Source organism: Manis pentadactyla, chromosome 6, assembly GCF_030020395.1.
Source record: "Manis pentadactyla isolate mManPen7 chromosome 6, mManPen7.hap1, whole genome shotgun sequence".
NCBI classification, from domain to species: Eukaryota; Metazoa; Chordata; class Mammalia; order Pholidota; family Manidae; genus Manis; species Manis pentadactyla.
Genome location: NC_080024.1, coordinates 99,288,038 through 99,360,126, shown reverse-complemented (window position 1 = coordinate 99,360,126; position 72,089 = coordinate 99,288,038). Strand labels below are relative to the sequence as shown.

The 72,089-nt window shown below is 36.9% G+C and overlaps 1 long non-coding RNA gene across 3 annotated transcripts; it reads right to left on the bottom strand.

The window, feature by feature from the left end:
- Window positions 1–33,940: 33,940 nt before the first annotated feature.
- Window positions 33,941–50,101, bottom strand: LOC118912617 (uncharacterized). 3 transcript variants are annotated; one of them, XR_008998280.1, is made up of 4 exons: window positions 50,033–50,101; window positions 47,955–48,100; window positions 34,221–34,360; window positions 33,941–34,125 (listed from the first exon to the last, which is right to left on the bottom strand). It is a non-coding gene; the product is annotated as an uncharacterized LOC118912617 (long non-coding RNA). The 3 variants fall into 3 exon arrangements; XR_008998279.1 differs by lacking the exons at window positions 47,955–48,100; window positions 50,033–50,101 and adding an exon at window positions 42,247–42,616; XR_008998281.1 differs by lacking the exons at window positions 47,955–48,100; window positions 50,033–50,101 and adding an exon at window positions 34,658–35,283.
- Window positions 50,102–72,089: the final 21,988 nt, after the last annotated feature.

Sequence of the window (72,089 nt, the reverse complement as noted above, 5' to 3'; positions counted from 1 at the left end):
AAAACAAAACAAGAGCTCTAGTCTATGCATTGTAGTATAGGAAACTATCTAGATTATCTCAAACTCTGGATTAAATCTCAAATTCAAATACATAAAAACACCATCTTGTTTAGATAGAAGAGAACAGGAAGGTGCATTCTTATCTGAAATGTACACATAAACACAGTGGTATGAGGCACGTGTACATTAGAATATTCAGCAGCTGAAGGCACATGACTGTCTTCAAAGCCGGCCGTATAACAAAGAATAGTTAGGTTATTAATGTGGCCAACCACTTTCCACTCAGGTTTACACAGGTAGGATCTCATGAAGCATTCATGGAGAGTTAATGGGGATAGAGTTGAATTGTACAACCACTGAGCGGAGAGATCCTCCCCACCAAGGACCCATACACCCCTTCAGGAGGTACTGCCTCACACCAGCATTTGAAAGGACAGAGGGTTTTCTGGTTTACAGGGATCTGAGGAAGGTCAAAATTTTGATTAACTTTATTGTTTTTTAGCTTGAATTACAGACAAAGAAGAAGTACAGAACTTCCAAAACAATAAGGGAAAAACCCTACTAATCAAAAGGAATCCAGTAAAAGCTAAAGCAAAGAGAAAAATCAGGATAAATAGCAGAAAATAAGATAGGGGAAGGAATTCAAATAAATAAATAACCACAATAAATGTAAAGTAACCTAAGTTTCCAGTTAAAATGCAGGTGTTATAATGTTGAATTTCAAAAGGTATACCTATGTAATTTTATGAAAAATAAATTAAACCACAGAAATGTTGGAAATAAAACATGAGAAAAAATACACCAAGACAAAAATAACCTGAAGATATACTGACAGTAATATCATCTAAACAAAACATATTTTAGAGGAAAGTAGTAACAATAGCATAAAAAAGATAGAAAACCACCTTAAGTTCATCAGGAAAATATAAAATTCTATAATCTGGGTGAACATAATAATATATCCTCAAATTATAAGAAAGAAAACTGATAGAATTACATATATAGATGGACAAATCCAGCATGATGGAAATCCCTTGAACATCCCTATTTCAGTAACTGATAGGTGAACAAATCAACTAATATGGTTTTTTAAGGTTTGATAACATATATCCATTGCTATGTAGTTCTAGCACTTGGAGAATCCATATCCTGTCAAGCATAAAAGAAACACTTATGAGAAACTAGAAGGTCGTAAGTAAAGTCTGAAAATCTTTCAAAAATCCATCTTGTAAACCATACTCTTTTATTCTACTATAATTATTTTTTAAATGAAATAAGAAAGAGATCACCCAACTCATAAACAATCTGTGTAAGTGTGGTGTTGACTTCTGGCTGGCCCCTGATGCAGGGTGATGATGGTTCCCAAGGAGGCCCAGGAGTCTGCTACTGACCCTCAGCCAAAGCAGGGATAAAATGTACTAGCCGGCAGTTTGAAATATGTTGCAGAAAGTCCAAAACTCCCCTGGAGCCACTCTGTACTAACTTGTCTCTATTATTTACTGGAAATATATATAGACTGATTCTCCGCAGTTTGTTTAACCTGTTCCTTAGCCTGGTTTTATGACCGGTGAGATACAAAAGACCCTCAGTAAATTTGCACCTTGGCTTCTTTGAGAACAAGGTATCTTTGCACGTATCTTGTTGTTTAACCACCTGAAGTTAAAGCATACTGTGCTACCGAGAAAAGACCCTGGGGCTGTGCCTGGACACTGCTGGACCTCTCTGTGTTTGCCTGTTATACGCTGCCTTTATTAAAAGCCTACACGAGGCTGCCCAGTGAGTCTTACAGGTCCTTCAGTGATCCCAGTCTGTTATTACAGAGTTGGTGCTATGAGCACAGTGATATGAGGGAGGCTTTGAGGAATCTAATTGCTCAACTCCCACAAATAAGGTTAAATAAAAGGAAAAGATTGGGATTATTCAGAAGAAAAGGAAATAATAAAAATAATAAGCATGAAGAAGACCTTTAGACAATTCAACTGGGTAGAAATGTTTGGATGATTCATTAAAAATTGCCAAAAGAGGAAGTGATAGATGGAGTAGCTACTAACATTTTAATGGATTGCTCTAAGTGAATAGATCATCTGGCCACTCCACCAACCCCTCAAAGTAGCTTCCCAATTATCCCAGGTTTGTTGAATACTGCAGATCAGATAATGACCCAAAGAGAAATCTACAGTCCCCAGGACCCAAGCTGATTAAATATATGTGAGGTAAAGAATAGGATTATGATTCTGAGAAATAGGATGGCTATGGTTTCTTGTGCAAACTCCACCAGGGAAATGAAGGTCACCTTGTAGGAATTCCTGGACACTGGTGCACAGTGTACTGTCAAATATAAATATACTGATGAAAAGTTAAAGGTCAGTATATCTAAATTAGGGACATATGGTGATGCAGCTGTAGAAAGCTCACAAGTGAAAAATGTCTCCAAACAGGAATTTATTAAGGGGAGTTAAGAATCATTGTTGCTTCACCTACCAGAGTGCATACGGTGCAGAATGAGAATCCAAACCACTGAGAAAAAGAACCTCATGCAAATCTATTTTTCATCAAGTTTTCATTGGGCATGTAAGATTGAAACCTTTAGAATTAAGACCAATTGGAATTCATTTAAAGTAGTATAGATACATGGTGGAGTATCAGGAAATTTTAGGTTTCCTTAAGGGCATGTTACACACAGATGCATTTGTACTCACAAATTCCTTTTTTAGTAGCATAAAATAGCCTGTGAGAAAAGCTAACGAACCCTGGACGTTGATTGAGGATTACAGATCTTAATAAAATAATAGCCCCATTGCATCAGTTATGCCCAATATACTATTAACACCTCAAGTTGTGCAACTACGGTTACAGGAGATTAGTATTCTGTGATCTATTTGGCAAATGTTTTCTTTTAAATCTCTACTTCTAGAGAATATAAAAGACAATTTGCATCCTTAGGGACTAACTTCAGTAGTCATTAACTGTGCTTCTTCAGAGGTGTTTAAATTCTACTTATAATCTAGAAAAAGAGACTTAGATTTGATTCAACTAAAAAGTGCATTTAAAAAGATTATATTGATAATATAATGCTGATATCCCAATCATAATCTTGAGCTAAAAATGAATTTCAAATCCTGTTTGATCCAATGACCACCAGAGACTATCTAATTAACCTGGCTAAAGTACAAGGTCCAGCATAAACTATTAAATTCTCAGAAATAGCTTCCGCTGCAGCCATGGGAGACCTTCGACAAACAACCAAAAATAAGTTATTATCTTTCCAATTCCAAAATTGAGGCAAGAACCACAAAATTTAATTGGATCATTTGGTTCCTGGAGAAATCACTTGGCACATCTGGGAATTTTAATACCCCTATTAATTCACATAGCTACCAGGAAGAAAAGCTGACTTTGAGTGGGGAGCTAATTGGTGAAAGTAACTTGAAAGGCTGAAACATTGTATTGTTCTCTTAAAAATTTTATTATTAATTTAAAAAATACAAAAAAGGAAGTACATTTATGATATCTGTAATACAGAATTATAAATGCAAGTGAACATTTCAGCACCCATCTTAAGAAATAAAACATCCCCAGGCATGACTCTTTGATCTGATAACCTCTCCTCTTGCCTCTCAAAGATTGCCACCACCCTAAATGTTTTGTTTATTGCTTCCTTCATTTTCTTTATTGCTCTATTGATTTATTACATTTTTATCATGCTCATTAGAATGGCTATTATCAAAAAGAACAAGAGACAGTCACACTAGTCAAAAAAGCTAATATCAGTATGACAAGACATAACAAGTATTGGCAAGGATGTGGAGAAAGGGGAGCCCTTCACTGTTGGTGGGAATGTAAACTGCTGTAGCCACTGTGAAAAGCAGTATAAAGTTTTCTCAAATAATATAAAAATAGAAATGTCATATGATCCAGTAAGTCTACTTCTGGTTATTTATTTGGAAAAATGAAAACACTAATTCAAAAGGATACATACCTCTATGTTTATTGCAACACTATTTACAATATGTTGCTCTTTGCAACAATGGAGCGAAGGAGATGAACAGGACCGGCCTGTTGCTCCCTGGGGCTGAGCAAGAGGGCAAGGGTCGACGACTTGATCCTCCCCCTCCTTCTGAGGCAAAGGGAACACAAACCACACCAAGCCAGGAGATGTGTCAGCCTTGGAGGCGCAGCAAAACCCAGCTTTATTGCATCAGAAGTCCAGTTATATAGGGGAAGATAAGGAAGTAGCAAAAGCCAATAGGAATTGATTATCTCATCTGTCACTAGGGTCAGGCAGGTTTCGTGTTAGGTAGGGAGGCGGAGTTAGGGCCAAGAGCATGCGGGCGGGAAGCTAGTTAGGCCACGAATGCGGAATTAACAAGGGAGGATGGAAACCTCCAGTCTGCGGCCATCACAGGCCTGAAAGAGGCAAAAGGTCCCAACACAATAGCCTAAATGTGGAAGCAACCTAAGTGCCCATTAATAGATGAATGAATAAAGAAGATGTGGCATAGATTATCAATGGAATATTATTCAGCCATAAAAAAGGAAATCCTGCCATTTGTGATAACATGGGTGAACTGTGAGGGTATTGTATTAAGCGAAATAAATCATAGGAATGCAAATATTGTATCATCACACTTGCAGATGGAATCTACAAACACCAACGCGTAGTAACAGCAAACAGATTGGCAGTTGCTGGGGTGGGGCAAGGAATGGGTGAAGGTGGTTAAAGAGTACAAAATTCCAGTTGTAGGATGAATAAGTTTGGGGGTCTGATATACAGTTTGGTGACTAAAATTAACTATATTATATTGCATACTTGAAAGAAAAGAGTATTTTTTAAAAGTTCTCACAACAAAATAGTAACTATGTAAAGTGACGAATGTGTTAACTAACCTTTTGAGGTAACTATTTCACAATTACATGTGTATCAAATCATCACTTTGTACACTCTGAATTTATATAATATTATGTGTCAATCATATCTCAAGTCTGGGAAAGAAAAACATTCATACCAACATAATGAAGGAAACCAGACATTAAAGAGTGTATCCTGTATGACTCCATTTAAATAATGTCAACAGAAACTCAAAATGAATAAATAATACTCATTTTTTGTTACATAGCATTTCAAGTGGCATCAAAGCTGCTCTGCAATTCTGGTGGAAGAGAATTAGTAGCATTAAGTACCCACAAGGGCACTCCTACTGACTACAGGAAGTCAACATAAAATCTGTGTGCAGTTGCCTGCCTTAAGAATAAATAGGATCCATTAGAAATAATTATTCTAAATAAAACTTGTATCATTTTACGCTCATAAGAATGCAATTCTTATACTATTTTTGAAGGCAAAATGACCATGTAAAGCAGAAATCATTAAAATGTGTATTCCTTTAAACCAACCAATTTCTATCAGTCAATATTTGATTAGAATGGGTAAAGAAAACAAAAAAAGAGTGTATGACAAATGTCACAGAATTAGAAATAATTGGTTTAATTAGCATTTCTTCTGGTAAACTCTTTATTCAGCTATAGGAAAGACCAAGATCTTGAGTAAAGAGTTTGGTCAGAGGTATTTCTGAAATGAAGCAATAAAACATAGCCTTAAATACAGTCAGAAGCAGATCTTCTCAAATCTCATTAAAATCTTATTTGTAGGAACAAATTTATAGGAATAGACCAGTGTATCTGACCTTTATAGCAAAATATGTCATATTTAAAATAAAACACTAAAAAATGGTCTAGAAAATATATAGTGTAAGGAGTAATCTTTTGTAGAAAGTAACCTAAATTAGGAAAGAGAAAGTTCTTGTTTGTTCCATAATGCAATTTTTAAAACTCATATATAACATTTAACTTTTTAATTCTTTTAATTCTTTGAAAAAACTGTATTTGGAAAGTTAACATGTCACAGACTGTAAATTTAAGGAGTACAGCATGTTACTTTGACACATTTATATGATTACCATTGAAGCAATATTTATCACATTACATCAATATACTATAGTATTATTGACTTTGTTCATTATATTGTGCATTCAGTCTCTATGGTTGATTACCATTTGTTATACATTTATACCCTTAAACACCATCATCCCTATTCCCCACTCCCAACACCTGGTAACCACTATTTCATTCTGTTTTTTTTTTTATAAGTTTGACATTTTCTTAGATTTCACATGTAAGTGATATCATACAGTACATGATATCATATAATACTTTCCTTTTTTGTCTGACTAATCTCATTTAGTATGATATGCTCCATCCATGTTGTTGTAAATTGTAGGACATCTTTCTTTCTCATAGATGAGTAATATTCCACCATATGTATGTACCATATCTTTTTATCCATTCATCTGTTGTTGGGCATTCATGGTGTTTCCATATCTTGGGTTTTGTGAGTAATGTAATAAATATGGGAGTGCATATACATCTTCAAAATACTATTTTCCTTTCCTTTGAGTATATACCCACAAGTGGAATTGCTAGATCATAAGCAGATCTATTTTTAATTTTTGAGAAGCTTCCATAGTGATTGGATTAATTTGCATTCCCACTGACAATGCCCAAGGATTCCCTTTGTGCCACATCCTCACCGGCACCTGTTGTCTCTTGTCTTCCTGATGGCAGCCATTCTAACAGGTGTGATAGGCCATCTCACTGTGGTTTTGATTTGCATTTCCCTGATGATTAGTGATATTGAGCATAATTTCATGTGCCTATTGGTCATTTTGATGTGTTCTTTGGAAAAATACTAATTTAGTTCCTCTGTCCATTTTTTTAAATAGTTTTATTTTATCATTGTTATATTAGTTCTTTATGTATTTTGGCTACTAACCCCTTATCCCATATATAGTTTGAAAATTTTCTCCCATTGTATAGGCCCCCATTTCATTTTGTTGATTGTATCTTTTGCTGTGCAAAACCTTTTGAGTTTGATGTAGCCCCACCTGTCGAGGTTTGCTCTTGTTTGTGCTTTTGACATCATGTCCAAAATATCATTGCTGAGACCAGTATCAGTGAGTTTCTTCTCTATGTTTTCTTCCAGGAATTCTATGGTATCAGGTCATATGTTTAAGTATTTTACACATTTTGAGTTAATCTTTGTCAGTGGAATGAGATAAGGTTCCAATTTCATTATTTTGCATGTGTTTCTCCAGTTTCTCAGCACCATTTTTTGAAGAGATTATCTTTCCCCTGTTGGATGTGTTTGTCTCCCTTGTTAAATATTAGTTAATCACAAATTCTTGGATTTCATTCTGGGTTCTCTATTCTGTTCTACTAATCCATGTGTCTAGTTTTCTTCTGGTGACATACTGCTTTTATCACTACAGTTTTGTGATATGGTTTGAAATCAGGAAGCTTGAAACCTCCAGATTCATTAATTTTTCTTAGGATTGCACCTAATATTCAGATCATTTTGTGGTGGCGAAAAGAAAATGGGTATAACTGTACTTAGACAAAGTACACTTCAAGCCAAAAATGGACAAGAGACAAAGAAGGTTATTATATAATGATAAAGGGATGAGTATATCAAGAAGATATAACAATCATAAATATATATTCTCCCAACATCAGAACATCAAAATATATTAACAAATACTGTCATATATTAAGAGAGAAATATACAAAAGTATAATAGTAGTAGGGGATTTCAATACACCACTATCAGTAGTAGATAGATCATCCAGACAGAAAAGAAACAAGGAACCACTGGGATTGAACTGTACTTTAGAACAAATGGGATTGACACATACAGAAAATCCCATCCAACAGTAGCAGAATATTGAACCTCCCAAGTACACATGGAACATTCTTCAGGGTAGATCATCTGATAGGGCACAAAACTGACCTTAAAGAATTTAAGATTGAAATCATACCAACTATCTTCTCTGACCATAAAATTAGAAATCAATAAGAGAAAAGAGAAGATGTTCATACATTTTATAATAGCATTTAAATAACCTTTTACTTAGTTTAGGTAGGGGTTCACTGGAATAACAGTATTTGCTTTATTTCAGTATTCAAATAGAAATATTTTTTTTAAAGAAAGGAAAAGAAGATGGTATGTAACTGCAAATATTAAGAGTTTAGAAAAGAAGGGACATAATAGCAGATAGAATTTTTTAAAGCAGTGATTTATATGAAAAGAATCAATGCTTTCAAATAGGATAAAAATGTAGTATTTTTAGAAAAACATAAATTCTCAAAACTGAATTAAAAAGAGAAACTTATATAAAGTTAAGGAAATTGAGTCAGTAATAAAATATTGCTACTCAAAAACATGTCTAGGCCAAACAGTCTGATGATTCATTAATCTTCAAAGAACAAAGAATGTCCATCTTGTAAAAAAAAGGTTTTCCAAGCATAAAAAACAAGTAAAGCCATTAAAATTATTTCACATGGCTTTTATTGACTTGAAAGAAAAGTGGGGAAAAAAGAGTACAAAAGTGACAATTAGGGAGTAATGTTACATTTGAATATACAGGTTGAAATACTGAATAAAATTTTTAAATTGAATGCAATCAAGTTAATATACTAGTAGGTTCAGTGCAGGACAGTAAGGATGTTCTTGTATTAGAAAATATGGTCAGTATAAGTTCTCTGTCAATAGATTAGTGATGAAAAATATCGCAAGAGATGCATCAAAAGGTTTAATAAAATTAATAGCTATCTTTAAATTCTCATTTAACTACAAATACAAGGGAATTCCATTAACTTGATGAAGATTATGTATCAAAACCTTACTTTAAACATTATATACAACATCTTAAATACGTTTAATGAAAGACTGAATAAAGATGGCCTCTAAATCCTCATAATTTCCCACTGAACTTAAAACTCTAGCTGCTAGCCGATTAAATAAGATAGTAAAACAGAAATATGAGGCAAAAATATTTTGAAGGAAGACAAAAATCATAGTTATTTATGTAATCTGATTGTCTGCTGGAAAACCAAAGATAATCTATAAACCATTAGAACTAACAAGAATGCTCAGCAAATTTGTTTTATACAAAGTCAACAATTAGCAATAACTAAAAAAAAATAGTTGTAAAAGGGACCCCATTCACAATACCATAAACAAAAATATTTAGGGGGGAAATAGGCAGCAGATATGTGCAATTTCTTTATAAAATAAAAGATTATGAAATATTGAAGAATGAAAGAAGCTCTGAATAAATGCAAGTATTTAATAAGTTCATGAGTGAAAGATTTTATATTGTAAATAAATTTACTTTTCCCGAATTTATTTATCAATGTAATGCAATTACAGTGAAAATCTGGAAAACAGTTTTCTTATGGATATTGGACAGACTGATTCAAAATTTCATGAGAAAACAGACAAAAATAGGCAAGATGATTCTGGGGGAAAATAGAAAAGAATAACAGAGAATATCTTCTTGCCATATATATATATCACAGCTTATTATAAGTGTGATTTAGAATCAGAAACAGAAATTGCACAGGTGGAACAGAATAGAGAATCTAGAAATAGGCCCAGGCAAATTCAAGATTTCGGTAGAGGAGACATTACAAATCAGTGGGTTAAAGGAGCATTATTATACAAATAATAGGATATTAGGATGATAAAATAATTATTATACAATACATTATACATTGTATATAATATGCAATATATAATACACAATATATAATACAGATATAATATATATATAATATAATATATTATACAGTACATTATACAATAATAGGATATTAGGATGATAAAAGAATAAGACATTTTGGGCCTTATCTTACATTATATATAATATTTCCAGATGAAGGAAATAACTCTGGGAAATACAACATAAAAATATTACAAAAGAGGATAAAAGAACATACCCAGTAAATGTTAATGAAATATTTCAAAACAAAGTCCAATACATAAGGAAATCTTATAAAATAAAGATTGATGCATTTGATTATATCAAAACTATGAACTTCTGCATGACTAAAGTCACCTTAAAAATGTCAAAAGATAAGGTAGGCAAAGAAGCAATCTATTGCCACTTTGTAAAAGATTATTGATTTGTATTCATTAGCACTTCTAAATTCAATAAGAAAAAACACATAAATCCAAATAGGAAAAAGAAATTATAAGATTCAATGATAAGCAATTCACTGAAGAGGAAACCAAGAGTACAATAAAAATATTAGAATATGCCAAAAATTTTTTTTACCAAACTGGGAAGTGCCAGTTTACTACGCAAATAATATTTCTTATATTTACCAAAGTTTTTAAATATTTGATAATGTCATATATTGGAAAAGGTCTTTGAGAAACTATCATATATACTTATAGGCATATAAAATTTAGCAATAGCCAGTTGTGAATTAATTACATCTCTTTTCAATCAGCCATTCTATTCTACATACAAGCTATTTAAAAAAATTGTTGCACTGGTGCAAAAAATCCATGTACAAGGATTTCCATTTTAGCTCCTTTTTTAATAATTGGAAACAATTTTATATGTGCATCAGCAAACTTGCAGATAAATAAAAAGTGTTACCTACTCTATGGTAGAATGCTATATACAGAAGAAAAGGAATTAACTACATTAGCATATACTGATAAAATTGAGGTCAAAACAATGATGGAAAAATCGCAGTATGCTCAATATTAAAATGAAACTCACTCACACAAAATAGTATTGTAATTTGCTCACACACGCTATCAAAAGACAAACTGGAAAGTTGTACAATGAGTATTTATCATTTATTCTAGTACAATAGAGGTACAAGGGGATAGGATTTAGGATGAGGGCACAAGAGACCTTAGTTTTATCTACAATGCTTAATTTCATTAAAAGAGACTGAGAACAATATGATAAAAGGTTGCAATTCAAAGAAGCAACAAGAAATAAATATTCGTCATTCCACCACCTAGAGAGCACTAAGTACTAAGAGTCAAAATTGAGTGAATGCCACTTTTGAGTTTTGTGGTTGTTTTTACTTTTAGGAAAATAGTCTTAAAACTCTTGAGATTATAGTTTGGATGAGTTTGTAAATGAAGCAAGAGCTTACAGGGAAAAATACTTAAAGTGTACCTTATTATTGTGATTCTCTATCTCTTTCTCCATCAAAACCAACTGATCACTTACCTTCTTACATGCAGTCTTTATGAGCCAACATTCTTACCCATTAGATCATCATGGTCACTGGCACATTGTTTGATACCATTTCAATTCTTCCCTCTCTAACACTAACCCAAAACATCAGTATTTTTTATGACACAGCTAAGATGATTCTCTATTAGATATTTTAGAACTTTTTCTTAGTAATTGGAAGAGAAATCGATTTTTAGTTTCTGTGTTCAGAGTGTTTGTTTAAGCCTTACTGTTTTATGACTAGTCGATATCTTTTGTGTTTGTTGAACAATGTTTCTAACACACCTCTGTATTATTTCAATCATGTAGTAGTGAATGAGATCTAATTGCAACCTGCTGCCAGCAAATAAATTGCATGATTGATTTTTTGATAAAAGAGTAAACGATTTTTAAATTCTTAAATCTATAAATCCATAGTTATAAAAAACAGCAGCATTATATGGCTCCAAACAGAGACTATGGAAGGATAGTGAGGAAAATTTGTTCTATTTTCACACTCAGAAACATGTCTTACTATTACATCCTATAAAACAGAAAGGAGATCAGTTTTCTTTGATGACATATAATGCTTTTAATCCACTATATTAAAAAATAATAATAATAATAATAAAACCTTCAAGCCTGAACTAATGTGAGTGTACTACACTCTCCTGCTCTGGGATATTTCCATATCTAAGTTATGTATAATTAACTTGCTGATGAAGAAAATATTTTACATATGATCCTAATGATTCTTTGAATGCAGAAAAACATCTGAAAATGAAGGCATCCAGCTGCTTGACACATTTTTTTGTTGTTTTCTGAAACACACACCATAATTTTGGTTGTTGAAAGTCAGCTAAATGATTTTTTTCTACTTGGGGCATTTTTGTCTTCAAGGAACTTTCAGTGAGTATTCCTAATTTCATAACTGGTTACTTTTTTAAACAGTTAATTTAAGATTAGATGTCATATTTTTCAGATATTCCCAAGTCTTTGCATCTATAGGTAAGAATATGGAACAAAATATGATCATGAACATAGTAAGTGAAAATCAAACATTATAACATTTAACATCATTACACTTAGTATCTACATTACAGAAAGGAAAGAAGATCTGTAGAGAGTAGTTCATATAATCTCTTATACTAGCATTTATCCTCTTATTAGAGGCATAGTTATTTATGAAAAGTAAAAAATAATTTTATATGCAGAGACCACATTAATTAATCATTTGGCAAATATTTAAGAATCTGTGGTATTGTCAAATTGTTTTGCTTTGCTACATTAAAAAGCATTAAAAGATACAATTTCTGGCCTTGAGGTCCAAATGCTTTTTTTTTTAGGTTTTCTGCCAAAAAGACAATGAGAAGAAATAAAATACAATAAAAAAATTAAAAATAAGTGAAACGGCACAGGTAAATACAATATGAATTTAGTGAAGTTCAAAACTATTGGAGAACTGTACCTTAAATTTGTTTCTGTGAAAGGCTGGGATTAACTAAGAGTAGGTGCTCAGATAGACCAATATGCAGAAATGTTGTGGAAAAATCCCCCCCCACACACCCACAAATTGTCCTGAATTAGAACAGCATAGGGAAAATTAAATATAGGTTAAAGAGGTTGAAAAAAACAAAACACCAAAAAAAGAAAAAATTATAGAAGAGTTAAGTTGGACAGCTATAGGAAACATGTGTGTGTTTTGAGCATATTTGTGAAGAATTCTGGAAGTTTGTTACAGAGCTTTAAGTTAGATTATGCATGAAAAGGAGTGATTGGGGGATGAGAGGGGAAGAAGTGGAAGCAGAAACATTTAAACACATGAAATGTGTTATTGTAAGGCAATGAAAAGAAAGGTGTATCTAGCAATTGGTAAAGGCTTTCAAACTAAGGCTTTGAATGACTACTCAAAGCCTTCACAGTGAATAAAAAATACCAGAAATGGACAGCTTCACTGGTGAATTCTACTAAATGTTCAATGAAGAATTAATGCCAATCATTTTCAAACTTTTCCAAAAAATAGGAGAGGAGAAAAATCAAGCTTATTTTATAAGGCAATCATTATTCTATATAAAAACCAGAGAAGAATGCCACAAGAAATGAAAATTACATGCCAATACCCCTGAACACAGGTGCAAAAATCCTTGAAAAAATATTAGCAACCAAATTTAATAACACATTAAAGGTACCAGACACCATAATAAAATGGGACTTATTCCAGGGATGCAAGGACATACACAAATCAATCAACATGATATACTACATTAATAAAATGAAGAATAAAAATTATATGATTATCTCAATAGATGCAGAAAAAGCATTTGACAAAAGTCACCACCTATTTATGATACACTTTACAAAGTTGATATAGATAGAATGTGCCTCAACATAATAAAGGACATGTATCACAAGCCCACAGCTCACATCATACTCACTGTAAAACTGACAGCCTTTCCTCAAAGATTAAGAACAAGACAAGTATGCCCACTCTTGCCACTGTTTATTTAATGCAGTGTTCAAGTTCTAGCCAGAGCAAGAAGGCAATAAAAATACATAAGTCATCCAAACTGGAAAGAAATTGACAATGTTTTCAGATGACAATATATTGTATATGGAAAACCCTAAAGATTCCATCAAAAAACCATTAGAGCTAATAAATGAATTCAATAAAGTTGCAGGATATGAACTCAATATACAAAACTCTGTTGAGTTCCTGTATGCTAATAAAAAATAACAGAACATTAAGAAAACAATCCCATTTAAAATTGCATAAAAAGAATAAAATATTAATGAATGAATTTAATTAAGGAGGTAAAATACCTATTGAGAACAATAAGACATTAAAGAAAAATATTGATAAAAACACAAATAAATGAAAGACAGTCTATGCTCATGGATTGGAAGAATAAATATTGTTAAAATGTCTATACTACCCAAAGCAACCTACAGATTCAATGCAATCCTTATCCAAATTCCAATATTATTTTTTCACAGAAATAGAACTGTATGGACCATAAAAGACCCTGAATAGCCAAAGCAATCTTGAGGAAAAACAAAGTTGGAGGCTTCATGCTTTCTGATTTCAAACTGTATTACAAAACTATAGTAATCAAAATAGTAGGCTATCAGCATAGAAACAGATGCATAGATCAATGGAACAGAATAGTGAGCCCAAAAATAACCCCACATATATGTGGTAAATTTATGTTAAACTTTACAAAAAAGGAGCCAATAATATACAAAGAAGAAAAGACAGTCTCTGCAATAAATGGTGTTGGGAAAATTGGACAGCAACATGCAAAAGAAGGAAACTAGAAATATCTTACACACTACCTCAAAATTAACTCAAAATTGCTTAAAAACTTGAACATAAGTCCCAGAACCATAGAACTTCTAGAGATAAACATTGGTAGTAAGCTCCTTACATTGGTCTTGGTATGGATTTTTTTAAATCTGGCACCAAAAGCAAAAGCAACAAAGAGAAAAATGGATAACTATGCATAGCAGAACTATGTCAAATTAAAAGGCTTCTGCACAGCAATGGAGACCACCAAAAAAAAAGAAAAGAAAAGAAAAAGCACCTACTGAAGGGAGAAGGTATCTGCAAATTATATAACTGCTAAGGGGTTAATATCCAAAATACATAAAGAAGTAATATATCTCAATAGCAAAAAACAAATAAGCCTATTAAAAAGTGTACTGAAGATCTGAAGAGACATTTTCCAAAGAAGATCTACAAATAGACAACAAGTACATGAAAAGATGCTCATTAGGGAAATGTGAATCAAAACCCACAATGAGATATCCCCTCTCACCTATTAGAATGGTGACTATTAAAAATACTAGAAATAAAAAGTGTTAGCAAAAATGCAGAGAAAAGGGAACTCTTGCACCCTGTTGGTAGGACTGTAAATTGGTGTAGCCACTATGGAAAATAGAATGGAGGTTCCTCAAAAAAATTAAAAACAAAACTACCCTTGATCCAGTAATTCCACTTATGTATTTTTCAAAAGAAAATAGAAACTTAACTAGAAAAGACATATGTGCCTCCATGTTCACTGTTCATAATAGTCACAAAATTGGAACAACCTAGATGTTCATCAGTGGATGAATAAAGAAAACATGGTATACATGTATATATATGTACACACACACAAGAATACTATTTAACCATAAAAAAAACTGAAATCTTGCCATTTATAACAGATGGACCTTGAGGGTATTATTGGAAGTGAAATAAGTCAAAGAAAGATAAATACCATATGATCTCTCAAATGTGGAAAACAGTAAGTAAATAAACAAACAAACAAATAAACACACACTGAGCTCATAGATACAAGAGAACAAATGTGTGGTTGCCAGAAGCAAGGAAAAGTGGAGTGGGACAAATGGATGACTGCCTCTATTTTTTAATTTAGCAAATAAAAAAATAAACACATTAAGCAGGGCTCCAAAATCTTCAGCCTGACCATGTCTCTTACACAGAGTGAGGCCATGACTGGGAAGATGTCAACCCTAAGATCCTTAGGACATCTGGGTCTGTGCACTCAAGAAGCTTGAAGTTCCAGATTTTCCTGAATCTACTGGATTTACAGAAGTGGCCTAAAAATTAAAAAGCTTTGAATTGAATATTTATAAGTAAAAGTTAAATATATATATATAAAACTAACCAAGCCAAAGAAAACACAGTTATAGGATCAGGAGGTCATCCAGTTACAGTCTCTGATCTAAGTTCTTTAAAGAAGGTTGAACAAATTCAATTCCATTGATGGGACTGTATTCCTTGGCAGATTAGTACGGTGGTGTTAAAATGGTTTCAAGGGAAAAGAAACTTCATTTTAGGAGAATCTTATTCTGTAATCCAGGTATGAGGTCCTCATAAACATAACAGGACAACAGCAAAATTAAAACAAACTCAGATATTCTCATTTCTTATTTAATCCAGTTTATTAGCCCTAACTTTCCCCATATATTCAAGAACAATCTTCAGAAGTAATGTGTCAGAACTATAAACTGGTAACCACATAAAACCATTACATCCAGGGTTTCCCCACTTTACCTACTTTTTTTTAACCTTCCTCTTTTATTCCTCATTGTGATTGTTCAAGGATTGTGTTGTTTTGGGGTTATTTAGTCCTACAGGCAACAATTCTGTTCAATTATTTTGCTTTCTGTTGTTGAAATTACCTCTTTTTCAGTAATGATGCTTTCCTGAGACGTGAACACCCAGATGCTGCAATGATGAACATCATTTAAATACCTGAATAAACAAACTTGTCCTAGGGCTATCAATTTTTCATTTTGAAGCTCCCTGAAACATTTCTTAATGTATCGCCCTTTGTTAACCACTTCATCATGTTTCTAATTAATTGTACCCCCTTCTAGGCTAAGAAGAATGCTAAGTATTTCTGTGCTTAGGAAAGGAAACACAGAGAATTTTTCTGCACCTTTCTTTGTTTCTAGAGGCCAGAAGAGAAGCCTCAAGTAGCTGTCATGTACTGTGTGCTTCTCATGTGTGTAGTTTTTTCAAACATTTGCAAAGGTTTCCCTTTAGCACTCAGCTCAATGCCTGGCGTAGAGCAGCCTTTCAACAGTTTTGTTTTTATTAGCCTGTTTCTGTGATTTGTGAATCTTCTTGCACATTAGAAGTCCCCTCTAGAAACTAGCCGCCTTCTTCATGCCTTGGGTCCCTGTCCTAATCATGTTTCCAGCTTCTGTAAACTTCCCCCTTCAGCATCTGTCCTGAACTCATAGGCTAAGCAATTCTGGTGCTAGACAATTGGGTAATGTCCGATCACCCAGCCTTGGTCCCCGCCTCCTTTGTCACTCTCCCCATTTGGAGGAGTCCTCCTGGGAACATGCTTTCCACATGCGAAACAGTCAGTCCGGGCTCTACGCCCCCAACCAGCAGCCTCACCCGGCTTTCCCAGTTTCGGCCACTACCCACCTGGCCTGTACAGCGCCGGCCGGATTCCGGATAGCAGGGGGGTGTCCCTGGGAAGTCAGTCTCACTAGTCGATCCCAAACGGCCCTGCTCTGCCCTGCCGGCTCCTTCCCGTAGAGACCACAGTGATGTCTCTTGCCATCAGTCCGCCCACTGCCTGTGCCTGGCCACCTGCCAGGTGCTTCCCCAGCTAACGCCGTGCCTGGAGTGCCCCCTTCCCTTGGGGACCGTGTGTAGCAAACTGCCTTCTCAGTAGCAATCATCTCCTGGTCTGTTAGCATTGCTATACCTTGAATTTAGTTTTTACTTTATTTTTTTACTTTATTCCTTTATGTCCCTTCAGATGTATTTAAACCCTCCCTTAGTAGTAAGTACTTCTGCCTGCTCCTTGGCTTTGACAAAATTTCCCAATTTACCCTGGGTTCATGGATTTGACATATGGACCTGTTGGCCCATGCAATCCTGACGTTCTCACCACCAAATCTGATCTCTGCCTACTGAATATATCTTTTGGATGGTCTATAGGTAACACAGTCAGTATGTCCTTAGATGAACTAAAATCTCACTTGAACCTTTCCTCTGTCAGTAATCTCAGATCATGGTAATTTCATACAAGCCAAAACAGAGAAAGCTATTTAAATATGGTCACTTCACCAATTTGCCATTACTCTGCTTCAAGTCCTATCATATTTGGCTTAGACTGTGACAATGGGCTTCTGACTACGTGCTTGTCATTATCATCACATTATTTTTCACACTGCTCCTAATCATTGAATGTGGATGCAAACATGACTCTCAAGATAAGGTACAAATTGATATTTAAGGCTCCCTCATGGTCTGATTATTGCCTGCCTTTCAGCTTCACCTGCCATAATTTCTTGCTTTCATTTTTATTTTCACAAGCAATACTAGTTGCTTATGATTTCCTACCAAGGAGACAGAGTTTTGTACTTCAGCCTTTGTGATCATCTTCCATTTGCCCACCACCTTCTCCGAATAAAGTAAAAAAATAAAAAGTAAAAGTGGAGTTGTTTTAAAATAAAATGTTCCCTTGGCTATATCTTACTCATTCTTTAGGACTCCATTCAGGTATCATCTCCTCTAGAAAGACCTTGCCTGAACCCCCATGAAATAGTACTATTGTCTGTGCCTTTAAAGTGCTCTGTGCAGTTTACATGTTGTCTGGGATGTATTTCTGAAGATTCTCATCTGTTTAACATGTGTATTCCCGAAGAATACATCTTCGCTTTGCATCTCCAGTGCCTGTCACTAAGCCTGGAATCAGTTACTTGTAAGGCAGTATTGGTTCAAATAAACTATAATCCACTGGGTGAATATGCCTGCAGTAGACTCTGTCCCTCAGCTCCCTGGTCCCTTGGTACAAATAAGATTAATCATCATGAGAAGATTTAGTTGATCATCTCCAGTGAATGTGTCAGAGAAGGTCATCCAGAAGACGGGACCACCCGCCAACCTCCGAGCAGACCCCCTCAATCAGAGGCCCCCTCCCCTGGGAATGGACTCTGCCCATGGTTCCCACGTGCTAGCCGTCTTCAAGGGTGTCACCTCGGGAGAGTAAGGTGCTGTGGACACCGTTCGGACCGCAGAGGTGCCTGAACCGAAGGCCTCTAGATGACCGCTGACGGGGCTCGCGGGCTGGCGCCGAGATCCGCTCGTCTGCGGCCGGCCACAGCGCCTCGTCAGTCCCCTTGCTCGCTAAGCCTGTCACCCACGAATCTGGAGTGGCCTGCCTCCTCCAGCCTCTCCTTGTCTGCTGTGTAAGGAGGCCAGTTGGCAAACTGAAAAAAAGGACTCAAGGACTCACCCTGAACAGCCCATTATATTCACAAAAGCGGAAGCTAACCAAACGTGCAATCAGAATGGGGGAACAAACTATTGGTAAAGGTAAATAATGATAAAGAATACTTGCAACAGAAAATAATATCTTGGTTTGAAAAGGTCATCCTGGCTACTGTGCACCACAGAGAGAGGGGGACCCGTCATAGAAATGGGAATATTTCACCTATTGGTAGAGGGAAAGCAGTGTATATAGATGCCAACAGAGATATGCTGGTAGATTTTTAGTGAAAAAAATACATCAATTCTCCTTTTATTGTTTCTATTGGGTAAAGTAAGAAGCATTACATCAGCTGACACTGGGCCGAGTAACGGGTAATGGGGATTTAGGAAGTTCACAGACAAGCCAAGTACAGAGAGTTGCCAGACACGGCTGAGACCCACTAAAGGCTTGTGATCTGAAGTGGGTGTGGAATGTGGATGCTGTTCAACAACAGACCACGTCACGACCCCTCCAGTATGGAAGGCGAGTAGACAGGAGAGAATGGGGGCATAGGAGGGTTCAAAGACTATAAAAATGTAAGACTCAGTATACTTAATTTTTAAATCTTTTCTGTTTATTTAGCTCCCATGGTCTCAATTTCATCCTTCGATGCCAGTTAGCCGGGTTGGTGGATGCTAAAGCACAGAGGAAACAATGCTTGTCTCATTTTGTTATAGCAGCTATAATAGTGTGTCTGGCGAGCCTCAACAGATGGTGCACCAGTGCCTTTCATATATACACACACACACACACACACTTATATTTAGTGTAATAATTCAATTTGTCAAACAAGGGGAAATTCAACATAACTGAAATACAATTTATGGAAAATAATTTTAAAGATGAGTGATAATTGAAGTATGGGTTTAAATAAAAAGAATAGACATACTGAAAATAAGTTACAACTGTTCTTTGCTATAGATATACTACTTTTGTCTATTTTTAAAACAAACTCACCAAGTACAGTTCCCTGAGACTTGCCCGAAATGAGTTAAATTTGCAAACAAATAGTCTTCTGCCACAGTTGCTCTGAAACGATTGGTTGCACATGGCCAACTGTTTCTCAGTTTCACTCTAGAATTCCTCAAAACCCGCAGGTAGATACCATCTGGTCCTGGTGATTAATCCACATTTACTTTGTCAATTTTTCGAAAACATCCAGAGTATTGACCACTATTTGATCTTGTGTATCCAACCTGCTCGTTTCCTGGAACAATCTGGATTTGAGAATCTCCTTAATATCTTCCCAGTTAAAGTCTGAGGCAAAAATTTAATTCAGTCTATCAGGCCTCACATTTTTGTGTTGAGTATGTTATTTGCCCCAAAGTCAGCCAGGGATCCCAGGATGGTACCACCACTGGATTTCTGCATTAGAAACCGAAACGCCTTTCCCTGGCTTCTGAATCTCTCATGAGACAACCTTTGCCCAACTTGCTTGCAGTTTACATAATGAACTCTTCCCTCATCATTCTGTCCATCTTTGAACCTCCAGCACATTTGCCAAACAGTCTATTTTTGGCAAGGACCTGTTATGTTTGATAACTGACACACATTCTTGCTGTTCACCATAAGGTACATATCAATATTCTCCAAACATTCTGTACATATTAATTCTGAAAAAGATCCTATACTGTTTTCTCCTAGACATGTTAACATTTTTTCCCCCTTGCTCACTCAGGTGTTGAATTAAATTTCATAACAACTGTTACTTAAGAGACAAGAAACTATTACTATTTATGAGGATTTTTTTATTCTTTTCCCTACGTGCCTGAAAGTCTGATGTGTCAATTGTTTGTGTAGATGCACACTGTAGGAGAATATGAGAACAATTTGGGTTTCCTTGTGTAATATCATAAAAATGATGAAAGATTCTCTATAGAGAGGGTCCTGTATCTTTTCTGAAATTCCTCTGATACACAAATGTCTAGAAATATTAAATTCAAGGTGATGAAGTATTTCTATTAATGTACATCATATATGACTAATATCATTAAATCATACTAATCTTTCTCAGAAGAACTCAAAAGATTTAGCAGCTTTATATAACACTTTAAATCTCACAACCAGAGCTGTGAGCTGTGAGCTGGGGATGAGAGGAGAGGTTGATCTGGTCAGTACAGCCACCCAAGATTGCTCTCTTCTCCTGCTGTCCTTAGTCTGCTTACAGACAGATGTTGGATAATTTTCCACCTGACACTGCAAAGCATTTCAGTACAACTATAATCCATCCACTGAAGCTCTTCACCTGTGCAGAATCCAAAAGTCATTTTACTTTCAGTCATAGCCATTTATAAATATAGCAAAAATAAAACTTTAGTAATTGTGTAATTTCAATTCAGTCTTCATCTGTTCAGAAATTATTGCTTGCAGTGAGTCAACACCCAAATCTAATAAGTATATGAAATTGGGAGACATTAATGAACACAAAGGAAGTGTCAGCTGTAGAGGAAATAAAGGAAACTATGATTTGCCACAGTGCTCATTTCAGCCAGGTTAATAACTGCTTATTATACTCTCCCTAAGGGACCAATTAAGAATGAGTCTCTGGTGATGAAATGTATTTTCAGCAATGGAGACAGACTCATTTTACCGTTGCTCCTATTTTGTTTGTATATATTCATGGTTAATTAGCATAATCATATTTTTCAATGTTATATACATTAAGTAAAATACATAAAACCAAATGCAGGAAAAATCATATGTACAAATTACACACATATGCATGTAAATACTACCATACACGTATGCTTCATGGCTTTGGATGGCAGAATAAGGTGAATTTTCACCTTGCATCCATTGCTGACATGATGGGCAGCTTTAGGCAAATTATTTTAATGCATGAATTTTAGAATTTTTCGGAAGCAGTTAAGATAATGCACCTGAATCAATGCTACTGATTCAGTTACTAAATTACATTATTGCATTTGCATACTGAGAATTATGCTTGAAATGGGTAGAAATTGCCTTGGGTTTCCCTAACATAACAGTTAATGACACTTGGCCATCTCAGAGAATCACCTGGACCATCTCACTTTCTACAGGCTTAACAACAGACTACACCCCCAGTGCACCATTTCTGATCATTCCAGTCTTCTGCTTTTACAATTTGAAGTTTAGGCTCTCATTTCTGTTCAGTGTCTATTTGGATGGCCTACTGCAGCCCCAAATCCCATTCTACTTCCTGATTAAACCTCTTCCTCTCACCTCCCTCCTGCCATCCTCAATGACTTCCGCATTCACACTGAAAATTTGTTACTACCCGCTAAATAATTATACATGTTTGACACTGTTGCCAGCAGAACCATTTTACTGTCTAATTCTCAGGAATTATTTATATCTTCATCTGCCCTACTTGCCACATCCAGCAAACATGCTTCAGACTCCCACTGGAATATTCTACCTCTCATTACTACAACCTTTTCTTAGATTGCAACCTTTTTGGCTACATAACATATTCCTCTCTACTCTCAGTGATCTATAAATAAATGCTTTAATAGCACTGTAAATAGTACATGAGACTCATTCATTCCTTAATTCCTCTTTTGTCAAAGGCTGTGCATTATTCCTCTGTGTGTGTGTGTGTGTGTGTGTGTGTGTGTGTGTGTGCGCGCGCGTGCACGCGCGCATGTGTGCGTGCTCTTAACAACCGTGCTTTGACCTTGATACCTACACAATAAGCTTGTGAAGTTCAACTAAGGGAATATTAAGAATTAAAGAAGGAACTTCTATTTCCAATGATAACCGCCAAGTATTTATCACCTATTCCTCCACCTATTTCATTGAAGTGATAGGAGTGACCCTTTGTAAAGAATTCCTTCCTGTATGACAGCCCCAGAAACCAGCAAAGAGTTCCATCAGCTGATTAGAAATCCTGGGGAGAATTTCTACTTTTATTTATTTATTTTTATTGAAGTGTACTTGACATACAATATTTTATTAGTTTCAGGCGTGGAACAGTGATTCAATACTGAGCACACTCAAAAGGTGTGTGCGGTAATTTCTGAAAAGAGGACAGATGCTCCTGCATGGCCCTGCTGTGCATGTGGACATGATGTCTGGGTATGTAGCAACAATTTTCATACATGAGGAAAGAAGGATGAAAAAATACAAAAGAATTATATTGTGCAAAAAAATACAGCTGTAGGTGGAAGAGAAATTTCAAAAGAACTGAGGTTGCTATGTGCTGACATCATTGTATAGCTGTGGCTGATTGTAAACATGCTTACAAAGATGTACAAACATGCATAGGAATATGAATATGAAGTAAACTAGACCTAGCTTACAGACCGAGGTGGGCTGGAAATTGTCATGTTAATCCACCATAAGCTTTTGATTATTCAAAATGTCAAAAGTAACATCACTTTAATAAAAAGTTTGTCAGATTCCTGTCAAGCCCATTCAACCGAAGTCATTTTAGAGCACTCCACCGTTGAGTCGCTAAAATATTCCCAAATTTAAAAGAATGTCAGCTTTTTATCCAGTTAGCCCTAGGAGGAGACTATGATATTGTAATCCCAGCCCCTCCAAGCTGGGAGAAGTGCCTAAGTAAATCGGCACAGTTACAACACCGAGTACACCATGTTTTGTGACTCAGGGTCTGCTCCCCTGTTTCTGACAAATGCAGGCACTATCAGATAAGCTGTCAATTCTCTTAGATGTGTAATTTTATAAGGGGCTAATTTTTCACACTACCTAATGAGATTTTGCTAGCAAATAAGTGCCTAAAACATATGGGGACAATGTACATTAGATCCAAGAGAACTGTTATCTTTAGAACTGCCAGAGTTGAAATTTTGAAGAGATAAAACTGATTTTTTTTTCAAAATTAATTTCTTTTGTCTGCTGTTCAACACATATGTTAGAGCTAAAGAATTTATGATAACATCTACAATTGTTTGACAATTCGTTAAAAAGCATCATGTTTACATTTTCATAGGAGACTAAAATCATACTTGCTCCATCCAGGACAACTGAGTTTATTATTGGCAATGGCTTATATTAAGAAAGTATAATATATCCCCCAGTTCCTATCTTTCATTGTGTCTATAATATATATTAGATTCACAAGTATTATTTTTAGAGTATAATGTACTTTGATATATGTACTCTGTCTACCCAAATTAATTGTAGACCCTTTAAAGAGAAATTGTATGTTGACTTTATTTTTAAGTAGGAATATGTATTTGCTCTGCCATACCCAGAAAAAGTTATGTATCTAGAGAGATCTAGATATATAGCTTTATATGTATATATATATATATATATATAGCCTTCAATCACAAGGCAGAGGTCACAATCTTCAGTGCTGGTAATAATGGAGGTCTTGTCAAGTCCCTTGAAAAGCCAAACTGTACCCATCTCTAGGGGTCTTTATTGCCCTGTGTTCCCATCCTGAAGGTATACAGTTACCTCTGCTATCCAAAGGTATAAAACGTTTCATAAGCTGAAATGGCATAAAGGGAAGAAACAATTACCACTAATTTATCTGGGAAGATTTATGAGTATTCCCAGACCCAAGAACTCATCTCTTTTAGGCATTTCTGATGTCTTAAGACACATCTTGCTAATGGATGCACAAATAAACCAAGATAAAGCACAGCCACTGAAAGGCTCAGCTCAAAGCTCTGGCGGCTTGGTGCCCAGACTCTGAGTACAGCCCCTGAGAGAGGAGGCTGGCAGCACCATTCTTGCTGCTAAGCACTGTTTTTGCAATATCCTTTTTCCAGAAAAACAAAAATCTCCTTTGGACATCTTTCAGAAAGTGAAAAGAGGTAATTAGGTGTTTTTAAAAAGCCAACTGGTATGATGTAAACTTTCAAAAAGCAGGGGATAACTGCATTACATTCTGATGTGTCCCGGTGCCTAACCTGCAGCCAAAGGTGAACCGTAAGCAAGTATACAGTGCAATTCATTGGCATATTCATGCCCATCATTCCAATCATTTACATAAATAAGACTTTCCAGTCTCAGCTGGGTTGATTGGGAGATAAATGCCAAATATCCCTGGGTGGTAAACTCAGCAGGTCTGACCTTGTCTAACCCTTCTGGGCTGGATCTGTGCTTGCATCTCCTGCTTTCTCTGTTTGCTGTATGATCATAGAAAGATGAGTGTGTGTAACTCCAGGGGAAAGTATATTCCCACCCTGGGGCAAATAAACTTCGAAACTGAAATCAGTCAAAGGGAGAAATAAAGTGGGAGAAAAACATTTATTGCCCACAAGCAGTCGTCCACTTCTGCTTGCCTGTGTCTCTCATGACCCAGTTGCAAAAAGAGACCCCACCCAATCTCTCTGGTCCAGATATACCCTCACTCCCCATGTAATCACCCATTAATATGAAGATGGACTACTTCTCTCCGCCCCTTGGAAACACCTTATTGATATAGAAATGCACAAAGGCCAGGCGAGAGATTCTGGAAATATTGCAGTTTTTCCCACATTGCACCTCTTGAGTCAGGCTTCTCATTTGTAAAGCTGAGCTGAAAAGGCCACATAATTAAATGAGATCGTGTACACAGACAGCATAATGTCTCTTCAGTGATGGTAATAACGGAGGTCTTGTCAAGTCCCTCAAGACATAACTTCATCTCTCAAGACATGGAAGAAGAGAAGTGAGTTCTTTTTCCATACTTACTTAAAACAATCAAGTGTTGGGCAGTATTTCCTATCAGAGTTGTAGATCAGATTTGGTTTTAGAACCAACACAATATCAAAAGTTATCACAGAGGGTGGCAATATTTAAAAAGTTAAAAATACAATGAAATTTCAGCAGAGGTGCAACAATGTAGTCGCAATTCTTTTCTATCACACTGGGCATGAGTCTACCCCTTTGTTAAGATTTTATCTTATTTATAACCCCTGGAGTCCAGAATGCAAACACATTTTTATGATTATCCTTGTATTTACAAAAAGTGGATTATGATTTCCTTTAATCTATATTGAACCTCTTGTTTTTCACCTTGTGAACTTTCTTAAAATTAAAACAAATAAGATCTTTCAAGACTTAAATGAGTTCTCTTACTAGGACTGTTTGCTTTCATTATAAATGTGGTTGTAAAAAAAACAAAAGTATTATAATCAACTATTTAGGATTTCTTATGAAATTCTTTCTACTCAGAATATGAAAGTTTTACCTCTCTTATTTGAGCATGGGCAATGTAGGGACAATGGAAGTTCCATGGCTAGGATCCTCACCTGATACCCATTGTGCACCTGCGATGAGGTAGTACTTAGCCTACTGCACAGGCTCATACTTGCATACCCGTTGGCAATAAGCCATTATTGACTGTGTGGCTATATAAAGACTTCTGCCTGGTGCTAAAAGGGGAGGAAAGCAGGAGAGAGAGATCCTAGAAAGTAGAGCAGAGACTGGGAGAGGAGACAAAGCCTTGAGTAGAGGAAGCGCCTGGTGCAGAGATGGAAGCAGATGGGTATCTTGCACTCAACCTACTGCCGGTAGGAGCCCCTTTTTACCTGCAACATTCCATTGTCATTATTTGGTCTCCTCGAATCCATAGTGAACTTGCCATGAGCTGAGAACTCCCTCCACCTGGAGCTACAAATACCTCTAAGTATAGGATTTTGCCTTGCACCTGTTAGTAATGAATGGGGAAATTTACTTAACCTATAACATGTCAAATCCATGATTATTTTCTAACAAACCCAGAATCCAGTAATCAAGTTCAATATTGGCTAAGCTACAATTCATTTGTTTTCTTTAATGGGAGGTAAGAAACGCATTTGTAGTTCAAATTTTTTGTGATAGATGAAAATGAATTTTGTTTACAGCTTCACATTGTGTCTGTTCTTTCAAAATCATTCAAATATATTTACAGGAGAATAAAGCCAACATTGATGGTACTATTGGCTAAAGTGATGTCAAGAAAATCTGACAAGAATATTAGGAAAATTGAAGACATAATAGAGAATAAAGAATAAAAAAATCTCCTGAAAATATTAGGCAGTTAAAGAAAGTGCTCAGCAGCCAGAAGCAAGAGCACAGGGGGGACCATTATTGCTTTAATCCCTTGCTATTTCACACAGATCTGAGCTCTCTGTGGAAACTAAGATATGAAGCTCACTGGCCTTAGGCATATAAAAAATATCAAAAGTGAAAAAGATGTCACCAAGTTGCAGGAAATCTTGCTCTTTATGTTAAAAAAAGAATGGAAAGGCCTAATCTTCTGCTATTTCACTACAGGATGAGAGTTTTCCAGACAAATAACAAATGTTAAGAGAACACTTTCAAAAAAAAATAACATTTTTGAAAACATAAAACTAAACCAAAAAATTATTCAGGATATCTAGGAACACATAAAACTACACTATTAACATGGTTACTATTTTTAACCATAATGCATAACAACTGGTACATCTTCTTGTTTAGTCATCCAAGCAATTTACACTGAAATGCAATAGTTTATTATCAATTGCTTTTTTATGTGCCTTTAGATATGTATATATACATAAATAAAATATATGCCTGATGGATAGAGACTCATTACAGGGATTCACCTAGGCCTTCAGTCATTCAGCTCTGAAATATCTACATCATTGAGAAATGTGTCAAGGAATGTGTGTTGTGGGAGAAGCTAGATTTTACTTAAGTGAGTTAGTAGAAGAGGTATGAGGTGATATTGTGGATGATGTTCAGCAGTCCGCCCTAGAAGAACAGAGATACCGAGGGACACAGGGACATGCTAGGACAAATAGGTGTAGAATGGGATCTGGAGTCACTGCGAAAACAAAGGAAGGGAAATTTTTCAGCTGGAGAATAGGAACATAGGAGGCATTTTGATTTATTTATACATTAACATATTTGCATTGCATCTCTTCCACAAACTGGTGTAAGCATTAGTGGGAGAATGTAAAGCAAAAATGATTCATTATTCTTCAAGTGTAGTCATTAGGAACAGGAATTGGATTGACTCTGAGATGAAGGGCAGCCACTATGTACTGAAAAGCTGTGGTATGATCTGCAGTAGACTAGACACCTCCTATGTATTATCTCATTTATCGTCAACATTCATTGAATTATACACTTTAAATTGTAAATTTTTTGTAGGTGAATTATATCTCAGTACACCTAATTATATGCATATAATTAAATATTATTTAAATACATAAATATATATTTAAAGCCTCTATGTCTCCAAGTGTACTAACTTAGGTGGAGCTCTATTACCAGAATGAACTAGAGCATATTCATTTTTCAAATTGATTAATTCTTATCCTTTGAAAAACACCTGAATTCATTCATTTAGAGGAGTTACCATATCCAGAAGCACTGATCCAGTTTCAAAGGTTGATCAAAGCTAGAAACTATATTGTGCTGTTTGGGAGAAGGACAGGTACCAATTGCTTTCCAATTTGCCTGAATCTGCCCCTGAACAGGCCATTCTGCAGGAGCACTAATGTTGATTCTATTCCCTTTAGACTTTATTTGCATATGTTTGTCTTACCTGCATTTGAGTAAATCAGACTAATTACTATAAACAAACATACATAAGAAGCAATATTTGGACAGTGATGATCATCTAAAAATGTGATTATATGAGGTGATTGGAATTTCATTAAAATTAAAAATAGAAGTCCTTGAGGAAGAAACTTACATATGAATAAAGTTGATTCTTTAATATTACATTAACTGGGCAGGTTATTGTTATAGCAGGGAAGGGATACAATTCTGCTACACAACCGCTCAGACTACTTAATATTATTTTAATGGAATAAAAAGAGATAATATTTGGTGGATAGATGGTTTGAAAAGTGTTTACTCGTACTCTGTCTTGGCTTTAAAGAACTATCATGAAAATATCGTTATCACTATCTGAAAGATAGTACTGGGAAAGTAAATAATTTCTCTCAACAAATACGATTGAAATATCTTTATCAAAGTTATATGTAACAAGCTTCAGGAAGACACATTTAAATGGAGCAGGGATCATACAGTAAACATTTACTGAGTTCATTTTATGTTTCAAGCACTTAATTACTTGGTATTTCACCTCTTCTGCTTCCAGAAAAATAAAGTGTAGTTGAAGTACTTCAATAAAATATTTCAGATAAATTACTTTAAGCATTATATATACAAATTAGTATTGACTTTAAGAACCTTTGACATTTAAATGTAAGGAGAGAATTTTCAGGATAAGGAAAATGGTAACCTAAAGGTTTTTTACTGCTGACAATGGGAAAGGAGAGCAGAATTTGCCACCCCAGAATACGCCTCTTTGGCATAAGGAATACCTTGAGCATTAATTTTTTTTTAAAGAAACTGCAGACACAGGAAAGGCTCTGAAAAACCAGTCGAGGTTATTTCCTTTTTGTAAGAGAAATTTGCATTTACAAGGGAAATCTCCACTTGTAAGGATATCTCCTTCTCTGGACTAGGAAGAAGTCAGTGACAAAATCTCTAGAAAATTATCAGTGAAGAAGGCAAGGACTTAAACCCACATAACAACCAGACCTTTGTTTACTGTGCTTTGCCTGATAACCTGCATTAATTGACTCTCTACACCCCCAACATCTCCTTTTGCCCTCAGCTGGGGACAGTTTTTTCAGTACTGGCTTGGGCCACTTCCAGGAGTAACTTGGTTTTCTTGGATATATCCCATGTGGATACAGGTGATATGCACATTGTGATGTTTGTTTTTCTCCTGTTCATAGGTCCTTTATTACAGGGGGATCCTAGCCAAGCACACAGAAGGGTAGAGGGAAAATAATTTTTCCTGTTAGAATATATTTCTAATTTAGTATTATTTTATTCATAGCATACCCTCATTGTCTAGAATTTTAAATTATATTCACAAGTTAATTACAGTGATTATTTTACAATTTTATCTCAAATTTAATTATATTAATAATACAAAATTTCTTAAATGCTCACTAGCTGCCAAGTGCTATGGTGAGTAGATGCAGTGATGACTCAAACAAAAAATTAGCCTCTCTTCATGAGCTACATTTACATATATTCATTTGTGGGTTTTTTTCCCTGTTTATTCATTTAATAATCCATCTTCTCTTCTATATTGTAAACTCATGAAAGCATACATCCAGTTCATTTATTGACTATTTACATTTAACACATGACACAGCCCTTAGTTTCTAGCAGTTATTCATTAAGTTTTTTTTAAATAAATGGATGAAAAGTGAATGAATGTTTTTTTATAACGCTTAGCAGTATTGCTAAAGTTGATAAAAAAAATAACCTGAAAATTCAGAAACAAAAAACTATGTTATATTTTTTATTCATTTCTTCATTCAACTGCTCAGGAGATAAAACAGAGAAATGTAATACAAACTGTTTACACTCAAAGCACTCAAAGAACTCAGGGGTTAGGAAGTAAAGACAGATTTATAAGCAAATGGTCACTCCAAAGCCTCACAAGTCTCTGAAGAAAAGAATTCAAGGTGACGGCTAACCAGATCCTTAATAAAAGAGCACCAGACAGAACAAGGGAAGAAATATTTCTTTCTTTCTTCCCTTCCTTCCTTCTTTTTCTTTCTTCTTTCTTCCTTTTCTCCTCTTTCTTTTTTTCTCTCCCTTACTCTCTGTCTTTTTTCTTTATTTTAAAATTATTTTTTGCTAATAAAAGGCCCAAGAATGGCCTCCAAATGATCACTAACACTCTCCCCTTCTATTATAATTTGGAATCATGTCAGTTTTACTCCCCACTAAGATTGGCACATGTTACTAAATATTCAATAAGTTGGCTTTGAACAAATGCCAGTATGAGAAACGCTTCAAATTGTGAAAACTACAACCAGCTATTCACCAGATCGATTAGTACTTATTTCAGTCTTATGCTCTGTGATTAATCAAGGATCAGCTCCCTGTGGGATGTCTTCAGGGATATATTTTGGCTGTTTATTGGATGTGAGGATGGCACGAAGAGTCACAAATATTCAGTCACCTATTATAAAACCCCAGATGCACATTATTTTGAGTGACACTAGGAGTAGAATGTTGGGGAAAACAAGAGGAAGAAAATGACATTGAAAAGTGTGGGGATCTCAAAATGCTGATATTATCTGGTCAAATGGGCCATAGCACATATAATAATATATAATAGTTATTTTTAACACTTATGCAAAAGAGCAATATAAAAACACATAGTAAGGAATCAGAAACATGTTATTGTTTGTCTTCCCAATGATAACTGTTCTGTTAGTAGAAGTAATTAAATGTATATCACTATGAACATGAATGATTTGGTTTGATCCAATTATTTATATTGTCTGGGACCTTGGGTAAGCTGGATAATCCCTTGCACCTCAATTTCTGCCCACTCTCCATCTTTCATAGCATTCTTTAGATTATGCAGATTTAGGTTTTACAAGATGTTAGCAGCAAGCAAAGTTGTTTCTGGCACATGGAGATGTTAAAATAATGTAAAAAGTCATGAAAGCCAAAGAAACTTAAAATACTTCATGCTCAACCAGTTGGTGTCCAAATAGAGTAATCTTATTAGTTAAACAACAGCAATATACATGATGGTGTTAAACTTCACCTGAGCCCAAACAATGGTGATGGTTAAGAAATCTCCACTCTTTTGTGTTCTTGAAAAGGCTTCCCATGAAGAACCTCCCTACCCCCTCTAACTGAGGTAATACTCACTGACCACCCTTTCCCATGACCACATAAAACTCACAGAGGACCCTGTATATGCCCATGACAAGGGCAAATACAAAGTTTCCCCTTTTGCCTGGAAATCCTGGAACTCCAGATGTGGAGCCTCCAGCTCCCAGTTTTTATCTCATGAACAACTGGCTGATGTTAAAACCGTCTGTTGCCCTGGAACTAGCTAGACACAGGGACCACCATTTCCAGTTCAGCTAACTGACTGGACATCTGACTGCCAAACAGTCCTGCCTGTAAATCAGCCCACCCCCTTTAACTGGTCTATTCTCCCTGTCTACATCTAGGCAAAAACCACACTGCTCAGACACTGATGTTCCTAACTCCCTATTGCAATAGACTGAATAAAATCAATGCCTTCCTTGTCTGGTTTTAGCCAAACAAGATATTCAGTTATGTATTAACTAAGTATTTACTATCAACTTTGTGCTAAGCTCTGTTCCACATTCTGAGAATTTAGTAGTAAGCAAAACAGCAAAATGTCCTGGACTTATGGATCTTATATTCCAGTATAGGGTGAAAGAAAATAAAAATGGTAACATAAATATTTGTGTGTCAGGTGGGGTAAGTGTTATGAAGTGACAGGATCACAGGTAAAGGACAGTGGCTGAAAGAGGAATGGTAATGCGGTGCTGATGGATCCGGGGCCAGGGGAAAGCACCTGAATGACTGGCGGGACTGACAGCATGCCCCCGGCAGGGGAAATGGTGTTCTTGGCAGGAGGAGAAGTGTGTGCAAGGCTGGGAGTGAGATGGGTACCAAAACCCAAGGGAGAATGGCAGGGCCAGGAGGGGACAGGTGGGGATGATAAAAGACATGGGGACCTACATCAGTTAGGACCTTGAAGTAGAGGAAAAGGCATTGGTGGGTTTGAACACAGAAAAAATAAAATTTTGCCTAATGATAAAAACTTGTGTTCCTACTCTCTACAGAAGACTATTCTGAGCAAGAGTAGACGCAGGGAGACACGTCCAGATTCATTTGCTGTGATCAAGATGGGACTATGGGGAAGGATGTCAATGGTTGTGACTTCCTTATATTTTCAGAGGTCAGGATAGTGAAACCTGGTCAGATTCCAGGTGTATTTCCAAAGTAGAGCCTAAAAAGCAGGCTGCTCTATTCCATGTATAATTTCATAAAGAAGAAAAAGAGATGGGTCTGTGATAACTCCAGGTTATTTCTTTTCCTTCAGTTTTTTTAAATTAACTTTTTAAAAATTTAAAGAGATGGGACAAAATGGAGATGAAAATATTAGGGTGGGTTGGGAGTAGATATTTAGTTCTGTTCAGGATATGTTCAGTTTTGAGACACATGTTTGACATAATTAAATATGTCCAATGTAAGGTTTGGTATATAAGACTGAGGGGGCGGGGGAATGGAGACTCTAATTTGACAGTACTCAGTGAAGCAATATTATTTTCTATCTTGAGACTCAAGAAGTTCCCCAGGAGGAGGCTCATGTATAGGAGGGAAATAAGTCAGAAAACTAGGTCCTGGGATCTCTGGGCTTAGAGGTAGAACAGGGCAGTGGCCTCAAACTGTGTTTCACAGTGTCCCATGAAAACTGTGATATTCTGGAACAACTAGGTATCCCTTTGTACATTTTCAAATCAGCACTAAAATTTTTCATCATGAACCGAAGTTGTTATAAGGAACATAATTTCAGTGTATTGTAAATATTGACATTCTTAATGTTTAAAATAACATTGTTCTATCACCTTTTGAATGTACTTTGACCACACACTTTGATGGTTATCCTTGTTCATCTAAAAATACTTGAGCAAGTCCCCTTTAACAGTCAGAAATTCCACATTTTTTATTTTGAACTGATATTTTTGTTCTACTTTAAAAATATATATATATTCAATATCATATACTATTATGCTGTAAAAGTTTTAAAGTTCACCCACTAAAATATTTCTCAAACCAAAAAGAGTCTATGTATATTTTTAAATGTAAGTTTGTTATGTCATAAAACCATTGGGAAAGAAGACTTCTCTAAAAATTCCCATAGGTTCTAAGTGTGGAAATTATTTTCTAGTTAAATTTTTGTTACAATTATTGTTAGCACATTTTATGTAAAAACAGAAATACAAATTTTGATTATAAAGCTAGTAATGAGATATAATTTAATATCAATTTTATTAATATTTTTCATTATATATGTGTATGTAGATAGAAGTTCCAAAATGCTTTGCATACATAAGTAGATGGGAACTGATAGGGTCACTTGATTTAAAACTTCTAAGTTTCATGCCAAAAACGTATAATCATCTATAGTCAAAGACTGTTTTTAACTATTAAATGCCAATCCCCAGATATCACTGACACAGACTTGATAAGACAAAGCTGAGTTTATTGCTCAGCATGGCAAGAGAGAACAAGCCCCCAGCAAAAACTTCAGAAATGTCTCAGAGTCGCAGCCGAAAAACACAGTCAAGTTTTATTAAGAATATAAAGTTTAGTTTAAAGCAAGAGTTTCAGTACAGAGCTTGACTAGACTTGGGCAAAGATCATGATAGACCAATTTACATTTATTTGACCAGAATTCAAGGGTTATGTGGAACAGGGTAAACTTCTATTGATGCTTCTATTAAAGAGTTTGTGAATCCTTCTGGAAGCTTCTGTAATGAAAAATTAAGTTATTGCGTCTGTAATTGTCTCTCTTGGAATAATAAAGACATCAATTCTTAACACTTTAACTCTTTAAACATTAGACCTCAAGATGTGTGTATGTTGCAGGGCACAGTAGGAGTCGGGGGTTAAGTAGGTAAATTCAGTTCTCAGTGTCCAAGCTGTGTTTGGAGGTACATGGTTGCTGGTTTTCTACCCAACAGCTCAGTAGGTTCTCCATCAATTCTGTTAAAAATAAAGATTGGGAAGACTAGGCAACCTCTGATTTGCAAACTATTAGTCACTCAGTCATTACAGTCTTTCATTTCCTGAGCACCATCTTGATCATCTCTATGGAACGCTGCCTCTTTAAGGCAGTGCAACATAGAGAGCTTCAGGAAGGCACTGGGCAGGGGTGGGGGTGGGGTCTTTCTTTTGTAAAGTGAGAGAAAGATGACTATGAATGGGAGAAAAATAGAACCAGCATGAATTAGTCTCAAGAAAAAATAGAATGAATACAATGATTCCTTTAAAACTATTTACCACTGGGATTAAAGATGGAGGTGTGAGAGATGAGACAGAGGCTTCCTCCTAAAACTGCATATAATACAAAAATATAATTAGTACAGCTAATCTTGAAATAGCAACAGAAAAAAGGACTGCACCAGATGGCATATCCCTGGAGGAAAAAACAGACCTCATGGAACAGGGTAACATACCAAAGCCACGACCCGGTGGGACGCAAGCCCTCCTCTGACATCAGCTCACCAGAAGGAAGAAGATAAATGGAGGAGGGAGGGAGTAGAGGCCTGGGACTGCTGAACACCTACCTCTGGAGATCTGCTCTGGGAGCACAAACCTACATTGCATGGTGCTCTGGATATCAGAGCAGTTGGGAAAGCTAAGACAGGCAAAATTTCTGGAGAGGCTGAGATTCCAGCCACCTATGGAAAGATGGGATCCACATCTGGCTGCTCTGGGACAAAAGAAAGGCAGGCAATCAGACAGACTTCCTAACAGCAAGAGGACTGCTAAAGGAGCAAGGATTGCACAGAGCTTACTGCTCAGAAGAAAGGACAGGGAGACAAAATTGTCCGGGAGAACTCTGCCCAGCAGGTTGGGAACTTTCACGATCTTCAGGTGCTCCATCCCCCTGGCTGGCTACTCAGCCCCAAGGCCCCCCTCCATGATACAAAGCCTGCTATGTCTTCCTCCTGGCCAGCCCCACCTGCTCTCAAATGAGCAAACCCTACCCTGGAGTTAGAAGAGCCAGAGGGAAGCCCCACCTATGGTAGCTACAAATGCAAAGGGTAGAGGCCTATTCCTGTGTGGTCGGCCCACTGGTTCTGGCAATGGAGACAAGCACTGCAGCCGGGAAGCAGGAAACAGCTCTTTCCTCCCCCGGGGCACCAATACCACTTCCCTGTGAACCCCGACATTGCTTCGGGGGCTGAGCACCTAAAGAGAGTAGAGCTTCTGGGCACTAGAGGGCACCACATACAAATATGAAAAGTCAAAGTAACCTGGTTCAAAGCAAAATTATGAATACACAAGAGAAAGAGTCAAATGAAATTAACCCTATGAATCTTCCTGAAAGAGATTTCAAAATCAAAAGCATAAACATGCTCATGGAGGTACAGAAAAATATTCAAGAACTCAGGAATGAATTCTGGTCAGAGATCCAGTCATTACGGAACACAGTATCAGAAATGAAACATACAATGAAAGGTTTTAAAAGCAGGTGAAGGAGATAATAAAGGAAATAGAAATTAGAGAAGAGGAAAAAAAGAAACTGAGGCACAGAGAGAAAAAAGGATCTCTAAGAATGAAACAATATTGAGAGAACTGTGTGACCAATCCAAAGAGAACAATATTCACCTTATGGGGGTACCAGAAGAAGAAGAAGAAGAGAGAAAAAGGGATAGAAAGTGTCTTTGAGGAGGTAATTGCTGAAAACTTTCCCAATCTGGGGAAGGAGATAGTCTCTCAGGCCATGGAGATCCACAGATCTCCCAAACCAAGGAACGCAAGGAAGACAACACCAAGACATATAATAATTAAAATAGCAAAATCAAGGATAAGGACAGACTATTAAAAGCAGCCAGAGAGAGAAATAAGGTCACATACAAAGGAAAGCCCATCAGGCTATCATCACACTTCTCAGCAGAAACCTTACAGGCCAGAAGGGAGTGGCAGGATGTATTTAATGCAATGAAGCATAAGGGCCTAAAACCAAGAATACTTTATCTAACAAGATTTTCATTTAAATTTGAAGGAGGGATTAAACAATTTCCAGATAAGCAAAAGCTGAGAGAATTTATAGTGAATTTTGGAGGAAGTGCTATAGATGGAAGTGTTCCAACACTGCTATAGATGGAAGTGTTCCTAAGACTTAATAGCTGTCAACAGAGGTAATAAAACCACAGTAAACAAAGTAGAACAGTTAATTGCTAAGCAAATACAAAATTAAATCAACTACCCCCAAAATCAATCAAGGGGTACACAAAGAGTATAGAATATGAAACCTAATATAAAAAGAACAGAGGAGGAAGAAAAAGGAGGAAAGAAAAAAAAAAGAACCTTTATATTGAGTTTGTAATAGTGTACTAACTGAGTTAAGTTAGACTTTTAGATAGTAAGGAAGTTAACCTTGAACCTTCGGTAACCATGAATCTAAAGCCTGCAATGGCAATAAGTACATACCTATTGATAATCACCCTAAATGTAAATGGTCTGAATGCACCAATCAAAAGACATAGAATCAATGAATGGATAAAAAAACAAGACCCATCTATGTGCTGCCTACAAGACACTCACTTCAAACCCAAAGATATCCACAGACTAAAAGTGAAGGGATGGAAAAAGATATTTCATGTAACTAATAGGGAGAAAAAAGCAGGAGTTGCAGTACTTGTATCAGACAAAATAGACTTCAAAACACAGAAAGTAACAAGAGACAAAGAAGGACATTACATAATGATAAAGGGGTCAATCCAACAAAAGATATAACCAATATAAATATCTATACTCCCAACACAGGAGCACCTACATATGTGAAACAAATACAAACAGAATTAAAGGGGAAATAGAATGCAGTGCATTCATTTTAGGAGACTTCCATACTCCACTCACTCTGAAGGACAGATCAACCAGACAGAAGATAAGTAAGGAGACAGAGGCACTGAACAACACATAAGAACAGATGGACCTAACAGGCATCTACAGAACTCTGCACCCAAATGCAGCAGAACACACATCCTTCTCAAGTGCTCATGGAACACTTTTAAGAATAGATCATATACTAGGCCACAAAAAAAGCCTTGGTAAATTCAAAAAGATTGAAATTGTACCAACCAGTTTCTCAGCCCATATAGGTATGAAACTAGAAATAAATTATGCAAAGAAAATGAAAAATTCCACAAACACATGGAGGCTTCACAACATGCTCCTAAATAATCAATGGATCAATGACCAAATAAAAACAGAGATCAAGCAATATATGGCAACAAATGACAATAGTAATTCAACACTGCAAAATCTGTGGGACGCAGCAAAGGCCATGCTAAGAGGGAAATATATTGCAATACAGGCCTACCTCAAGGAAGAAAAACACTCCCATATGAACAGTCTAAACTCACAATTAATGAAACTAGAAAAAGAAGAACAAATGAGGCACAAAGTCAATAGAAGGAGGGACACAATAAAGATTAGAGCAGAAATAAATATAATTGAGAAGAATAAAACATTAGAAAGAATCAGTGAAATCAAGAGCTGGTTCATCATCCATTCATGATAAAAACTCTCAACAAAATGGGTATAGAGGGCAAGTATCTCAACATAATAAAGGCCATATATGACAAACCCACAGCCAACATCATACTTAACAGAGAGAAGCTGAAAGCCTTTCATTTAAGTTCAGGAACAAGACAAGAATGCCCACTCTTTCCACTTTTATTCAACATAGTTCTGGATGTCCTCGCCACAACAATTAGAAAACACGAAGAAATAAAAAGCATCCAGAACGGTAAGGAGGAAGTTAAACTGTCCCAGTTTGCAGATGACATGATATTGTACATAAAATATCCTAAAGAATCCACTCCAAAACTACTCGATCTAATATCTGAATTCAGCAAAGTTGCAGGATACAAAATTAACCCACAGAAATCTGTTGCATTCCTATACACTAATGATGAACTAGCAGAGGGAGAAATCAGAAAAACAATTCCATTCACAATTGCATCAAAAAAAATAAAATGCCTAGGAATAAACCTAACCAATGAAGTAAAAGACCTATACCCTGAAAACTACAAGACACTCATGAGAGAAATTAAAGATACCAATAAATGGAAACACATCCCATGCTCATGGATAGGAAGAATTAATATTATTAAAATGGCCATCCTGCCTAAAGCAATCTACAGATTCAGTGCAATTCCTATCATAATACCAACAGCATTTTTCAACAAACTAGAGCAAATAGTTCTAAAATTCATATGGAACCACAAAAGACCCTGAATAGCCAAAGCAATCCTGAGAAGGAAGAATACAGTGGGGGAAATATGCTCCCCAACTTCAAGCTCTACTACAAAGCCACCATAATCAAGACAATTTGGTACTGGCACAATAACAGAGCAATAGACCAGTGGAATGGACTATAGAGAGCTCAGATATAAACCCAACCATATATGGTCAATTAATATACGATAAAGGAGCCATGGATATACAATTGGGAAATGACAGTCTCTTCAACAATTGGTGTTGGCAAAACTGGACAGCTACATGCAAAAGATGAAACTGGATTATTGTTTAACCCCATACACAAAAGTAAACTCGAAATGGATCTAAGACCTGTATGTAAGCCATGAAACCATAAAACTCTTAGAAGACAACATAGGCAAAAATCTCCTGAATATAAACATGAGCAACTTCTTACTGAATGCATCTCCTTGAGCAAGGGAGACAAAAGCAAAAATTAACACATGGGACTACACCAAACTAAAAAGCTTCTGTATGGCATTGGACATCACCATCAACAGAACAAAAAGGCATGCTACAGTATAGGAAAATATATTTGTAAATGACATATCTGACTAGGGGTTAACATCCAAATTGTATAAAGAACTCACATGCCTCAACACTCCAAAAGCAAATAACCCGATTAACAAATGGGCGGAGAATATGAAGAGACAATTCTCCAAAGTACAAATTCAGATGGTCAACAGGCACATGAAAAGATGCTCTACATCGCTAATCATCATGGAAATGTAAGTTAAAACCACAATGAGATATTACCTCACACCAGTAAGGATGCCCAGCATTGAAAAGATTAAGAACAACAGATGCTGGTGAGGATGCAGAGAAAGGGGAACCCTCCTACACTGCTGGTGGGAATGTAAGCTAGTTCAATCATTGTGGAAAGCAGTATGGAGGTTCCTCAAAAAATGAAAAATAGAAATACCATTTGACCCGGGAATCCCATTCACTGGAATTTACCCAAAGAATACAAGTTCTCAGATTCAAAAAGACATATGCACCCCTATGTTTACTGCAGCACTTTTTACAATAACAAAGAAATGGAAGCAACCTAAGTGTCCATCAGTAGATGAATGGATAAAGAAGAGGTGGTACATATACACAATGCAATACTATTCTGTCATAAGAAAGAAACAAATCCTACCATTTGCAACCACATAGATGGAGCTAGAGGGTATTATCCTCAGTGAAATAAGTCAGGCAGAGAAAGATAAGTACCTCATTTGTAGAGTGTAACAACAAAGCAAAGCTGAAGGAACAAAACACCAGCAGACTTACAGACTCCAAGAAGGGACTAGTGGTTACCAAAGGGGAGGGGCTTGGGGGGGCTGGTGGGGAGAGAGGGAGAAGGGGATTGAAGGGTCTTAATGTTTAGTACACATGGTGTGAGGGGTCACAGGGAAGACAGTATAGCACACATAAGGCAAATAGTGAATCTGTGGCATCTTACTACACTGATGGACAGTGACTGCATTGGGGTATGGGTGGGGACTTGATAATATGGGTTATAGTAGTAACCACATTTTTTTTCATGTGAAACCTCCATAAGAGTGTATATCAGTAACACCTTAATAAATTTTTTAAATAAATAAATAAAACTATTTACCAATGTAATCTTCAGAAAGTCTGTGTGCCCCAATGTGCATGCATTCATAAATTTGAAAATCACTGCTCTAGAGGAGGAAGCCCAGAAACAGAGAACCAACTGAGAATGGTGTCCAGAGAATAAATCAGAGAGTTCTCAGAGAAGGAGGTGCTCCACTCTGTCAGTCATTCAGCTTCCCTGAGTAAAAAGAGGATTAAGTATTGACCACAGTATTTAATAATGTATAAACTGAGTTTTGATGTGCTTTAGGAAAGAATAGGATAACAGATATTGGAACTTGTGAATCTGTACAAGATTTCAAGCCCAGCAGAGATATGAGCTATGTATTGCAGGTAAACAGCTTATATAAATTCATAGTATGTTTGTGGTTTTAATTGCAACCAAAATTATAGCATATATATACACACAGAGCACATGAGTGTACACACACACACACACACACATATATACTGTAGGGACCAAGGGCAGGCTGCCCCAAAATGTGCCACTGTGTCATGCAGATTATTCCAGAGTTGAGAACAATCAAGGCCCAGAAGACCCAGAAAGAAACTTTGAACTCCCAAGCCCCAATTGCATAAAAATAATTTAGATAGAGGATCTGCTCCAGGAAAAGTGCTATCACCATAAATAACTAGATTATAATTTAAACTAGGTGTGATAGACTGGGAGGGCTGTACCTAAGACTTGTTAAAATTCCTCTTTGTGCCCCTGCAGTTTTATTGTGTGGCTTGGCAAATATTTAATTATCAAATATTTACTCCTTTCATATTCCTGTGAGTTTGCTTCCCTTTTCCTTTGAAGTCTCAGACCCCTATCCCCCTCTCCTTGACTCAGGATGACACATGCACTTTATTCTCCCTGTCTTTGGGACCCACATCAATGGCCTTCCGTATATTCTCCTGTTAATCTCCTTCATGTCAATTTGATTCTTAGACCAGCTAGAAGAACCTCAAGGGGGAGAGGAAATTTCTTTCTCCCTGTAACTCAGGGGGAAAATATTTTCCCAGTTCAGGGCAAATTACCTTTGAAACTGAAGTCTGTCAAAGGGAGAAATAAAGTGTGAGAAACCCATTTATTGATTACAAGCAGACATCCACTTCTGCTCACCCATGTCTCTTGCGACCCATCTGCAAGAAGGGAACCCACCCAACCTCTCCTGTCCAGATATGCCCCCAGTCCCCCTTGTAATTACCTACTGATATGGAGATGGCTACTTCTCTCCACCCCTTGGAAACACCTATTAATATGGAGATGTACTAAGGACAGGTGAGAGATTCTGGAAATATTGCAATTTTACCCACATTCCCCAACAATATACAAATGCATATATGTACACACATATAGTCGATACTTATTAATCACAGATTTTGTATTCATGGATTCACCTACTTGCTAAAATTTATTTGTAACCCCAGATTAGCACCCATGGCACCTTTTTCAGTCATTCTGACTTGCAGAGATGTGAGAAATTTGAGTCACCTGATGAATTATATTTCCAGTTGAGTTCTGCCTTCTTGTTTCAGCTCTCAAAATGTAAACAGGTGTTCTTTTCAAATTCTACTTATTTTTTTTTTTGCAGTTTTGTGCTTTTCATTAGTGATTTCGCTGTTTAAAACGCCTTCCCAGGGCATTTTGGAAGTGCTGCCACCTAGTGCCCCTAAGTATAAGAAGGCTATAATATGCCTTATGGAGAAATATATGTGCTTATTGTAAGAAGTTCATTGGCTCTGAGTTCAATGCTGATGAATCAACAGTACGGTGTTGTTAAAAAAACAAAAGTCAACCCAGTAAGTTTGAAAATCTAATTGGCTTTGTTAAGTGAGTCATGAATCAATCAACTGCCCTCTAGCCAAGTAAAGAAAGACTCAAGGCTTGTATAAAATGGAAAGGTTTTATAGGAAGAGCAGAGCAAGGAAATTATTAAGTAAAAGAAAATGAAGGATTGTTTCAGGCCAGGTCACCTTCTCTTAGGGGGCAGAACAGGGGGTCTTACCATGCAGCTCACCTCATCTTCTCTTGGGGATAGAGAAGTCATCCCCAAAATGACCTCTTTGGTGTGACCAGAAAATTCCTGATTGCTTGTTAAAAGGTCATATTCCTGGTAGAGGTGGAAACTGTAATTAAGTCTTGGTTCGAGGGCAGGGAGGGCAAATGACTCCATCCAGCCTTGCTGTTTCTTTTTTAAAAATACAATCAGAAAGAGGAAGAGGAAATACAATGAAATGTATGCAGGCTACCCCAGAAAGTGCTGAAGTAACATCAATAGTGTGAAAAGGCTGTGGTAAAGGTGGAAAAGCAGCTAAATTCGTAGACTCATGAGATGACGACTGATGAGAGGCAGGGCGCAGCCCCTTACCGCCACATTACTCTGATTCAGAGGCACCTAGTCTGCTGACTGGCTCACACTTCAGGAGATCTGGCGAGACTGAACTGAAGGCAGGCAGATCCCGCAGGTCAGGAAGCAACTGGAAAATAAAAAAAATTTAAAAACTCTTGATGTTATATAGGAGGAGGGCTACATGGAAAAGTAGGTCTACAATGTTGGTGAGACAGGCTTGTTTTACAAGGACTTGGGCAAACATGCCAGTATAACACAACTAATGTCCAAGGTTATTAACAAGTAACTTCTTGGCTTTAAATCATTCAAAGACCATGTAATTACTTATATGCAAAAAACATATATTAAATATGACATTTTTAAACAGAAGCACATAGAAAACAAGATGTTGTGACCCGAGGCTCTCTAACCTGGTATTTCTGCTAGGAGAGCACATCTGTGTGTGTGCATGCTTGTGTGTGTGTGCTTGAGCATATATAGACATACACACACATTTTGGATGTTCCACTAGATGTGAAAAAACCTGATGACTGAGAGAAGGAACTATGTAAGCAGGAATGTCTGTGAATGAACGAGATGTAGGAGTCCAGTGCACAAACTGAAGTGCTGTCATCAGACTGTGGCAGGCGCCCATCTTTTGTAAAGTGGGGAAAGCAAAATATGTATGTACAGATCCAGTGGAGTTGGGAGATACGTAAATGGGAGCATCTGGAAGTTTCCCAATTCTCCTGCTAATGGAAAGCTTGGTTATTGCCTCAGAGTGTAGAAGTTTGAGGAAAGAGAAGCAGATGAGTTACCCTGGGGAATGCAGAGTAGGATTGTCCCGCAGGACTGAGTCCCTGTGAGGTTTATAATCATGAATTTAAAGTGAGTCCAGTCAGCATTTTTATGGCTTTTCTCAGTTCACCTTCAGTTTTTCAGATGCAGACCAGGAATATGTACAGAACTGCATTTAACTGTGTCGAAATTTTGCTAGAAGGAAGATTGTTAATGCTACAATTTCAATATATTTTTAGAATGTGAGAATTGAAAGAAACTTTGGGAGGTTTTTTATTACCTTTGGGAGAAAAAATATTTCAGAACACAGATTTTGAAGCTGGATGAATTTGTTTCCAAATGCCAGATGCATCAATTATTAGACTTAGCAAATTACTTTAAAACAGCAAATTAGAAACAGTAACATGTTTCTTTCAAAGTAGTTTAAAGATTAAATTAGATAAGAAAAATACAATAGAAAGCCTCTATTATAGGACCAGACACATAACTGGTGTTCCAGATGTGTTCATTTTTTCTATCTTTATTGCTCTTTAAAATGATAGGATGTTTAGAAACATTTTTAGAGTCTCAAAAATATTGACAGTTTTTTTCCTGTGCTTCTATTGAATGTTTTTAAATTCTGCAATGGCCTCGGCAAAAGAGAAACTTTAACAAAAAAAGTTCTGTGACTCCTGTTAATCAGAAAATTGGCCTTTCCGTAAGGCTAGAAGGTAAATAATGTCCCTTCGGTGATTTGTCTTTTTACATTTTGCTCACAATATTCTTCTTGACCAATATTTGATATAAAGCACAAAATCTTTCTCTGTAGGCAGTTTACCATCAATGGAGAAAATGGCCACTGCAAAGTTTCTTAAGAAACAGAGTTAAACTCCTCAAAGATGTTCCATGGCAACGAAGTTAACTTTAAAATAAATGTTCTAGCACTGGCTTTGGGCTTTGGCATATTTAGCCAATCCGCCTTTGCTGATCATCCTTTTCTGTAGAAAAGTGGTTCCCAGGGCAGGCTCAGGCCCCCTGACAGTTTCATGGGTCAAAACTTCCAGCTTGAGGTTTTAAAATTGCTCCGTTATTGCCTCTAACGGTGTTTAAACATATTCTTACCTCAGAATATATTTCAGGAGGTTAAAATGTTTCCTTCCATTGTACACTGTGTCACCTGGGCTGGGGTGCAGGGGATAAGCCTAGGCTGGCAGGCTAAGGGTGGAAGTTCAGCCACTGGGAGGCTCAGCTATTAGGTGGCACAAGATCAGAGACCAAAAGCAAGGGTATGATTATTTGAGAATGTGGCTTTCAGTGTTGAGTAATTTATTCAGAATTTTGGATTACTACACCCTTGGAAAATATATATTATTTATGAACTCTAATACCTTGAATAGCATGATAATCACTATTTATTTGTCTGTTTTATACCAGCTAAACATATCACCTGATTTATTGATCTTTTTGCTAACCCTCTAGGTTAATTCTATGAGTGAACAAGTGTCCCTTCCAAAGTGGAAGGCGATAAGTGGCAGAGGCTGGGATCTCCTCGGCCTGCTGTTCCTCTGCCTGGCTCCAAGCTGCTCTGCAGGAACCAAAACACAAAGGGCGAGTCCTTGAGCAAGTGTCTCCATTCCCTCCCACTGCTGCCTGCTGTAATTCGAAACTAAATGCTCAATTTTGTGACCCAAGTCTACCTAAACACCAAGAGGAGAGTTGGAAGGGATTAGAAATCCTTTTCTTTCCCTTTTGATTAGCATTTCACTTTCTGATTTGTCTTAGAGAAAATGTGTTAGGTAAGTCCATTTCTGTTATCCAAAGCTTAACCTATAATGAGGAGTGGGTGTAGATAGAAGATGTGTTTGAGGCAACTGTGGTTGAAAACGCTGGGTGCATTTTGGTAGGTAGGACCTGTAGAAAGTAGCAGGTCTCATATGAAAAGTACCAGCCACTCCTTTAACTCTTTCAAAAGTACTAAACAAAAGCACAGTTAAAGTTTGTTTAACAGTTACTCTCTAAAAATAAATCTATTGTTCACCTAAAAATAAAAATCTTTAGTTTCTTTGTAGATATGGAACACTGACCTTCTTTCCCCCTATTGTGTAGGTATTCAATGTCCATATCTTCCAAAATCCCTTTTAGTGTTTCTTAATGAAATTCTTCCTCCTTGTAGTAGCTTGTTCAGAAACCTTCAGTTTTAAAGGTTCCTTCAGCTCAGGAGATTCTAAACAGCTAAGAATATTGTTGAATTTATAATTTATGGTGTGATTGTCCAATGTGCTTTTATAGTTTGCTTTTTTTGGTGTTAAGTCTCTCACTCAAGTGTGTCTTTAAGTTCAAGCGGGCTGAACCTGCTTTTGCACACACCACCACCCCGAAGCCTTTGGTGCAAGAGACAATGGTAAAAGTTGGAGCCACTTTCCCTGCCCTTCCTGAAACTTCTTGAGCTGTGCCTTGCACCATAGGTAATGAATTCTATCTGTGTGTCACATCTTCACCTACAGAGAAATAACATTCAAATGCTCTGAGCCAAGAACTACCCTCAGAGAAGCTGTAAAAGTGTGTAGCTAAAAAAAATCAAGAAGCTTCTTTCTGGAGTCTGGAAGCACTCTCCATATTCTGTCACCTTACCTCATTCTCCACTAAATGGAGCCCTTCAGAAGAGCTAATTAGCTCATAATCAAAACTCCAAATAAAGGCTCTTGTTATGATTTTCTCCAACGTACCTTTATGTATTGTGTGATGGGGTCAGAGATCTTTAAATGAGGAAACTAAATCTATTTAGAAGTTTCATATGCATCATTAGAATCTCAGAATTAGAAGAGCAAATGCTGATAAAAATGTTAAAATTAAGTCACTCTTTTAACATTGGTAAATCAGTGGTGGGCTGTTTGCCCTTGGGAGATCCTCTAGGTTCACTCAGGCGACTCACAGCTAGAGTTAAGATGCAGGGAGAGGTGAATACAATGAGCCTACACAAAGACAGTCGGTATTAGAAAGACAACCACTGGCCCAAAACACTGGGAAGGACTTGATTGCAAATAAGCTATAGCAAACTAGTTTTCTAATTTTCCAAACACTATCCAGGAGGAAATCGGCTTAAAATTGCAAAAGATATTTGGATGAAATAAAAGAACAACAACTTGGCCTTGTGGTATAGTGGGCAGCACGCGAGGGCTTTTTCACTAGCGTCTGAAACGTGGTCTTATAGCTAGCTTCAGCTATCCGTTCAGCACTGCATTGTGACAGAAAAACAATTACCTTGTGTCACATGGAGAAGCCAAAGCACAGAGAAGTATTTTGACTTCCCTGGTGCCAGAAAAGCTTTTACAGAGTCTCAGAACTAGAATCCAAGTATTGAAGATTTTAGTTTAATACTTTTAGTTGTCAGATTTCAATGTTTCCTGACCTTGGGCCTTACAGAATTCCTGAATGTATTATTCAAGGGCTCTGTGAACTCTTCCCTGAGGACCTCTGAAAACCAACACTGTTGTTTCGCTTTGGATACAATCCTACATGGAAGGTGAAGGAACAGTGTTTTCCTGCTTTTTTAAAAGCTGAATCTTTCTATCTCAATGTAGGTCAACAAAGAGTCTGTAATTCTCCAGTACAGGAACATTTCAAATCACCCACAGTGGACTCGAGCTTTGAATTCTGGAATAGCAGTATTACAGTGGCCTAGTTCAGTTTTATTTTCGCAAATGGCTACAAGGCCCATTGTCTAAAATTGGGTTTAGATGGTGCCGGGATCGAAGGGTCTATACAAAACACAAAACAATCTCTCTTTAATCTGACTGTGCAGGTACCAAATACCTTGTAGATCTGTGCTTATTTTGCATGTATTACATTGTATAGGGAAGGAAGCACAGAGTGAACCAGGCAGCTCATGGTAATGACACACAAAGACTTGCAGAATCTCAGACCAAAGTATCTTAGAGGTCATCTGGACCAGTGCTACCTCCAACTGTAGAATATAATCATCTGGGAAACTTTAAAAAAATGTATTTTCGGGGTATCATCCTACACAAACTGAATTTGGTCTGAGGTTGAGTAATCATATGAGTACTGTTTTGTTTTGTTTTTAAGTTCCCCCAGTGATTTAAGAGTCAGGTAAGTTTGATAGACACATACTTATGGGAACTCTGCCAAATAGAAAGAACAGAAAAGACGAACATCTAATTTGTAAGGAAAAAAAAGTATCCCATGGGCTGGGAAAGTAGATTCTGGTTCTCCACCAATTTGCCGCTCCTGGAAGAAGAGACCACAGAGATCTGAAACCCTCAGAGTGTGGAGCTATAGCCACCATCCCTGAATCCTAGCATATGGAAAACTGCCAATTCAGCTTAAAATAAGAGGAGCTATAGTTCTATAAGAAAATATTTTTAGTTTTGTTTTCAATAAAATTACAAATCAGTGCAACATTATGTAAAACAAGTGTACTGAAATTGACAAAAAGGACATATAGAAAATGCAATTTTTTGAACAGCATCATACAGTCCTGGCTGCTAAAAGAAAGCTCCTGTTTTAGTAAGAACAATGTCTAACTTAAAGTACTACATATGACAACATATAGAAATATGTGTAGATGTGTAAATATTCATACATACAATGTCTCCTTGCTCTGTCATCTGAGAGGTCCTGGAAGCAGTGACATCCCCTCTTCCATGAGCAGGCCCAGCATCAGTTACAGTGCAGGAAGGTCAGTCCTCAGCACAAACCAAGAGGGTCCAAAACAGAGCAATGGCAGGAACACCTCAAAGAGATAAAGAGCCAAGTGAAAGACATCCCCAAGGGCCAAAGCTGGAACTATCTGGGCAACGAAATAAATACATACATACATAAATACAACGAAATAAATACAATGGTGTGGAAATGCAACCCAAAATGCATGTTCACAAGTTAGTTTGTTACAAAAAAATGTTGGACTAAATAAATACATGGAGGAAATGAGACCTCCAATGCAGAAGAATTCCAAACAACTGATATAGATGTTCTGCTTTTAAGGAGGTAGGGCACGACCCCCACTCTGTGAGTGTGAGCCACACGCAGTGAGTTCCTTTCAGAGAGCGCAAAAATTAAGCCTGTAGTGTAGGAAACTGACAAACGCCACCTCAAGTCAGGTGATGAAGGTTAACAGGGACAATGATAAGTCATATTGACAGTATGTACCCTTGATGTGATGTGAGGAAATGGCGCAGTAACTCCTTGGTCTTTCTGCTAGAAATATATCACCCCAGGCTAATGAGAAAATACCAGACAAGCCCCAACTGAAGGAGAACCTATAAAACACCAGCCAGGGCTCTGCAAAATGGTCAAGGTCATCCAAAACCAGGACAGTCTGAGAAACTGTCACCAGTGAGGAACCTGAGGGAGGGGACAACTCACGTAATCAGGTGTCCTGGATGGCATCCTGGAAGAGGGAAAGGACATTAGCTCATGACTAAGAGAATCTGAATTCTCTTGTATGAATTTGAGCTAAAAAGAACGTGACAGGTCATCACTCCCTGGTGGTGACAAGCGCACCATTCTAATGTAAGATATTCATAATAGGAGAAACTGGGAGTGCCGTATGTGAGTGCTCTTGTACTGTTTTCACAGTAATTCTGTAAATCTAAACCTGTTCTAAAATAAGAAGCTTACTTTTTTAAGAAAGAGGTCTCTCTCCGAAAAGAAAGAATGGATTGCTAACCTGCCCTGTGTCCCTGCACAAACTTACATGTGATTCATATCTGTCACAGAGGTCAAAGGTCTTCATGGTCTCTGTGTGGAGTTGTCTTGACATTATTAATAATTTCAAAACCCAATCATGGAGAAATTTTCTACATTAAATCTAGAGCCAGCCATTACAAATATTATCTATGCCATATTAGTTTCACATTACCAGAACTAGCTACATATTCTGTGGAGCATAATTCAGATTTTTAAGATAGAAAATCTCCAAACATTGTCCTCCCAGTAGTAATGAAGCCTGTATTTTTTCACAGCCTCCAGCACTGCCAAGCTATTTTTCTCCCAGAGAGTCTCATGGATTTTTTTTTTTTTTTCCAACAGTGGCTGCTGTTCAAACTTACATAATAGAATTGTCACACTTTATAAACTGTGTTGAGCATTCTGATCCTTTTCATTTGAAGAGGTCCTCTATTTCATGCCCAACTAGCTTTGAGGTCCTTCCGAGATAATCAAGTAGTCATTGGCACCTTGCATGTAATGGCCACTGCTGCATGAAGAGTCCATAAATTCAACTCTGTGCAAAAGCCATGGAAAACAGAGCCTTCCAGCTTAAATCAGTGGCAAGCTACTTTATTAGATTTCTGTGGCTGACCCTGATAAAATTCTGGAGGAAATCTTCCGTTATTGATTGGGCACTATCAAGTGACTTAGATGTAAATTTCAACAAGGGCTTTCTTTATAGAGTAACGTTTTAGACTGGTTTTTCAGACTACTTTCTATTACATGATGCTATTTTAGTGGCTCAGCTGCCTCCATGATTTGTGATCGCAATCTTGACAGCCTTGGATAGCCCATTGTCCTGACTCAGTAGGATAATGTGGTCTTCTCTGAGAATTCAGGCCACGCTATTATTCCTGCTACCCATCAGGCTGTGAGTTGCCACTGTACATCCTAAACTCATTACAAGTGAGAATTCCATCTAACTAGTGTAGATTGCCATGTATTTATAGCTGACCTGAGGCAGTTTCAGACACAGGTGACTCTCTTTAACTTGCTCGAATTGAAGTCTTCCCACGTTCTCCTGAAAAGAAGTAATACAGGCTCAGTGTCAGCATTATTGTGAACGTTTATCTATAAATTTCACCCTAAAGTCTGTGCTGTTCTCCCAAAATGCTTCAGTTAAAAATATATTATTAAAGTATGTATTTCTACTTTATCAGAGCCATATGCCTTCCCTTATCAGTCAGCAACAAAACACAATGGCAGAAGAAAAAAATTGCCCTCGTTGTCATCGTTTCTATATTACAATGGCAAGAGATGATATGATATCAGCTAGCCTAAGCAAACAGCAAGTAAGCAAAACAGAAAACAAAGATCTCCAAATTTCCTGAGGAATGAAAGAAAATAAGCATAGCTAATACACACATGTGTATGCATGTGCTCACATGTATGTACATAGCTAATACAAAAAAATGTATGTAAATTCTTGAACCACAGAGAATTCACATAAAGTGAGCACTTGACTTTTTTCCTTTTTATTTTCAATGGACTTAAAACTTGATGAGGATGAATTTTAAATTAAAAGAAGAATAGAAAAACAATTCTAAATTGCAAATACATATATTGACTCTTTCTCATCAAACATTGCTGGTGGTACAATTAGCAGCAGAATTCCTAATCAATGTTTTTCAGCATTTTATTCTTTCTTACCCTCAAACTTAGTCCTCATCCCCATCACTGCCATAAATAGTGTGTAAATAAAAAGCAACTCTCCTCTACACTTAATTGGGACTACATTTTCATGGATTACCTATTTCTGTTCCCTTAAGTAACAGCATAGCTACACTACACAAAGCATAATGAGAGTTTCAATGATTCATAATTTTCCCTACATTCTATTCATTATTTATGTACCAAGGATAACCTTACTAACACTAATAAAAGCTAAAGCATTTATATTTGTCAATGATCTAAGCAGCAAACAGTTCACAATTCATCTGAATACAGGACAATTATTGTTGTATCTTTGAACATGAAGTTAGCATTAACTTAAAACATGAAATTTTTAGTTCAAAGTATTCCCGAGATCTATTTTTTATTTATTTGGTGTGTATATCGTATGATAAACTAAAACTAGCCAGGGTTTTCATATAATGCAGCAGAATTGAAATGTCAGGTCTAACCCATACCAGCTGTAGGTCCCAGAACAAGTTATTATTCCTGCTGAACTCAGTTACCTGCAATGTAAAGCAAAAAGAGTTATCCTTGAAATAACGACATTACTTAAAGATTTAAATCAGAAAATAAATACAAAAAAAAAAAAAACCAAGCACCTGGTTTGTAGGAACAGAAAATGCACAATAGGCACTAAATATTTCTGTTCCTCATTACTTTGTTCTAGAAGAGCTTTGGACTTACTAGACTTTAGTTCTTTCCTCCATTCAACCAAGACTTGCTGATCACATTGCCTGACCAAGCACTGTGCTAAGCATTGCTTCAGTGGTAGACAAAAAGAGACAGATTCTACTTTAATGGCTCTTGCATCAAAGTGAAGAGCATTTCTCACTTGTGTGACCTTGAACAAATGTCTAAATGTTCTTTTGCTACAATTTCACCATTTGTCAACAATAGATAATGACTTTAATATCACAAATGGAATTAAATGAGAAACCACTATGAAAGTAAATTTTAAACTATAAAAGAGTAGGAAATTGATTATTATATGAGTTCAAAAGAAAGAAATATTTACAGATACTGTTATTGAAGTGAGAGGAAGCACTTGGCATCTTCAAAGAAATTTCAGTTAAAATAGTGAAATAACTCACCATATGTACAAAATAAAAATACTGTCTGTGCAATTATATTTATGTGCTGGAAACTTTATTCATGAAGAGACCCACTGACCTACAAGTGTCAAAAATGTCAGGGTTGCATCTATTCTGTTCTTCTTTATATCTCTGCTGAATATCAGAGAAAAATCTCTTCATGCTTCTGGCACAGTGAGGGGAAAATATTTGATCTCAACATTGCCATCAATCAACTAATAGAGCTGGCATCTATAAACTACTTCCTCCAACAACAGAAGATTACACATTATTCTCAAGAACATATGGAATATTCAAGAACAGAGCACTTTCTGGGCCATAAAAGACACCTTGACAAATTTGAAAGAAAAGAAATCATACAATTTGGGCTCCAGAACCACAGTGGAATTAAGCCGGAAATCAGTAACAGATAGTTGTAAAAGAAAAGAGAAGAAAGATACACAGACTGGGAAGGAAGATACAAACCGTCTTTGTTCACAGATGGCATGATCATCTATTCATAAAATTCAAAAATATCAACAACAGTAAACTCCTGGAACAAAGAAATGATTGTAGCAGGGTTGCAGGATACAAAATTACTGTGGCAAGTCAATGACTGTCCTATAAACCAGTAATTAATGAATGGAATTTGAAATTAAACACATTGCCATTTACTATTACCAATTACCATTAGCACCTACAAAAATGAAATATTTAGGTCTAAATGTAACAAAATATGTGCAGGATCTGAATGAAGAAAACTACAAGACTTTGGGGAAATGTATCAAAGAGGAACTAAGTAACTGGAAAGATATTCCATGATCATGGATAGAAATATTCAATCTTGACAAGATATCTGTTTTCCCAGCTTGATAGATTCACTGCAATTGCAATCAAAATCCAAGCAAGTTATTTTGTAGATATTGTTAAATTGATTCTAATGTTTATGTGGAGAGACAAAAAACTACTGTAGACAACTCAATATACACTGAAAAAAGAAAAAATGATCAAAATGATATGTCACACATGCAAATATATGTACTTACAACATAGCTTTATATATTAAAACAATAACTTACAAGATTATATGGAAGAAATAGAAAAATCAGCAACTATAATTAAATTGTTATATATTATTTAAGAAGTGAATAGATCATGCAATCAAAATAAGCAAATTATTGGAAAGGTAATCAAAAGTTGTAAGTTTGAATTTATATATATGTATATATGAATATATACATGCATATTTTTACACTAAAAAAGTCTTAGAGTGCATATACTTTTTGAGCCTATATGAAAAATAGACTATCTACTAGGCCAAGACAGGAGGTTTTAACAAGGCCACAAAGTACAGACTATTTATGGTCTCTAGCAGAACTGCAATACAGTTAGAAAACAACAGTGAAAATTAGTTTTGTAAATTACAGTGTTTGAAAATAAGAAATGATAACCGTATATCACCTTTAGCTCAAAGTGTTTCCTAAGGAAATTACAAAATATTTAGCACTTAGTGTCAGTGAAAGCCCAAAATGGTTAAAGGTTGGAGCATATAGTTAAGGCAGTCCATCTAGGGGATTTTGTATATGTTTATCTACAAGGGATTAAGGAACACTGAAAATAAATGTGAAATGGTGAAACAAGAGAGTAAATGGAAGAAAGGCAGAAAGAATTTAAGGGCAGAAATGAGTAGGGCAATTCATGCTGATTATCAAAAACAAAGCCAATTCTTTGCCTAGACATAATCTAGGCAAAAGAACGACTATCTAAAAAGCAAACAACAAATCAGCAAGTTAGGTACAGAAATTTAAGATAAAACAAGAGTTATAAAACATTATTGCAAACATCTCTGTGTCAAGAAACTTTAACACTATACATATGGATGAATTTTAGGAAAAAATAGACTTGTTTTATACTGAGACAGGATAACACAAATTTTCTGTAATAATACAAATTTTAAGGTCTGACTCAACACACATTATTCTTTAAGGTAATATCAATACTGCTATGAGACTTCTGAATTAATCTGAGTTTTCTGAATATATCCACATATCCTTGTTTAGAAAATATGTTTTAATTGTTATAAAAAATTTGTGGAAAAGATTCAAATGTCCGTATTACTAAAAATCAGGATTGAGACCTTGAACTCATTTTGCCAGTGTTTTCTGAAGACAGGGACAATGATTTGTGCATCCCTGTGTCTCTAGTGTCTCAGTTAGTAATATCTCACGTATAGTGAGTCAACAGGTGATTACTGAATGGATGGACACGTAAAGTCAACATATGGATGGACACCACTCTTGAACATAATGTGGTGTGATTAGCAAAAATGTCTAGTTATAACTCAAAGACATTGATTAAAATGAGATGTTAATATTCCTATGAGATGAAGGCTAATATTTAAATGAATGAATAGATTCACTTTGTTTACAGAAAATTTGCAAGTATGTGCTATCACTTTAGGGTATCAGGTCTCATATTTCGCCACACTGGTCTCGCATGTCCTTGCCTCTTCCTCCAGCTTCTTTTCTGACAACAGAGGTACTGGACTGGTTGTTAGATATCCTGGGTACTACTACTCTTTTTGAAAGTTAATATCATTATATTTATTCTAGGTTCAGAACTGAGAGAAAAGGATGGATGGGGGCTGACATGAGATACATCAAGTCAACAGTTGAAGGTCATGATATCACTTTTATTGCTGTTAAATCTGATTGGAGACACAACTTTGAATCTTTGGTGAGATGACTTGCTAATATAATTTGCTTGAATTACTCAGATTAACCCAGCAGAATGTAATACAAGAAGCCCCTACAAAATAGGGAGCAGGCCAGGAAAACACCTTCCCTGCAGGTAATTATTCCCAAAAGGAGGGAAGAAAGGACTAAACGAAAAATAGACATTTTTTCCCAAGCATATCACAGAAAGATGTGAAATGTGAGGAAAGAAGTCAGTGATGGTACCCAATGGCTAATGGAAGTCACTCCAAAGAGAAGGAAGCCAGGGAGAAAGGGGCTCACCCTCAGCAGTGAACACAGCATCCACAGCATTTTGGTTCCTCATAATAAATACCACATTTAGGATTTCTATCTTTTCTATATGTACAGTGAGACATTATTCAATGTTTCTAGACTAAAGTCTATTCAATGAATAGAAATAAAGGCTGGATGAAAAGACAGTCTTACCTGTCCAGATCCACTGAATTCCAGAAGCCCATCCTCTGAAACAGAGTCTATGCAGGCATGAAAGAAACTAATTAGAAAAGTTGTGGATATCTAGAGAGCCAAGTACACTACATGAATCCAGCAGGTGAATTAACTAAGTTCTGAGTCTGCCAGACTGTTTGCATGGCCCAAAGCAAGTCTCTGCATTAATTGGTAGTATGATTCGGTCAGGCGGCTGGCTGAGCACCGTTAGCGATTTCATGCAAAGTAAGAAGCCTATCGTGTTCGACTCAGCCTCAGATATAAGGACCCTTCCCCCCATCTATAGATCAGCCTCTTAGAGCAGATAAGATAAACTCTCACAAGGACATTTTCCATCTTCTGAAAATTTTTATCACATATTCTGTCCACAGATATTTATAAAACATAAGTAGGTGGGTGATAATATAAATAAAGTGATTGTTTCCTCCCACAAAGGTTTTGAAATAATAAAAATCTGGCGGTTCAACCCAGCCCTGCTGTTTTGTGTCCTTTGGTGAACCTTACTTAGATTCAGCTTCCTGAACTCTAAAATTGGATTAAACATATCTACCATTATGTAATCGATACAAGGATTCAAAGAAACCTAAAAACATTGCAGCTATTGTTATTATTAAAACCGTTCAGCAATGCAGCAGTGCACCATGGTCTGGTATTAAAAGTCTGGGCCGGGAGCCAAGGCCCGAGGTCACATGCTAGTTCTTTCCCTCGCTAATATCTCTCTTTAGGACATGCACTTAATTTCCCTGGGCATCATGTATAAAATCACAGAAGAAAAATTTTGGCTTTGGAATTCTATGATTATAAGTGAAAACCACATCCACTAAGGTTTAAGACATCTCCTTGTCAATTATTTGACATTTCCTTCAAGTTATACTGCTTCTTTTATCATTTGTTGGTCTCAACCTTGTTTTTCTATTGTTTACTGTATTTGTTTACAATGGCATTTCTAGAAATCTGCGAAGGAATAGATTATCTGCCAAAGAGTGAGAATTATGGTGAGGACTTTGAAAAGGGCAAGGGCAAAAAGTAGGTAAGCCTGACTTCCTTCAGCGTTCACACCAGGACATGTCTGAATAAAAGAAATTTTATTTATTCATAAGGCCAAATAGATTCTGACTTGAAAGCCCATCAGGAACATAAATTAAGGAAAGAGAGCATGGCAGTCCTAGAAACAGGGCTGAGTTTCCTTAATAAGATTATATTTCAGATTCGGGGTACAGAGGTCCTGGGATTCACATTCTGCAATATAGCTAATTAAAAGGGACAGAATTTATGCATGTTTCTGGGTGCAAACTATGTTTAAGCAGAGTCATGTCTGAGTCAATCAGACTTTACACATGCATGGTAACCTCAGCAATAACACATAAAACCAGGATTTTAGAAGTAAGCCACCAAATTATGTGAAAACACAAATATCTGTGAACCAAAATGGACTAATGCCTTTACTTTTTGGAAAAGTTTTGTTTCAAGTTTACATCTCTTCAGTTTAAGCCAGAATTTACTAAGGGTGATTATCTTAAATCCAACATTAGAAGTAAGTTCACTAAAAAGAGCAGCAAAGGAACTACAAAAATCAGGTATACTGATCAGGTGCCATAAAGTAACCAGGAAAGAGGGAGAAAAAAGGATTTTGACAAGTAATGTATATGATTTTAAAAGGCTCAACAGTCTGGGGCCACTTTTGTAGAGCTAATCAGCCATGTAGAGCTAAATAGCTTTCAAGCTCATCTTTGTAACTAAATTGGACCTAATTAATCATCAAATGTTAAATTATCCTTAGTATACTCTGTTTCAGAATCCACAAAGTATCAATATCAAATTTAAAATGTACTAAAATTTTTAAAAATATTAAACATATAAATAAAGTCTTTTATTAGAAGAGATTACACTTACGTGAAATGCTTTGTTTCTATAGAATACCAGAGAAGTAAGCCATTGTCTCACTCTACGGGTGATTAAAACTCAAGCCCTTTCAGTGTATGAAATTAACCATCAGAATTTTAAATATATTCAATCCCGTTTCCCTACGACATGTAAACCTTTGCTTTACTTATCTAATTGTCTGTCTTCCCCTCCATTATTTTTGTGTCAGTTGTTTCTTATATCCACAGCACCTAAATGAATGCTAGCACATACCAGTTGCATAGTAATTTTTACTTTGATTTATGATTCATGAGGAATAAAAGAGCATTATAAGCAGTCTTGTGATACCCACCGCAAAACTGGTGCTCACCCCACCACCCCTTCCCTATTTAAGGATCCATCTGTAACTCACTGGGTGTCAACTTGCTCTATTAAAAATCTTAAAAAATTAATAAATATGAATAAATTAAGATGACAACTAATGCTAATAGAGCAAATAGTAATGGAACTAATCCTAGTGAGATTTCTAGAATGTTAAATAAAAACTATGATTTTCTGTATAGCCCTGTTAGAAATTTCTACTTTACTTTTTTCTTTGTTTTGTCTCTGTTCCCTTTAGCATTTAGAAAATTAACTAGGTTTCCCTCATGTACAGGAAATAGAACAAAAAATGAACAAATGGGCAGGTTAGTTTTCAAACCTACGAACTTTCTGAGTCTCCTTGTACAAAACGCATGTGCCCACAGACCAAAACTCTACATGAGTTCACGTATAACAGTTTGGGACTATTTTCTAAGACACACCAAATAAGGTGAGGATATCCCAAAAATGTAACAGATGGAAAATATCACAGAAGCCAAAGAAGATAAAATCTGGTTAAAATATCGTAGCTCCTCTGGCCAGGCTCACATGCTCCTTCCCGGCCCGCCCCTCCTGGGAGGAACTCCACGCGCGTGGCCGTGAGATTGACGGGCACCGACCAATTAGGTACCAGGAACGGAGGGGAGGCAAGAATGGCCGTTTTCTCTCCAGCCCTTCCCCTGGCCCCACCGTGAGGCTCTGCAGTGGTGAACACCCACTGATACGTAAATGGACTAAGGCTAGGCAGGAGATTCTGGAAATTCTGCCATTTACCCCACAAATATTAATTTTATTTGTTGAATCCCTACTAAATGCCAGGTGTTCGGCCTGCTTACCTGTCTATCTGATCTCTTTTAATATCTACAACACCTCTTTATTAGTGTCCTATTGATCCATGCAAATTACCACAAAACTACTGGCTTAAACAGTGCAAGTCTATTATCAGCAGTTCTGTAGAAATCTGACTCAGGTCTCACTGAGCTAGTATCAGGATATTGGCAGGGCTGTGTTCCTTCTGGAAGCCCTCCAGGAGTATGAAAGCTGTAGTTAGCCACACATTAACCAGGTTTGAAGCACATCTACCCTTTACTAGAAGGGCAGCTTTAGTAAGTTACGCGCAGGAACCTTATATGTACGATGGAGACAATAATTCCTTCTTTGATGCAGTTCTGTGACATCGTGTTTCTAAAGCATCTGCCAAAAGGATTGTCATAATAACCACCCACCCACATTTGCCCATGATGCGCATCTTGGCCAGTACATTGTGCATTTGTTTGCCAGTTTTGTGTCTGTCCTGGAATAAATCACTTTGCCTGTTTGGTCCTCAGTTTCCTTAAGTGTAAAGGAAACTTTAAATAATTGATTTGCCCTGAGGATTAAATGATATCCTGAATATGAAAGCACCTGTACCCTGAGAAGATAGTTCATTTATGTTGTTCTGGGGCCACTGTTTTAAATTCAGGAATTCTTAGACCTTAAATGGTCATCAGTGTTCCACATCTCAGAACATCAAGGGTTGATGATCTGTCTCATTTCTAGTCCTAACATCACTTAACAATGAAATAAGAAGAACCCAAGAAACATTTCTGAGCCAAAATTCAGAAGTTTTTCCCTAGGCTTCTAAGACCGATTGTCTTCCCCAGTAATACACTCCAACAAAAAAATTCCAAGCCTGTTCTCCAAGGGCAGGTCTGTAATTTCAAACAGACTCACACTGCCATCTGCTCCTTCTGATAAGAGACTCATCTGTCTGTTGAGAAGGTAGGGAAAAAGCTCTCTAAGAGAGAATAATGCAACTCTGCAACCCCTACAGCCTTGCTGGGAGGTTCATGGACATGCACCAACTTATTAGGGGTCAAACCAACATTTTTAGGCTGTATTTGGATGGGATTTGAATTCATTGTGACTGCACTCTAAACAGCATTACATACAGCTACTGCTGTAATTTGGACACTGAGCCCCCATCTGCTACCTTTCCGTAACAAGGCATTAGAAGAGAGAAGTGTGATTCAGGGAATTCACCTACCTCAGTGGCTTTTATGATTTTCAAAAGCCGAAATGAGAGGTGTTCCTCCACAGACAAGGGAATATGTATATCTGTGCTTGTGTATATGATGTTAGAATAATTACAATCATGTAGCTTGCTCAGAGTAATGAAAACCCTAAAGTTAAACTTTCTGAAATAATTCAAATAAAAGATCTTATTCAATTGAAGATAATTAGCAGGACTTTAGTCATTAACATGATCTAATTAATAATACAATCTTCATAATTCATAGTATGTCTACCCTGGGTTTATAGTTAGAAAGTGAATTGGAAATATTTACTAACATAGATAGGCTTGTATATGCACAGAAAATTCTTGAGGTACACAGAAAATAAAATGTTAGTAATACATATCTCTGGGGAGTAGAATAAAATGTTGAATGGTAGGGAAGTTGGAACAGGAGGAATTTTAACATTTTTACTAATTACCTTCCTGTACCCTTTTTCAAAATCCTGAACCTATATTACTTCATAATTTTGAAAAACCACTCACTTAATTTTATAAAAGGGAATTGGAAATTAAATCCAATTTGATCTAATCAGCCTAATTTTAAAGTAATTTTGCACTTGGAGTCACTAATCCAAGTTAGTTCTCTTTTCTACCAACAGTACTACAATTGATATTGAGAGCCTTTGTCTAAGTGATCTTCCTTTCTCATCAATGAAATCAGAACAATATAATCAGATCCAGTCCACCTTTCAGAGATGAGTTAAGGCTTAAACCAGATTTACTATAACAAACTTTTTATTGGTGTTTATCATGTAGTGAACTGCGGTCAAGTGTTTGGCTCCCGAGTCATGGAGTTGATCTGGTTTATATTCAGAAGAAAACTTCCATTTGCTTGAATAAGTCAGGTAATTCTACCAACAAAGGCAGCTATCCATTCAAAATACAAAATTACATTATTAAATAAATACTATATGCTGACAAAATTGAATAAAATTTGTACCTTAAAATAGCTATTTCCTAAGTTTTTAGGACAGAATGCCCTGGATGATGAATATTATTGCTCAAAATCTCACATTTGACAGTTCTTCCACTTAGCACTCTTATTAACCCAGTAGAAAAGACTGAGGATAAGAATATGCTTCAGATCCTTAATTTTCACCTGTATTTTACTCTTTTCTTCTGTAAGACACAATGGCAATTCCTGATTTATATTCTTGAAAGACACAAAATGACCTTCCAGTTTAAATGGGAAAGTAGGCTGTAAACTGGAGAGATGAACGAAGGCTGCAGTTTCCCTTTGAGTCCTTTTCTTAGCCCCTAATTCTTTCCTCCAGCCAATTCTGAGCCTGTCTGGGAGGTCTGTTGTAGAGGGTGTAAAAATCAGTATAAGTGAATGAAAGAATAAATCAAAGAATCAATCAATCCTGACAATGTTGGCTTCATGACTTCAGCTACAGAGAGAGAAGAGAAAAGATACCTAACTTGTTTCAAGGTAGAGGAAGACTAAGAGTGGATGTAGCTAACAGGGAAAGTCTTCACAAAGTTTGCAGGATCTGTGATCTTCCAGGGTTCTGTGAATGCTCAAATCATATCGCTCACATAAAACCGGTGGTGCTGCAGGAAGCAGTGTGTGCGTGTGTGTGTGTGTGTGTGTGTGTGTGTGTATATATATATATGTTAAAATACATATTTTACTCGTAAATTGCATATTACTAGTAGGTGTGTTATAAATTACAGAGTCATCACCTTCTAGCTGATTCACATACTCTGGGGTAGGACTGTAGCCTCAGTAGAAAGCATCAGGGGGGATAATGAAACATTACTATGACCACGCAGGCAGAGGCCTCCTCTTTGCACAGGTGTTTAGAGACTTAGAGGAACACACACATCCTTCCCCAGTAGGAGATTCTTTCCTCAAGCCAATGACAAGCTGATAACACTGTACTACCTAGTACATGCCTGAAGCCTCTTCCCCAAGGAGACCACAGCGTGTTGCAGATACTGTTTCATAACTCTCCAGGTTTCTGTGAGCTTTGGAGGAACTATGGATTATTACAGTCACTCAGCAGAAGCAGGGCACAGAGAGGGCATATATATGCCTAGAAAAACAGGAAGATGGCTCTAGGGCTTCAAAGTCATCTCAGTGAATCTGTGGTTTTGTTTGTTACTTTGGGATTTGTTTTCTCATAATGACCAGGCTGATTGTTTTGCTCCTGAGATCTGGAGACCAACAGCATAGGCACCTCCTGGGAATCTGTTAGGAGTCGGACTCTGAGGTCCCACCTCAGTCCCACTGATCTGCAACGTGCATTTTACCAAGATACCCAATGATGTTTGTGCTCATGGAAGTTTGTTCTTTTTAAGTGTATTTTTTATTGAAGCATGGCTGATATATAATATTATATTGGTTTCAAGACACAACAAAGTGATTTACAGTTACCCACATTATTAAATCCTCACCCCTACTAGTGCAGTTACTACCTATCAACACAGAAAGATGTTACAGAACCACTGGCTATATTCTTCAAGCTGCACTTCCATCCCATATATTATGATAGGCCTTCTGTGCCTCTTTATCCTTCTCAGCTTCCCCAGTCACCCACCCAACCCCTCCCTTGGTAACCACCAGTCACTTCTCAGTGTCTATGAGCCTACTGCTGTTTTGTTCATTTTGTTTGGTTTTGTTTCTAGATGTATGTGAAATCATATGGTATTTGTGTTTCTCCACCTGGCTTATTTCACGTAGCATAATACCCTCTAGGTCCATCCCTGTTATCACAAATGGTAGGATTTATTGTTAAGGCTGAATAATATTCCATTGTGTATATGTACCATCTCTTCTTTATCCATTCAGCTTTTGATGGGCACTTTGGCTGCTTCCATATCTTGGCTATTGTAAATAATGAGGCAATAAACAAAGGGGTGCATACATTTTTTTGAATCAGAGATTTTGTTTTCTTTGGGTAAATTCCTAGAAGTAGAATTGCTAGGGTGTATGGTATTTCTATTTCTAGTTTTTTGAGGAACTTCTGTACTGTTTTCCACAGTGACTGCACCAATTTACATTCCCACCAGCAGGGTAGGAGGGCTCCCTTTCTCCATATCCTCCCCAACACTTGTTATTTCTTGTCTCTGGGATAGTGGCCATTCAGAGTCTGAGAAGTAAGGGACTATAGCATTATAAAGGCCAAACGACTTTTTCTTTTTTTCTTTTTAAAATTCTTCCCACACATACATGTGATAGATACTGGGTAGCTATGGACCAAAGTTATTTCCCTTTCCTTCTGAGCATGCTGCTTGATTACATTTCCTGCTTTCTCTTGCAGTTGGGTATGGCCATATGATTGAAGTTTAGCCAGTTAAATATGGGTGGAAGTCATAAATATTCCTTTTAATTTTAGCCCACATGACGCTATGCTCTTTCTCTCTTATTCTCATGTCATTTACAGAGTAACTGGGGAAGTGGTGACTGTACTGAAGCTAACAGAACTTTCACCACTTGGATGCCTTAATGACCATAAGGAGTCCAGGCCCTTCCCCGGCCCCTGCCCCCCCACCCCCCACCCCGGTAACCTGGGACTGTGTATGAGCAAGTCAGACATGTTCTTGTGTTTAGTCATTTGAGTTTCAGGGTTTATCTGTTAGGGGGATAATATTACTGTAAAATTTTAAACATTTTGAGAGACAGTTAATGATTTAAAAATAGTTCCTTGAATTGTGACACAGTTAAAAGATTAATAGTTACCCAATGTGGGCTCATTTTAGCCCTTGCATCAGAAGGAGTGCAGTCTTCATTCCTTTGGACTCTACCTTTCTTCAAAACTTCCTCATTCATATCTCCTTCAAATCTATTATTCATAGCCTCTGAGCTTCTATTGCTCTTTGCATCACCTAATTATTCTCATTTTCAGAGTCAGGGAAAATATAGAGAAAAATGACGGGTCATGGTTCCAATATGGTAGATGCGCAATACCCCCTGATCTATGTCATTACTTATGTATAGCACCAGGGGGACCATGGCGATTTATAAGCATATTAGCATGCTTATTCATTTTTCTTTTAGAAAATACATTTAATAATTCATATATCTACTCAGATGTTTGTTTATTTAGTCTTTATTATAAGGAAGCACTTTTGGAAAAATCAGAAATTCCACATTGGCAGAAAAGAAATCATCTCTTCTGATTGACAGTTTTAATAAATGATTTATAATTATCCCTTTGATTTCTTGTTATGACTGGTTTCCTCAAATACACCACACTAACAGACATACAATAAACACAGTCTCTATTTCAAATATAACTTTGCATTCATGTGGAGAAAATGGTCTACAATGGAGGATCATTATATACCATTTTATAAGCATTCCTCTGTAGAATAAAACCATAAAATGGGCAGGGTCTGACTGGGTGCTACACAGCACAAGTCATTTGCCAGCCATTCACCAGCAGCAACATTTTATTTACAGATGTAAAGACTTATTGCAAAAAAGGGAAATGTGACCTTACTAAGGAAACACTAAGAGTTTTCAAATAAAAAGATTTTTGAAGAAAAGAGTAAAATAGAATGCTAGTTCCTCTTTCTCTTTACTTGTTTTACTTATAAAACTATTCACAATTTTATTAAAAAATCAGTGTTGATCAATATACATAATTCATGTAAAGTGATTTGCTTATGCTATTTAAACTAAATTCATTTGGGACTAAGACAAGAGTCTTTCCGATTCACTCAATTCTGCTTATCATTTTAGTAGGTCCACAGTCTACTTAAGATATTTTCCTTGACTTCTGGTTAAAACCTGTTTTAAATGATTTGGCATGATTGCTGAATTAAGTCTTCCTTTTCAGCTTCTTTCCTGGACTGGAACGAACACTTGCCCCCCGCCTGCCTGTCTCCAACGCTAATGCCCCGTGACTGGGGGGCACTTGGAGCGAGCCACTCTCTCTCTCCAAGAGAGAGAGCAGATTTGGGGGTCATTGCCACCTCCAAATTCCATGAGGAATACCCACTTCGTCTACCCAAAGCCCACACTCTACAAAGCTGATCCTATTTCCCCACTCTCCTTGTTTCCTTAAAATATTAAGCTAACCAAAGTTATTCAAAGATGCTTTCTCCCTTCCTATATCTTTTATCCTCTGGTAAATTATAAGGGAGAAGGAGGCAGAGACAAAAATGAACAAACACCTCGAAGAGAACAGTGCACCTTTGCTTACACTGTATTTCATGCCACGGCCTTGGAACCAAACATTCTGCTTGGGAGGAGGCATGAGAAACCTTAATCAGGGTTTCAAAACTTAAACCCGGAACTGCCACTTTACTGATGTTGTTGCATTGAAAGCTGGCTTTGGATTGTTCTCCTTGAGCAAGACAAACAAGTAAATTCCCTTTGTTCATTCCTAAAATGTGGAGAAGCATAAGGGAATATTATAGCAGAAAGCTCCATTTCTCTCTTCTCAGAGAAGCTGAAGAGGCATTTTTGTCTTTGTAATGTCTGGGTTTTACCAGAGAGATACCCAAGGAAGAAAAATAAGGCTTTGTGAATTTCTGGCGTTTGTAGTGGGCAATCAAACACAGTTGTCTGAGAAGAAATCGTGAAAGAATGGAATACATGCTGTCATAACTGAGGGCCAAAAAGAGGAGCACTGGGGTCCCGGAAGGAGAACTTTGGAGGAAAGATGATCTGTGGACAGGTTGCTGAGCCCTATCCCAATGTAGTTCCAGGCTTGATTCCAGATCCAAAGGGGGCCGGAGGCAGTAGACTGGGAAACAACCATTTTGAGGAGCACCATTCGGCCACCTACGCTGGAGGACCCCCCTGCCCTGAGACCGACGCCCACCACTCCCACCCTGACATGTGAGAAGACCTCTCAGCATGTCCTCGTTTGCCATCACTGTCATGTAATCAGAAGGTTAGGATAATTCCAGAAAACTATTCTGATATATTTGAAGACTTAGAGAACTATACTGGACCTGTACTAGTTTAGGGACGAAGCCTAAGCATCTAAAATTTGTAAGCAGAATTTAGTAAATTAAAAATCTGGCAACTAAGAGGAATGGATACACCTATTACATGTATTATGTTTTCAGCAATATCCTAATGCTATGTGTACTTACTTCCAATTCCAACAAATATATTGAATAAGTAATAAGTGTGTTAGGCATGTTGTATGTGATAAACATGTATGATTTCTAATTCTGACAATAACTCAGAGGCAGATATCATTGTCCCCCATTCAGCAGTTGAAGAACTGGGGACCTCTAGATTTTATTAATTTGACTAAAGTCAAGCAGCTATAAGTGGCAGAGCTGTGATTTAAATCAAGGTACATGTCAGGTACAGAGAGTCAGATGTTCATATGGCCTATTAATTTTTTGCTTTTAGAGGACATACGCCCTCACTTTATGTCAAGATGAGATGATAATTTTTGATGACACACACTTTACTCCCCATCAGCTGTTATTCTTAGTATTGAACAGTATGAGCAACCTGCTTATTATCCAGCTAAAATGCTCTCTTGGTCATGCCAGCAGACTGGGTATATAAATATAATCTAGCTTTGGTTCACGTATAAGAATCAGCTTACTTGCCTTCCCTATTCCTCGTAAAGACTCTCTAAAAAGATATAAAGGCAATTTCAGGGCAGTATTATCATTGACTGGAGTTAAGCAGTCTCCTGGAGAAACGATAATAAATGTCTTACGGTCATCTTCTGGGAAACAAGTTTCCAAATATCATCCTAACCTAAATTTCAAAGCCTGGATCTTCTGAATCAAATGAACCATTTTTGATATTTAGCCACACACTCTTCCCCCCGCCCTCCCGCCACCAGCTATGACTATGACTTTTACCTTGTCAAGGACCAGATCTAATGCACTGACAGAAAATTTTAACTCCAATACCCCCTTTTTTCACTACACCTCCAGCTGTACAACTATATTATTCTCAACAAGCCTGTTCTCAAATCAGAATGCTTAGACTCTAGATTGCCCGCTTTCCAGCCATGTCCAGTGGTCACTGGGTCTTTTCTCTCCTCTATAGAGAGTCTGTGATTGAGCATCTGAACTAAACTCTCAACGAAGCTTGCACTTTCTTACAGCTTTATTTTTTCTTTGCACCCATTCAGCAAAACTCCAGCCTTGGGTCCTTTTTTTAACTAACCATCTCCAAGTTACCGAATGCTAGGACATACATTAGAACTAAACTGATATAAGTTAGCACCAGTAAAATAGCAATGAACTTCAGTTACAGTTTTAGCTCGTCTATTCATTCTACTTATTTCTATTATCTTGCTTTCTCATTTCTTTCAAGTATTCCTGAAATTCACCTCTCCTCTTAAGTCATTCCAATCTCCATCAATTTTGCTTTCAGCAGACAACCTAAATATAATAATCTCTCTGATTTTTTTTCCATTCTAACTAAAAAAAGTCTGTTATCACCATTCTTCCCCCTGCTCCTAGCTGGAAATGCGAGAGAACAATGCAGTCTGCTTCATAATGACCTAGTTTATTCAGAGTGCCATTGACACCAAGACCTTCCAGCTTTTGTTTTTCTTCCAGAACATTGTTCCATCTATTCTGTTCGCTCTCCAGCTGTTCCTTTTGCAGCCTATAAACATATCCAAATCTCTATTTCATCTTCAAAACATCGCTTTTAACCATGTGTCCTCTTTATACTTCTGAACAAACGTTTTGCCTCCTCACACAAATGGCGACAAGAAGCAAGCACGTTTACTGTTTCCACCTTCTCATCTCATTTCACTCAACTAATTCCAGAATTCAGCTTTCATCCCTACCACACCCTCCAGGCAGCACTCTCTGAAGTCACCAGAGACGCCCTGATTCCCATACCCCGTGAACATGCCTATCCCGGTCTACTTGACCTTGCTAATCACCTCTGCTACCTGGTCACAGCTTTCTAAACCTTCTTTGTATCCTTGTCTTTGTGATTCTGTATTCTTCTGGTTTTCCATACACTCCTCCAATAATTCATATTTTGTCTCTTTTTGAAAAAAAATATACTCGGCCATCTTTACAAATTGCTTTGTCTTACAGTGCTCTTTTATCACCAACTCTTTTTATTCTATTCCTCTTTCTTCTTCTCTCATGGGTTTAACAGCAACCTGTATTGGCTACTGCTAATCTATATATCCATATCATTTTTCTGCCCTATCTTTAGATTTATATAGTAAAAGAAACAACACAGTAATTTAAGAAAATCCTTTTCAGCCAGATATCCTGGGTTTATGTTCTGGCTCCCTTACTTAGTTGCTGTGTAATTCTGAGCAGATTATTAAACGTCGCTAAGCCGTTTCCTCATGTGTAAAATGGAGACAATGGTAGTATCTGTTTTGAGGTTTAATACACTTATATAAATAAGATGCTTTGAATAATACCAGTCACATTGCAAGTGTTACATATGCAAAAGCTAATTGTACTAATAGCATTTTTAGAAATGTGTGCTTTAAATGCCTCCCAGCCACCTCAAATTCCAAACCTTCAGAACTTATTCCATGCTGTTTCCCACTCAGCCATCATCCATCCACTCTTATAAGCTAAAAAAATTCTTCTTTTCTTTCTTCAGCTCATCCCCAATTCTAATCACTTTCCAGATCTTCTGTTTTTATCTTATAAATACTGCTTGGATCTGTCTTTTTTTGCCTGCTCCTCTTTGATTTATTTTACAAGCTTATCCTCCCCTATCTGGTCATCAATATCAGCAGTTCTCAAGAACTGTCCTAGCCCTTCGCCCCTCTATACTTTCTTTTCAGTAAATTTCTGCTCCAAACATAGCTTTCATCATTTTCTTTATGCAGTTTCCAAATTTCTCTTTCCAGCCAATTCTATTCTTATGAGCACCAGATTTAAGGGTTCACCAGCCTCATTGACACAGTGAATCAGATGTTTTGAAGACATCTCAAGCTTCTGTATTAAATCTGATTCTCCCTTAGTCTCCTTGTCAATGACCAGCACCAACACTCACCAGTTTCCACAAGACGGATGCTCGTTTACCATGCTCGGTCCCTCCTCCTCTGACCACTGCAACTTTCCCCAAATCTAATCTGCTATCAAAGGCTGTAATTTTTCCTGCTACGCACCAATTCTCTTTTGAAAATGTCTATTTCCACATCCAGCTGCCCTGCTGCAGCCAGAGCCCTCCCAGAGCTTCCTCCAAGACTCCCTCACCTCGCTCTCTCCTGGCTCAGTATGCTGCCTGCCCGCCGCGGGCTGCCTGTGCCAGGGTTCTCAGAGCTGAGGCCTCTGATGGTGGCCACTTCCCAGACCCAGCGCTCATAAGGTTCTTCTTCTAGGAATAGTTATTCCATGGCTTGATACTGGACTTAGATACAGGATACGATGAACAAAAGCTGCGATGTCTGGCCTCTACCTCACTCATTTCTCCCCCAGCTGCATTTGATGCTGCCCCTCACCACATGTTCTGCACTACAGCCTTTCCACCATATCTTCTCACCATCTCTAAGCTCTACAGCTTCTCTAAGCTATCCTTCCAACTACAGATGCTTCACGTTGGATGTACTGTGACAGGCACCACGGGGGCACCACTTCAGTCCTTGTAGCGTCCCCTGCAGTGACCAGGTCCACGCATGCCTTGATCAGCTTCCCACAGGTGTGTCTGACAGCACCTAGTGTTGGCCTTGACCTGATGCTAATATTTAGGTATCTTTCTCTTCCTGTCTAGGGTCTTCTCTGATGCCAATGCTTGACACTAGACAGAGGTGCACTTCAGAAGCTCTTGCACTAGCCTCCAGTGGGACCCCTAGGGTGAGGCACTTGGGGTTTTCCTCCTTGCCTATTCACTCCCCCTGCCCCTGGCTTCTGCTCCTGGGGATCACATCCTGATAAAATATTTGCATGCGAGCATTTACCTCAAAGGCTGTGCTTTGGAGTAATTCTGGCTACGACACTTATGTTTTAACCTGACTTGAAATCCTTCCTTTGCCATCTTTACCTGGTTAATACTCAGTAATGCTTGGACCTTTCTGAGATGTCTACCTTAATGCCAACATTCTTCTTTCCTTGACTGCACATTCTTATAGCATAGTTCTCTTCATAGTTGATCCAAGTTGAATTTTATCTTCATTTGTGCCAGGGAGCAGCAGCCATTTCTATAATGGGCTTTTCAGCAAATGTTTTAGGCGTTCTTGGCCATAGAGTCATTGACACAACCACTGGACTCTGCTGTTCAGTAAATTAAAAACAAACAAACATGATCTGATCTGGCTAGTTTCGAGGAAAACTGTATTTACAAAAACAGATACATATTAGTTTCCTGGAGCCACCATAAGACAGTGTCTTAAAAAACAATAGATATTTAATATTTCACATTTCTGGAGTCTGGAAGGTTGAAATCAAGGCGTCCTGGGGCCATGCTCTCTCTGGCACCTCTAGAGGAGAATCACTTTCTTGTTTAGTCTAGGTATTTCCTGGAATCCTCAGCGTTCTTGGGCTTCTAGATATGCCACTCCAGACACACATATTACATTCCTATGTGCATGTCTCTCTGTGTCCAAATTTCCCATTTTCATAAGGATAGCACACTATTGGGTTACAGCCCACCTTAACGACCTCGTTTTGACATGATTACCTCTGTAAAGACTCTATTTCCAAATCAGGTCCCATTCTAAGGCATTGGGGATTAGGACTTGACATATGTTTGGTGAGGACATAATTCAACACATACAAAGCTGAAGGACAAATTCAACCTAAGAGATACTGTTCGCCAGTTCCTGATTATGTGATTATTTTGTTATCATACTATAAAAATCGTGAGAATAGGGAATATGCCTGTTACTGCCTAACTTTATATTCCAAGGATTTAAGATATTACCTAATATGAAGAAAGTGCTCAATAAATTTAGCTGAAAGATAAAAATGGCACAATTCAGTCTCAACAACCTCATGCTAGATTATTAGTTAGACACTCTAAATGTTCTCTTTTTCTACATTCCATGTTCTCCAAAATCCATTCTCCACAGCAGACTACCTTGAGTGCCAAATATAAAAAATTCTCTTCCTTACAAAAAAACTTGAGTGATTTTTATCTCTGTGGATATATTCTAAAATTCTCAAGGGGCATTCATTACCCACCTGGTGACCACCAGCTACCTGTCTATTTGTCCATAGGTTGACATTTCGTGATGCAACAATGTTACAACTGGAAGTTTCTGATACATACCAACCTGTTTTATATGTTAGGCCTTGGTTTATGTTGCTTTCCAGGCTTGAAATTTCTGGCCATTCTCTTTGTCAAAGCACCAGTTAACCCAAAAGAGTCAATTCAGACATTGCCACCATATTTTTTAAGTATTTCTATTTTCATCCCCACGAAAATACCATAGTGAAGGATAAAGATAGATATTTATTTGTCTGTCTTCCCAGTACTTTATACAATTCCTGGCACAAGGTAGAGGTCTGTTCAATGAATATTTACTGAATAAATTTTAAAAATAGCTGATAAAGAAAGCATGCTGTCGTGAAGTGCTCACTTTCAGTATCTCCCAGAATGTACTCCTGACAACTCAAATCGAGACGAGGCAGTGAACACTGAATCAGAAACGTCTTTTTGGACTTTCCTACTCTGAAGACGCTCACAGTCATTCCTGGTTCATGCAGCTCGAGGGGCAAGTAGGATGAAGTGACTTAACTAAATACAGAAAGACTAGGACAGAGGGAATATGACCAAGCAGAAGAAAACAATGTGTTGTGCAAGGCCCGGCCCTCAGCCTTCTGCTCTGTGTGCCTCTGTCCCCATCCCTCAGCAACTTCATGTTAACCTGAAAGTTACTACTTTCATCTCTTAGCTCCAGTAATATAAATAAATACCATTGGTACAACTGACAAAATATATTTTAAAAGTTCCTAATCAATAAAGAATTGATTCTCATCTTACCTAAATAAACTGGAGAAATACTCTTAGAGCTAAATACAAAATGTCAGGGTCAGCAAATCAAGAAAAAGGAAAATATAAGAAGGAAAAACAATGGGTTTGGGGCAACTCTTGGATATTTTCCTATACTTTGCATTTTAGTTTTGTGTATAGGAATATTTTTGGCAATTTTAAAGTTAAAGAAAATCCACTTACCAAATATTTTATGTGTATATATATATAAAGAAGCATTCATAAGACAGCATTTTTTTTAATAGAGCCACGATAAACTACAAAATCACAGATGAAATTCAGTGTTATACTAAATATAAAAGAAATATGCCAAAAAGGCCATATTTTGAAGTTCATAAATAGTTTTGAAAGGAAAAATTTTAAAGCAGAGTTCCTTTGGGAGAAACAAATCTATTAGGGAAGATAAAAGCATAATCTAAGGTATAAATACATTTTCTCCAATCGGTAAAATACTCTGAGTAAATAGAGGGGGGGAAAATCCCAGAGGCACCTTTACTTTTCGGAAATTCTCTTTTTTCAACAATGGAGAGGTCAGAGACCACATTTAAATGTCCAATCTGACCAACGTATATAATTTTATAAGTCAAAAATAGGCTTTATAGAATACTTTGTAGTTCTTTGGCTATTTCTAGAAAGGAAACTCATATTTGGTTCTTTATCTTCTTTTATAATAATATGGGAAAATTATAAAAGGTAAAAATGATAAAAGCTATTACAGCTTTGAAACATTATTTTTAAATACTTTCTGCTGCCTGTAACTTCCACACAGCTATGAAAACGGCTCTTTGCCAACATCGACTTGCTGGTGAAATCTTCATGATCACCCCTTTAAATTTCCTGTGTGTGTGCGTGTGTGTGTGTGTGTGTGTGTGTGCATGTGTATACTTGGACCATTGGTCTTTATTTTAATATCTAAAAGAATTTCATTC